This window comes from Corapipo altera, unplaced genomic scaffold (genome assembly GCF_003945725.1).
Source record: "Corapipo altera isolate COAL_440 unplaced genomic scaffold, ASM394572v1 64, whole genome shotgun sequence".
NCBI lineage: Eukaryota > Metazoa > Chordata > Aves > Passeriformes > Pipridae > Corapipo > Corapipo altera.
Window position 1 is genome coordinate 4,516,578 of NW_020884893.1, and position 72,089 is coordinate 4,588,666.

A 72,089-nucleotide genomic window follows, 5' to 3' on the forward strand; every position below is an offset into this window, starting at 1 on the left:
ATTCAGACATGCAGAAACAAGCCTAGATTTTTCCTTGCTTTATTTTCATCTTAAAGTCAACCTTCCCTGGATTTTCAAGTAAGCTTTTTCTGTATGTTTGCCTCTTTTAATGTACCTCTCCTCAATCCATCCCATCTTCAAGTATTTTTTAAAAATTCTGCAGCAGCAGAAGAGAGAAAACAATGAAAAACAATTGTCTACTTATATTTCTTGGGCTGCTTTAGTTTCCCTGACACTCTGCTATGATAAATTTGTGTTTTGATGGCCTTCTGAGGAAACGGAATGTTAAAATTCCCTGTGAATTTTAGAGGTGATTAAGAAAATGAGTCAGCAGGATGCCTGCATGTGTAAAGGTAAAACCGTTCAGAAATGCTGACAGCATTGGCATTTGAGGTCTTTATTCAGCATTTCTTATGCAGCCAGACCTTTTATTTGACCAACACTGCAAAGCTGAGCACACTTAAGGCCCAAGTGCAAGTCAGGGTCTGAAACACTCCTGGGCAGATGCTGTGAGTCCTCCCAGCAGCTTGTCCTGCAGTTATTCCTTGATGGATGTCTGGAAATATTCCACAGTTACATTGTTACACTGAGTCAAATCGACTCAGTCTGGATTTACATCACAGTGAAAATGAGAGAAAATGCAACCCTCTAGGTTCTTTTTGCTCCTTCAAAGATCTTCAATATGATTCAGTTGTTTGCAAAACATCTACAGGCCAGTAAATGTCTTTAATTTTCACTAAGTTATCCACACACAGCGTAGTATGTCTTGTGTTTATGTTTATTCAAAATATTTCCAGGAAATATTTCTACTTTACATGTTTGACCCTCCTGTAAAGAGAGGGCTTTGGTGGGCTAAGACCATAAAATCAACTCACGTGCCTTTAAAGCAGGTACTTGCAGCTTTATAGCTTGTTATAAAGTAAAATTTAATTCTTGTTGTGCTACTGTATTTCAGTTTATATCTAGGAAAGAAATTCTCTTTTCTTCCATATTTTTCTTCTAGTTTATCCAATACATTTGTGCAATTCTATGAAATAAATAATTTTTCAAAGCACTTCGCTGGTCCGTGTGACAGCCTTAGATTTTTCAATTGCATTTTAATGAGGCAAAAAGTGTGATTTTTGCCCAAATGGAATGAAATCCAATGATATGGTCAGAAAACCAGAAAAATAGCCTAGCAGGGAAAGCTTTCCCTTGGGGCAGGAGGGAAGGATCGTGGTTTGTTACCTGCTCTGGGCTCCAGAGCCCATTTCACCAGGTGGTAACTGTGAGCTCAGGACGGAGTTTGCAAAGGCTCCCACAATCTGTTGGTTGTCAATTTAGCTTGAACTGTAGAATATATTTTGTGGGTACACTGTGCTAATGTGGTGTCAAGGAAACAATTAGATTGTGAAGTAGTGTCAACTGCACCAATGTGCCTTTTTCTCAACTTAATGTTCTGGTAATAGGTCATTTGGATGGCAAATATTATAATCTCAATACACATTTTTAAACCGTGGAACTAACTTAGGGAAGGCATGTAATTTATGCAGCTTAAACCTGTAGAACGTTTAACATAAAGTGTCAATTATTGAGTTTCAATATTTGCAGTTCACTGCTGGATGTGGGTTAGAAAGTGAGCAAATGAGTCTTTCAGTCAGAGAAATTAAATAATTCAGTGTCATTTACCAACTATACAGGCAGCTGGAATAGCAAGTCTTTTACTGTCTCTGTGTTTCCTCCTGTTTGAGGATTCAGGACTGAATTTCTCTTTCTCTTGTATTTGTACCATTACCTAAAGTGTTTGGAATTAAAGTTTAATAGACTATTTTAAAAGAAAACATTCTTGGCGCTTTTTTTTAATTTATCTCCTACTTCATTAGTTGGTATAATAACTTTCAGCTATAATTTAGCAACATATTTAGAGAGAAACAAAAAGTATGAGCAACATAACCTTTGTAGCAGATGGGAATTGATGAATCTGGGTAAATATTGTGATGATTTTTAATCAAAGCAAAGTAATGCAAGACTTTCTTCCAAGGTTTACTTGCCTCCAGCAAGCCCAAGTAGTGCTTCTCCTGCATCTCTCTAAAATGGAATCCTAACAGAAACCCATTTTTCTCCTCGGTTGGGTGTTTAACACATAGTTTAAATAATTTCACATTTCAGCTTTCTGTTTGTGTGTCTCTATAAATGTTTAAAACTGCTCTTGTCACAGAAATTATGTGTCAGGGAAAGCAGTTGGGATGACAATGCTAATTTTTCTTTCTTTTATTGTTTGGGTTTTTTGTAAGACACAGCCATATATAAACAGTGATTCCCCAGATGTTAATAGCAGACTCCTCCAAATATTCCTGTTGAAATATCATATATGGATAAGGACAGAGACAATTCCACTGAAGATGATCATGTGCAAGAGCTGGGTTAGAAGTCCTCCAAAACCCCCTCAAAATCCCCAAGGGAAGCAAATTCACCCTAAAGGGCCCCAACATTATGTAATTAAATATATGTAACCTAGAACTCCTTATAGATAAACTGCAGCCACCTCTGGGATTGAAAAAGATCAAGTCTTTTAAAAGTAATTTTCCATTAAGTTTGAGTAATTTCCTGGACATGTCACTGAGGAATCCTTAACCAGACCTTTCTGATTCTGCCCAAGCAAAGATGTCAAGGACAAGAAATATCTGTTATATATCTTTGTCATAGTGAGCACTTTAAAAAGATGCAGGGAAGAAAACAATACATATATTTCACAGCTAAGGAACCAAGTCCATCAGACCCCCCTGTTTCTCTCCTTTGGCTGCTTTGTGTCTTTCCCAAGTGACAATCTCGTCATTTTTTTTAACCCATTTTTTAAGGAAATGAGGCTCCTGAGGCCAAATTCAGCCTTTGTTTTGGTAATAACTTCCAGAAATGTTAAATTCACCAAGAAATTGTGAAATATCCATCTTCTCCATCAGCAAAAAGATTCAAACCCACTCTGGACATGGTCTTGGACACCCTCCTCTGGAGTAAATGACCTCCAGAGGTGCCTTCCAGCCTCCTGCTTCCTGTGATTCTGCCAAAACTCCTTTAAGCTCCAAAAAATATATCAAAATATGTAGAAGAAATACTAAGCAAAAGAGAAAGAAAAATTTAAAAGCCATCCAAACAGTCAAAACTTCTGAAGAGCTGCTTGTGTTCAATAATCATTGCGAGCTCAAAGCTCTTGCAAGGGTGTCCTTCCCGAAGACTTCCATTCCACGTGTCATTTCCTAACATGCTTCCCAGCATTAAACCAATCCCAGTCCATGGAATTTTCAGCTGGAAACACTGGTTGGCTTTCAGCAGATAACAAAATTTCACTGACTGCTTTGCACGGAGCTTCCTCTATGGCTGCTCCAAGTTCTTCCTCAGGATGGTTCATCAAGATAAAAGCCAATGAGCACTCACCTGAATCTCAAAGGATTCAGATAAAAAAGCTTTAAGACAAAAGTTAATTTTTCCATGTATTCCAGCCCTTTGGGGAGGGTGTCAGAACAGCCTTCCTGCTTCCAAACAGGGAGAGACAAGTGGATAGAGAGGATTTATGCACCTAAAATCAGGCTCTGCATGACTTTTGGGGCTTTTGGTCTGAGAACTGGGGAGCTGCTTCATCAACTGTAGCCAAGGCTTGGAGAGCAGAGTCATCACAGCCACGTTGTCCTTTCACAGGGCAAGTTCAGTAAATCCATAATCTAAGGGATTTGGATGGGGTTTAATTTTCCTAATCAGCTTAATTCCTGACAACAAAGTGAGAGATCAGATTGTTTTAAATGGCAGGATTCCAAGCAACAAACTTCAGTGTAAGTATTAATGACAGCAACTTGGGATATTATCTGGGAATTATTTACTGTCTGAAAAAAGTTCCTGGTTTGAAAACGAGTTGAGCAAATTTCTATTTATAATTATTTCATTTCAGGGCACATCCTGTGGAGCTTTTTCAGGAAAATTTCTAGGAGCTACAAGAAGAATTTCGGTATAAATATGCTCATCAGTACTTGATCTTTATGAACAATAACCTTTGGGGTTTGGGGGGTTTTTAGGTCAATGCTTATGAGCAAGTGACATCACCAGAGCACAGATCACCAGTTATTTACCCTTGTGCAAGTAAAAGAGTGTCAGTTATTGATGCTTCAAAACACACTGCAGTATTTTTATATTGCATCCAGAGACCTCAAATTTACATCTGAAACCTTTTGTTTCAAGTGTCTTATTTGTAAAATGAGCTTAAAGCAATATTTAGCTACTTCATGGGGTTTTGTTGCTAAATTACTGCTGACTGCCCTTGACTAAAGTATTTCAATGGGCAAAATTCATCCCTTAGTAAATAGGCAGCAAACGTAAAGGCTTAAGCCATTTAGCATTCCCTGCAATTATTTCAATGTGCACCCAAACAAACCCACTGTTCTGCTTAGACATCTCGTGTCAGGTGCAATAACATGCTGTGACATGAAATATTCAAGTTAGTGCTAAATAAAATTATTATTTGCACAAAATATTCATACCTGCATAAGTCTGAGTTAGAGTTTTCAAAGGCTCTCCTTTTCTTTGTTACTCTGGGAAGAAAGTAGGCAGTTCACCTTTTGGGATATTCTCCTTGGGCAGTGAGCAGAGAGAGTGAAAAAATGAATATTTACATTTAGTCTGGTGAGAAAACTTACTACCTGAGCATTTAGGCAGCTTGAAGACATCTTTAAAATCAGGGAATCAAATCTTGGCTCTGTGAATATCCAAATCCAAACATCCGTGTGTGAGGCAGGGAAGGATCTCTCCAAGGGCTCTTTAAGCAGCCTCTTGGCTTGAAGCTTTTAATATGTTCTTCTCTAAGATGAGCAGCTTGAAACCTGTTTGTGGTTCTTCTGAGCATCATCATTAGCAGCAACTTCTTAAGCACAGGAGCATTTTCTAAGAACATTTTGAGGCTTTAGTTGTTGTACAGTGAGTGCCCAACAGTCTCCCTTTTAGAGACCTCACGTTTTTATTCACTTTGTCTTAACACCATTTTTTCCCTTCTCCTAAAATTGCTGTTTGGAATTGAAAAGCATGAATTCAAACTAGAAGACCAGCACACATAAGTGACATCAAGGCTTTTATGCATAGAACACCTTCCAAGTGACCACAGCTTTTATTTTGACTGTTCATTTATACAAATTAGCAGGAGCACTCTGCCTGTTGCCTGGTAATTCAAATAGGAAAGGGGAAAAAAAAGAGGAAAACTGGAAGGCAAAGTTGAGCCACTGCCCTAGGATATGATTGTCCCTTTCTGGGAGTTCAATTTTTTCCACTGAGTCTAGTGTTGGATAATCTCTACTCTTTATATTTTTGGTTCAAAGAAACTCTGGGAAGTTTCTGCCTTTGTGGAAAGATATTTGTATTTCAACCTATTTTTTGGAAACCCCTTGTAAGTGGTGGTGCAGGTGTAACACAGGCCCCTCTGGGAGCTCAGATCAATTCAGTGACCTGTCCCTGTAGGAGCTCCATTTCTCACAGCAGTTCCTGGGGCAGATTAGAAAACACTGAGACTCTGGACAGGATAAAGTCAGGGATTTCTTCTGGGAGTTTCTTCCCTGAGTCATGTTTTTGCTGAACAACACCAATGTCTCATGTGAGCTACAGAAATTTTCTTTCCTGTTACTGCTGAAGTACTGCTCATCCTACCAGGAGTATGCATTTTAGGGAAACAAAGCATGAAAACAGATTTCTATTTCCTTTTCAGTTTCTTTCCTTTTCAGGGAGCAGGTCTTACCCAGCTGAGCTGCCAGGAAAGGAAAATCTGTGCAGGATTTGACCCACAGCCTTACTTCCCACAGCTCAATATTGAGAGAATTTCACTGAGCAGAACTTCTTATAACACCACCATTCAGCTTTCATATTAAAAAATATGCCAAAAGTCAGCTCTGTGAGTTTTGTAGGGAAACAAATGATCCAGATTATTATATACAAATATATATTATTTACAAATATATTACTATATACAAATAAACCTGTAGCTCTTGCAGGTTGCTCCTGATAGTGCCAGTTTCCACAAAGAGGTTCATCCAGTGCTTAGATTTTTATGACTACAGGTTTGCAGGATAAAATCATCATCTGCTATGAAGGATTCCAAGGATATCATCCATATGGAGATTTTGAGCTTGTCTAAATAATTTGAAATAAATGTTGAGGTATAAAAACTATTATTCTTTATGCCACTAAAACTTAGTGATACAGTGATAAGTGATAAGACTTGAAAAACCCAGCCTTATGCTAAATAACACTTAAGAAACAAAGCACAAGGTAGAGAACAGGGTCTATTTATCTTACATATAAATCAAGAGGTCTCTGAAACGCACAGGCACTGAAGAAACAGCCTATTTGGGAAAATTGAAACATTTCTCCTCAGAAAGATCCCACTCCAGAGGAAAGTTCCCTTTCTGAAGGGGAGAGGACTTCTTGACAAGAAGATATTTGGACATTATTTTTTTTAATTAATGCTCCAGGATATTCACACAAAGACACAGATATCAACTACTATGCAGGATGTATTTTTAATTGGAAGAGGCCATGCCAGCTGAGCTATAAAACAAGCACAGGCTGTTAGATATAATAACAGAGAAAAAAGACTGGGGGAAAAAAGTGAGTTGTGAAAAAGGAAAGAAAAAAATCTATTTGGTTAAAAGAGACTTCCCAGGACTCTGGAGCCAAGGTAGAAAAAACCTGGAACTTATCATGACCATCACGAACACTACTCAGGGATGCAGGGATCTTGATACCATGGAAATGGCTCTTGTATTCAGGATTATTTTACATGATTCACATATAAATGAAGATAGTTCAGATTTTGGAGCAGTAATGACACACATCAAAACCTGCAAGTGTTTACAGTGCATGTCCATGTCCTGCATAGAGCACGGTGGGATAGAGAGGCAAGAAATTAAAAGGGAATTTCATTTTCCCCAGAAATAGGGGCGTAAGCTGCAGCTCCTGATACACAGATACATACCACTGACTTCAGGGTCAACCAAATCTCACTGATCTGATGCTGACCTGAGGCAAATATAGTCGATATTTCTGTAAAATTAAATCCCTTTATTTGCTTCTGTAAGTATTTTTATATAAAATTAGTATCAGAGGTACTAATTTTGCTTTTATTTTACTTCTGAGAAAGATGACTGCATGTGGTTAACTGGGAGAAAAGTCCTGACAAGACTACTGAGAAGCCAAAATTGTGCCCTTTGCAAGTCCAGACATGGAAGAGCTGACAGAGGGGAGCAACACTGGTGGTGCAAAGATGAGGGGTCCCACTGGCTACTTGGCTGCTGCTGCAATCATGGAATGGTTTGGACTGGGAGGACCTTAAAGATCATCCAGTCCCACCCCCTGCCATGGGCAGGGACACCTTCCACTAGCCCAGGTTACTCCAAGCCCTGTCCAACCTGGCCTTGGACACTTCCAGGGATGGGGAAGCCACAGCTTCTCTGGGCAACCTGTGCCAGGGCCTCCCCACCCTCACAGGGAAGGATTTCTTCCTAATTAGCTGCAAGAACACTTTTCTACCTTTTCCCAGCAGGCTGGGCTGGCAGTCACAGCTGTAACCCCCCGGGAGCTGCTGCTTGTGCTGTCCTTTGGAGCACTGAGGCCGAGACAAGAAAGGAAATCCTGGGGTTCTTCCATCTCCCCTTTCCAGTGTCCAAGAGTCTCTGCACTCGTGGTGATTGTCCTTTACCTATGTGACACCAGCACTAAAAATCTACAGCACAGCACCCAACTGGTGGGTGCCCAGCTCCTTCCTGGCCCTTTTCTTAAACTCCAGGACGTTCAGTGGTCCCATCTGGAGCAGCCAAGGACATGCTGGATATGGAGCAGTGTTATCTGCCAGCTGAGAGAGAGCTGTGATAATGTAATTTTTAGATATAAGTGCATCTAACCCTTTCAGAGGGATTAGCCCCAACTCCTTTTAGCACTGAAGTCAGGGAGAGTGTTCAGTATTTCCATCAAAACCCAAACACTGCAAGACCTGGGCAGTCAGACCTGAGATAAATCAGGTAAAACACCTTTTCTAAAACACTCTTTGCAGAACTGGTGAAGAGAATGCCAAATTTTTTCAATGACATTTTAAGCTATTTTCTGCTTTTAGTGTTTAAAACATCCATTTTGTCTTTGCATTTAGAGGCCCCCTTTCCCTCTCATTTATTGGAGCTCTAGATAATTATTCTCATTAAAAACATGTAAAAGCCAACAAATGTAACAGAAGTATTTTCTCTTTTGAAAACCATGGATAATCACCTCTCATATCCATTACTTAGATGCTTTGTGACACCTTTTTATTTTGCTTCTCTGACATTTTTGTCTTCCTGCAAATGCAAATCTCACATATTGATTGATTTCTGTAGCATTTTATCCCAATACATGACATTAGCCTTAAAAAGCACCATTTTATTGTACTACAAAACAAAACACCCAGCCAGATACTTTCTCCATTCCATACTAAGGCTTCAGTGTTTTAATAGCAGAAAAAAAAAAATAGAATTCTAGTTAAATAGTCTCCTCTGTGGGTAACAGTTCCCCATTTCTTTATTAAACTTGGGAAAGTATTATTTAGAAATCAGAAGACCATACAGAAACTTACTCATTGAAAATAATAGTTAAAACTGAGTCAGAAGACTGGGTATCAAAGGAGAAGATTGAAAAGAGAAGTTACAAAATGTCAGAAGTGTTTCCTTTCTAAATATACAGGAATCTCAAGGTGCTGTAACATGTACATCAGAAAAACTGAGAGGCTCTTAAGTCATCGGGATTCTACAAATACCACTTACAAATTACACATTATAAACTGGATATCTCTCAGAATCAGGTGTTCTGCTGTATAGATACTGGTTATGTGCTTTTTATCAATAAGTAACAAACCAAATAAATCTTGTTTCCTGGACTCCTCTTTCCCTCACCTCTCTCTAAGGTCTCCTTATGGTGTGACTTCAGCACAGGCCTTCCTAAAGTCACCAATGAAGGAAGATATCCATCCAAAGAGTTCTTGGGAGTCCAGGTCTTGTGGCTCCCCAAATTTTACCTGTAAATTTCAAAGACAAAAATATTTAATATTAGTGTATCCAAGGAATCTAAACCATGTCCAGGATCTTAATGAAATTTTAAAAAGCAAGATAAAAGTTAAATACCTTCATTACTGTTAATAGTAATATAAAAAGGAAGAAGAGGTGGACGAAGAAGGGGAAGAGGAAGAAGAAGAAAACTTTGAGCTCACTGAAATCTCCAGGGAATTGAAATCCTAAATATGGTTTATATTTCATGGCAGGTCAAAAAGTTTCCCTTTTCTGTCATTTTGCTTTGCAAACAAACAAAAATTATTCATAAGGAAGCAAACATTTTTGGGCAAGAAAGTAATTTATCAAAGAGCCTTTCCCTGTTCCTTCTTTAATCTGAAAAAAGTGAACAGATAGGAAGTTTTTAAAAAAGATGTGAATGATATTGGCAAAAAAATGAACAAATTCCTCCCTGTGAGGGTGGGGAGACCCTGGCACAGGTTGCCCAGAGAAGCTGTGGCTGTCCCATCCCTGGAAGTGTCCAAGGCCAGATTGGACGGGGCTTGGAGCAACCTGGGCTAGTGGAAGGTGTCCCTGCCCATGGCAAGGGGGTTGGGACTGGATGATCTTTAAGGTCCTTCTGACCCCAACCATTCTGTGATTCTATGAAATCCAAAGAACATGCTCCAAAGGCTTCATCAAAAAGAGACTCCAAGTTCTGATCCTGGCTGTAATTGAGAGCTCCCCTGTAATGGTGGGATCAGCTCTACCAAGGCAGAACAGCAATGAAGTTGTATTTCACAACTTTAAATTGCAGCTGAAATACAGGGAGGGGGAGGTTTGGGTAGATCTGGCATTCCCTTAAAGCATCCACCTGGACACCATCTAACGGCTCTTAGGAGCAAACCCTCTGCCTGGAAATCAGAAACACAGTACCAGAAACCACTCAAATACAATCCAGTCACAAAAACTTTAACATTAAGCAGTGACACCTGATTAATAGTTTTGCCTGTATGTTCCTAATTGCACCTCCTGGGTTCTCCAAGCCCTTCATCTCTGGCACATCTGGCCCATGGTGTGCCATCAGTTCAACAGTAATGAGAGAGGCATTTCCTGGAGCTAATGACCATCTGTGAGGAGCTGAGAGCCCACAGTTATGCCACAGGCAGTTGTCCCCAACTTACTGCTCATCCCACAGAAATGTCACATGCCAAGGTCACTATTGATTTCATAAGCAGGATATAAAAGCATCAAGGTAGGCCCGTGGAGTTTTGGGTTATGTGCAACATGATTTCCATGGCTACTCCAACACAATTCCAGATAAGCTATCCCAGGTGAGCTGGACTATACCTTTCTAGTGCTGTTGGGATGATAAGGTGGCCTTTGGTCACCCATCCTATTTTATATTTGCTTTACATTTGTTGATGCTTTTTAAACATGCAAAAGGATCTGCTTTGCTTGTTCAGAAGGAAAAAAAAATCATTCGAAAGGAGAGAAATACATCAAAAAAGTTATTTAGAGAATAACAGGGAAAGGAAGGCAAAAAGGAGCTGGCTTAAAGGTTGAGGAAACTTCCAGCTACATGGAAAATGAAATCCTCTTCAGATGCAAATAAGAGTCTCAGATGTTCTTCTTGGTTTTCAACTTTTTTGAAGGCTTGGGACAGAGTTCTCTATGTGCTGCAGACTAATCTGGCTTGCTGCCCTAAACTGAGGTGTTATTCCAGTTTGCAAGAGCCACAAGGAAACCCCTGTGCATTCTTACAATATTACTTTTAGTAAAACATCACTAATTAAATTTCCTTGGTCAAACATCTCTCTAATCTGCAGTGTCTGTTCAGGTAGGTCCCCAAAGGTCTTCCTGGCTGCATCTTCTGTGTAACATTTGCTTATCATTGAACTTCTCTGCTTTTAATCCCTCCCTCTGACCCAAAAAAAAAAAAAAAAAAGGAGATAAAAAACCACCACACTTAAAATCATGTCCCAGTCCCCAAACCAGGACATTATTCTGGTTTCAGAGGTCAGCACTGCATTTCAGCAACCCCCTTTCTTAAAGCCTCTGTCTGCTGTTAGATGAAGGGTTTTGTTTCTGTAACCTGTATGACTATCAAGCACATGGGAATTTCTTGTGCTTCTTTCCACTTCTTTCTTCCCCCTCTTTTTTTTTCTTAAAGAAATGTAGATTTATTTTCACTGCATTTTAATATGATAGGTACCAGTACGTTGCTATAAAGCTTCTTCATTTCATCACATCTTTTTGACAGCTGGGATAGATCCCCTTCATATTTCTGAATTAAATCCTGTAATAAAATAAAACTTCTTAATTTGCTGTAGGAGCATAATATTAAAGCAGGAATTAAACAGCAGTGAAAACAAGATAGTTCAAGTCAAAATTTTCATGTCACAAAAATTTCACATTTCACAAAAGAGAAGCCTACATCAAGCACACATATTTCCTTGCAAGTATTAAGACATCAAAGATGGAAAAAAAAAGAAACATCAAGGTTAGAGAATTTTAACTCCATTATTTGATGACATTACCTAAATCTGTTAAAACTGGCAGAACTAGATGAGCATCAGAAGGTCCTAATTTCCACCACATTTGGCCTTTTTGCATGTGAAGCAAACACTCCAAATTGCTGGTTCTTAAGGAAGCAGAAATAGGACCTTAGAAACTTAAGTTTTGGAGTTAAATTCCTTAATTATGGTTCCTTTGTAATCTATGTATTTTTGACAGCTGAATATGTATGGAAGAAGCACCTGGCAAGGTGTTCCAAAGGAGAAGGAAACTCATGGATTGAGCAGATGCTGACCCTGTCCAGTGCAGTTCAGCACAGAGATAGCTGGGACAGCAGAGATGGACGTGTCCACACCAGAGTGGAGAACCCCTGCACTGGCATTAGCCCAGTTCACAACCAGCACAACAGTGCTCTTGAGTTATTAATTCTCTGTGCCTGAGTTATCGACCCCTCTGCTGACTCCTGGCCAAAGCTGGGCTTCCTACAGCCTGTTCAGCTTCCTCCCCCTTATGTCCTCCAACCCATCTAGTTCTGTAGCTAGCAAGGGCGGAATAAACTCAGATCAACCTGTAATCACAAATTAGGCATGGCCTTGGATGATGCATGAGCAGAGCCATTTTAGATCAGCCTATAATCACAATTTAGGCATGGCCTTGGATGGTGTTTCTTGGATGGTCTTTTTAGCCAAGTAACATTGATAGGACAAGAGGAAACAGCCTCAAGTTGTACCAGGGAAAGCTGAGATTGGATATTAGGAAAAATGTCTTCTTTGAAGGGATTATCAAGCATTGGAACAGGATACCCAGGAAGTGGTAGAGTCACCATCCCCAGAGGGATTCAAAAGATGTGTAGGTGGGGACATGGTTTAGTGATAGGTTGGCAGTGATAGGTTTATGGGTGGGCTCAATGCTCTCAAAGGTCTTTTTCAATCTAAATGATTCTATGATTGTCTGTGCTATCTCCCCTTCTATCTGAAGGCAGAAGAAATCGTTACAAATTTATATGTGCTGAAAAATTCCTATTATTGCAAAGTGCTTGTCATGGGCCGCTATGGGGCTGCCTGTTCCTCCTCCACTCCATCCCATTTATCTGGTGAAGCAAAAGCAGGAGATGCAGAAACCCTGAAAACCCTTCCCACGCTGCAACTTACACTGTGAAATACTCTCAGAGGGGAATAAAAAACCACTTTTCCTCAAATGCTCCTGATTCCCTTGTCAGGACAGGTCTCAAACTAGCAGGTTACTCATCATTTACCTCCAGCCCACAAGAAAGTTGCAGCAACTTTACCTTTAGTTCCTTGCAGAACTGTAGTTCCTGGGGTGTTGCCTTGATTGACTTGGGTTTAATAAGCCTCCTGCACTGAATAATGTTTTCCAATTCTTTTCTTAAAACTAACAAAAGAGAAAGAAAAGGAGGAATTTCACCAGTATGCAGATGTGACCAAAGGACTGCAAATGTCTAATTTAGGACACAAGGAATATTTAGGAGAATATAGGCCTATAATATGTTCATCCAGGAATATTAACTTTCTATTTTGAAGCAGAAACCCTGAAAGGGGAATTTTATTATGGAAAAAGTAGTATGTGATCACATCACATCGCTGCAGAGTAATGAAGAGGTCGATAGCATGGTAATGCAGTGGTCATAAATCTGGTCTTTCCTGGCTCTGGGCATTGGGATTAACCATGAAAATAACACACTTCAAACCTATGTTTTTGTGCAGAAAGTTCAGGGTTCCTTTAAAGATAAAAGAACAAAAATTCTCTTCTATACAGCAGTGAGAAACGTTGTCAGTTGGCACTGAGCACAACACTGGTCTGCTATCCTGGGAGCTCCCACACTGGGAAACGGGGGGAAAGAGCTCACTGCCATCTCATGGCACTGTTCAATGGTGAGTTGTAAATATCTCCCCAAACCAATCTGACATTTGAACTACCTTATTCTCTTCCCTCCTCTCGACTTCACTGGTGTTGAACTCCTTTCTAAAGAAGGAAACCAGTCTGGTTCAAAGAAGTTCTTGAAGTCCAGGACTGAGCTGCAGGAAGTTTTCTCCTGGTGCATTCCCAGCTCCCAGAGAATCTGCTACAGCTGTGACTTCGATGGAGCATTTGCAGCACTTAACATTTGTACTCTATGATAAACTCTATTTACCATGGGCAGTATATATATTTTTTTTTGTATTTCTAAACCACCTGGACACACTTTAATATTTCTTTTTTTTTTTTAAATTCCTTCTAGGTAACATGGCAGCTTAAGCATCACCATAGCAACACTTCACCTCAACATTTTGAACCTTTACCTCTCTTTATGAACTACAGAAGTGCAATGAAAGCCTGTTCCAAATGACTGCACAATGTATGAAAACCTTTCTCTGGATGTAGAGACCACATTTACATACCATCAACTTCAGCACTGAGGCCCTTCATGGAAGCTGGAAAGGAAGAGAGGGGGAAAGACATGTTAATAAATATCATTCATATCGTGAGGATGGGGAGTTTCCACAGAAGTTGAAGGACTACATTTTTTTATTTGTTGATTATTTTTCCCCCCTCCCTCCTCTTACCATCAGGAACAGCTTCAAATTCTGTCAACTCCTGAGAAAATGTGGCCAGATCAGGCTCATGTAAAAGGATCTGTTCCACAAGGGCGTGAAGCAAAGTGAACGTCCTCTCTTTACCCCTCAGCAGAGGTAACTGCAAATAAGGCAGAGCAATGATTGACAGACTGAGCTGTTACACCTTAAAAAATAAATAAATAAATAAATGAAAGAACAGCAGGGCTGTTGATAGTTCCCAAGTAAGTCTGACAAGAGTAGAACACAACAAAATTAAACTTCTCCTTTTCAATCTGCCATTTCACACACATTCTTGATTAAGATCAGCTTTCCACTTCCATATCCCTTGACCTTCCTTGTTCTTCTGTGTCTTATTCACACAGATCTTTTTAAACTGAAGCTATCCTAATTGATTGCAACTGATTTTGGACCTCCAAGCAACCACAGTCATTATTCCTTTCCACTTAGAAGTAGTGTGCTGTGCTCATGAAGAGAGCAAAGTTCCTTAATTGAATCTGGGAAGATGCTCTGTGGCAGAAAAAGATTTTGTAGGCATTTTTCATTATGATAGATGTGGTATTACAGGCATTATATATATAAAGATAATAAAAAAAAGAATGCAAGTTTTGTTTCAGAATTGTCACTAGACTTATAAATCATTCACTCATATATTAAAGTCTCCAGATGGGAAAGATATCTTATAAAAACAAAGTAAAAATCCTTCTCTCTTCTGTTTACAGATGAGGCATAATTTTACAATACTATTAAAGGCACAAGCAGCTTAGGAAATTTGTATCTGTTTCTTACTTTTTAGGATAAGAAAATTATGTTCCGCAACTGCTGGATGGAGGAAGGGGGAAAAAAACCCTATTTTCAGCAGCAGCATTTTCTGATGGCAAATTCTGATGAAGAGGGGAAAGCAGGTTGCTTAAAACTAATGGAAAACTCAGGCTAATGTCACACAAGTGGTAGGTCAGTGAAGAGGCAATTAGAGAATTAAGAACTAGAGGATGCTTTTTGTACAGCAAATCTCTGCCAGGAAAGAGTGAAGATCACAACTCCCACCTTCATCCCTTTTTAAATCATCCAGTAGAGCAGTGATGGGGGCTTAAAAACATTACAGGAAATTTCACTTTCTTTCAATTTGTTAATTTGTTTAAATTATGCTTTGAAATTTTACCTAAAAATGGCCATGTACCACTTGTTGCAAAAGACACTTTGACTCATGGAATCATAGAATGGTTTGGGTTGGAAGGCACCAACCTCCCCCCCCCAGGGCCTCACCACCCTCACAGGGAAGAATTTCTTCCTAATATCCCATCTAACCCTCCTCTCTGTCAGTGTGAAGCCATTTTCCCTTGTTCTGCTACTCCAGGCCCTTGGAAAAAGTCTCTCTCCATCTTTCTTGTAGCTCCCTTTCAGGTACTTGAAGGCCACCAAGCCCCCACCCAGTCAGTGCTGCTGTCTGAAATGGGGAAATGCATCTTTTTATCACAGACATTCAAGACTATAATGTTAAACAAGCTTTTTAAAGGCAAGAAAATATTTACTCACTTTGGCCAAAGATGACAATCGAAATCCTTTCGCCACCTCTTTTCCAGCCTTCTCGTTTAGATGGTTCCCAATGGCTAAAATGTACTCCAAAACAGCAACAAACTTCTGGCTGGATTGGAGCTGCTTGCTGGCTTGGATCTTCTGGTTTATCAGCTGAAAAACACACACAGATCTTCCTTCAGTTCAGATTGGAAATGTGGGTAAATCCGTGGGGCCCCTGTGCCAAAGCCTCGCTGTCCCCACCCGAAGCAAGTCACACCTCACCAAGGACATCTTCCTACTCAACTCCCCCAAGGAAACAGGCCTGGGGTTTTCAGGAAGAGCCAGTTAAAATACTCCCACCCAGATAAAGCTGTGTTGGCACAGTGACTCTGCCCAAAAGGAGGTCACATCCTCTCTGGCTGCCAAAACCACTTCAACTCATCTCTTAAAATGCCTCTGCAGAAGAAGTGTTTTGCTGTTTGAATGCACCAGATTGCACCAAATGTCAGGTACCAGGGGAAGCAGAGCCTGGAGCTCAGTGTAGGGCTCTCCAGCTTCCACCTCCCTCCCTTCTGTTTATACCAGCTGAAAACTGTTATCAGAATTCCTAGCACAGTTTCCCCACAAGGAAGAATAATGATTTCCTGTAATCAAACTCAATATAATTCTGTTTTCCCAGGGAAGCCACCTCCCTCCTAAGGCTATGGACACAAAGAGGCGGTTTTGTTTTCCACTAGGAAATTTGTATTTTTTTAGCACCACACCTCTTTTTGTCAGTCACCAACACACAAACTTAAAACCAGGGAAAGGTGGAAACACACAGGAGAGCTGAAAGCTGTTGTTAAAACATTTATAGCACATCTCAGGGCCAGAGAGGGCTGAAAGCCAGTATTCAGGTTGTCCCATAGAATTTTAAGTGTATATTCTATGATTTAAAAACAGGTGTTAGTGAGCATAAGTAAGAAAATAATTAGACAACTGATCAGTGAACATTCAATGAACATCAAATATCAGCCAAATCAAACAGTGCATCTAATAACTTCTAAATATTAAATTATTGGGCTTCATTGGAGGACAGCAAAGGTGTGGCAGTGCACTAGGCAGGGTCAGAAATCTGGGCATTTCCCCTGTGTTTTCCATCTGCTCCTCTTCTGAGCTTTGGCCACCATCACCATGGTTTTAGTCACAGCCAGACAAAGGATAATAACTTGGTCTTGCAGAACTTTCACATTTTGTTTTCATTCCCATGCAGAAGGAGAGCAAAACCTCTGAAACATTTTCATAGAAGCAGAATCGTGTCAAAATACTTGTTTTGAACCAAAGCATAGACAAAACCTGGCAGGGAAGGCAGTGGCTTGGAACAGGAAGGTCCAGTCATGAGAGTGTTTATTTGCATCCCCCCACCCTTAGGTCATCCTGAAAAAAGGTAGAGAGGGACTTGAGCTCTGGTTCCTGATATTTCAGTTCACTCCTGTAATCCTTAGGAGGAACATTCTCCTTCAGTCTTCTGCAAAGAGGAAATTTTCTGTGAGATGCTGGTCAAATAAACTTGCTCTATGTCTTTCAGCTTGTGCAAGAACCTCCCCAGAAAGGAAGTTGAATTTTAGTGGTGAAATTCACTTCTCACTGGTCAAAGAAAGAGGAAAGTTTAACAACATCAAATAAAAAATTTGAAAATCCTTTCCTGTTCTTTTCTCCCTCTTTTGTGGATTGCCAGGCCCATCAGCTACTGCTTCTTGCATCTTGGTGAAATAAGGATGATGTTAAATGCACATATTAGAAAAAAAAAGGATCTGCATTGAGATTATTTGGCCTTCTAGTATCAAAGGGGTAGATTCTGATGACAAACACACCGTGAAGGACTCATGTTACTCACAGGCTCCAAATCTCTCATGCTCTCAGGGAGCTCACGAACAGTGAGCAGGAGATCCAACCTCTGGCCTAAGTGAGGGATTTTACACATCTGCACAGAATTGAACAGAAAAGGAATCAAAACTCATGTTTATACCAAAACATGCACATATACATTGTAATTTATTGAGCAATCCAGCTACACTACAGTTTTCCTAATTTCTGTGCTTATTTATTAATGTTATTTGAGGTCTGTGGATTTACTGTGGCACACACCTGAATGTGCACATTTGCATATGCAAATTCAAATATGCTGGTATGGCCAGACATTATTAAAATCAATGACACTCCTTTCTTGTGAACAAGAATGTTTAATTACATATAATTTTCTACTTGTATATTTTGGAAACCTAGCTCAGAATAAATCAGCTCCTACTTTGGAGCAAGGGGAGGAGGCATGACTTGGAGAAGCAAAGGAATCCATAGAGCTCTCTTCTGATTATTAGAATATATTATCAGAATAATCTGAATATATATCAGAATAATATTATCAGAATAATCCTCTTATGCTGACTCTGGGTGAGATTGTAAATTTAAGTTCCAAACAACAGTGGTTTTACCTCAGAGAATGCCCTAGAAATGGCATGTGGTGACTTTTAATGCCTCTTACCTCTAACATAAACTGGTCAACCACGTGCAGCTCTGAACACGACCCCCTGAATGACTGGTACCTTTCTACATCTTTTGCTGTTGGCATGTATCTGTAAAATAGGAATTAAAATTGAATGTCCTCTTCCTCTTTATTCTGTATTGTTGTAACATAAAACAATCATTCCATTCCATGCATTGGAATTTCTTACATTTAGTGTGGTTTATGCTTTGCATGTTAATTCTTTAATCAGTGGAACTCCTGGCCCTGCACAGACACCTCAGCAATCCTTCCCTGTGCCTGGGAACAGTCATCTTCTTTAACATTGCTTTTGCAGGTTTTTTCACTTGCTCAAATAATGACAGCACATAACACAGACCCACAACTTCCTTCCTTCTGCACAAGACCACGGAATATATTCTCCAGGGTCAGAACTCCAGGGCCACAGATTTTTAGAAAATTGATGTCTTCAAATATTGACTCCACTTGGAAAAACAAACACATCACCACAGTTCTCCTTTGGAGATCTTCCTGCCTGTCTGAGTGCTCACTATGGGAATTCACAGCATATCTTCAGCAAAATGAAATCGATGTTATAGCAAACATATGAGAACGAGTGTAAAGAATCTTAAATAAGTATTCAGGTCTATCTTCTCTTTCTGTTCAAAAAACCTACTAAATTTGTAGCAAGTGTGATTAAACATTCATAGGGGTAGCTCTACGTTTTCATTAAAAGTAATATATTCAGAAATAGAAAAAATAAAGCAAATATTTTAGCATGTTAAATACAGGACAAGAAGTAAGATTTATTTTTTTTTACTGTTGTCAGTAATTTGACATTTCAATTCAATAATGTCTAGGGTTTGAATTATTAAATCTATATTAAAGCAGATTACAAAATAGTACTTTTTTCATCCTTTATCACAAAGAAGTAATTGAATTCTCATTTAAAAATAAGTTAACTGTTGTGAAATGGAAGGGTGTTTATCACTGAAAAAAGTTTGACTTTTTAAGCAAATTCAAACAACGTATTTTTAAAAACTGACAGCAAATATCTTCATTTAATCAAATGTCTGATATTCCATAAAATTGTTTAGATGTCTTATGTATATAAAAAAACCCAGCAGATTATCTAGGAGGTTTAAAGCTTAAAGCTCTGAACAATGGAAGCCATGAAAAATGAAGCACAAGAATATGTGAACGCATTCCATAAACATCTTTGTACATGAATGCAACTCTAATGGAATTTGCACAATGAAAAAAATCCCGTTGCTCTGAAAAAAAATAAGTTTAGAGAGACAAGGAGTGCTTTCCTATTGATTTTAAGACATCAGGATAAAGAATCATTCAGAGAATTACGGAAAGGTTTCCATGTCACATTAAGTCCTGAAGTTTCTAATAATATCCCACCACTGGACACATGAGCAGAACACTCTGCTCACAGGTCACAGTCTTGAAAATGTAATCCTGGGTTTGACTTTAAATATTTTTTCATTCTACAATAGTAGAATTTTGACTTCCTGCTCAGGCTCAGACAGTCTGACAGGAACAATTTGCACAGAGAGGGATTTTCCAGCCCTGGATTATCCTGTTTGAACTCCTGTCCTGACCACAGGTTCTCCACCGACTGGAGGCCACAGTTTTCAAAGGTAAAGTTTTCCACCATGACACCTAAATCAGCACAGGGAGTGCCGATGTTCCATGAGAATGTCTGTCTGCTCCTTTGATGTTCCACTCGGAAATCCGAGCCTTAATTCTGAGATGTATCTCATTTATTTCACTCACATTTAAAACCGCTGGGGTTGGAAAAAAATTATCTCCCTTTTACTGCAAGATTTGTACATGCATTCCTAGATTTTGGCAATAAATCAGAATGCCAGGGACAGAATCCTTGAACCCATAGCTTGAATCCTTGAAGCTGTAGCACATACAGCAAATACAGCATCCAATGCCTCTCCCACATTCCACTGCTAGAAAAATTTCCTCAGCATTATTGCTCTCAAAGAAAGACTTCAAGGAAAAAAAAACCAGGATCTTTCAAGCTTCAGTGCCATCATTATTACTATTATTATCTGATGGCAAGGAGCCCAGATGCTGTAAATCAGGGATCTCAGTGGTGTCACACTGGTTTCAGCAACGTGGAGATCCTGGACTGAACCTGCAGTGCTGCAGGAAGAGATTTCTTTTTTGAAGGAGCCTTTCAGATCAATTTTTGAATGGCAGCAGAGCTCCATCACCCTCAGTGGGGCCATGCACCTTTCCCCAGCTCATAATTGTGCACCACTGTGGGGTGTAACTGGTAAAGCACTGGGGCAGCAAGGAAACGTCCTCCAGAACACTGGGACATAAAAAATATGCAAATATTCAGCGTCCTGCCCATGTCCCTTCACACTTGAGGCAAGCTCTGCACAAGCCATGTGCATTAATGACATTAATTCTATGTTACCTGTCTCTTCTTGTGCTCACAACACTTCCTAGGTGCACAGATGATCCCACAGATCATTTTAAAATTACCGCCGATGTACTGATTTGGATCAGGATTTTAAGGCCAAAATTAAACTGATTCCATGAGAAGTAGAAACATCAATTATTTACTTCCTCACTTTCTTTGTCAACTTCATCTTTCTCCCAACTCACTTTAGCAAAACACTCTAGTATTTTCTCATTTTGAAGGAAGAAACAGTTTCACATCAAGTTTTCATGTATGAATATGTTTATTAAAGTGGTCCAAGTACCACATCAGGAATGGGATGTATAACAGATACTACTCTAGGATCCCACTTCTTTCCTTTCTCTCTATGTCTTAAACTATTCAAAAAGATACAATGCAGTTCCTATGAATTTCATATAGTTTGATTACACTCCTGAGTTCTGTTCAGTTTTGCTAAAGATACAGAAATTTGCATTCTGCTTTAAACCCACAAATCTCTGCCAGTCTGACATACTGATATCCTCAACACCCCATCACCTCATAAAGTTCCTTTAACACTTGTCTGCCTTCCTGGTCTCCAAACCAGTCTTAAATCTTTCATTTCTCATCCCACAATAGGTTGTAAGGCTGTAGTAAGAGATGCTGTAAAGTCTTCTCAAGTCAACACCTGCTCACTGACACAAGCTATTATTTTCCCAACTCTGCTCTTTGTAACTAGTTCACAAAATCATGGTGGATTTGCTGTCACTTTGCAACTCCCTTTCCTACAAAGATGGGGAAAAGTGATATTTTGGGATTGTATTCAAAAACCTCAGTTGCAAGGACTGATTTCTGTGTGCAACCTGATATCCATAGTCAGGATAAATCTCAGTCCATCCATGAGCTTCACATTATTTGCAGAAGGTTCTACCTTCTCCAAAGGGTATCTTATAACATAAACAAACAATTGAACCCCCCAAATTACCTCCTTAGTGCTGTAATCTGCTCATCTGTGAGTCCACCACTCTCCTCATGTATGATGTACAGTTTTTCTTTCAGCTCACTTGGTTTGATACGGAAACTTTTAAGAAAAATATCTGGAGGAAAAGGATTCTTAGATTACTTGGAAGGAAAATCACCAAAACATCTCATCTGTACTTATCAGATTTAGAAAAAAAAAAAAAAAGGAAGAAAGAAAGAAAAAAACCCATAACAAACAAATAGGAAAAAAAAAACCCAAAAAACCCAAAATATTTAGCAGCTGCTGTCATTAAAGCAATAACTCAATCTTTGTATTTTCCTTAAATTTACAGAACAGTAGTCAAGGAAAAACAAATTTCTTTCATAAGATAGTCAATGCTTAGGACAGAACTATCAAGATCCCATTTTGGGAAGGTACTCAATACTTGCTCCTGTATATTTCTCTTGTACTCACCTCAACAGTTAAAATAATTTTTTTCCACATAACAGTACAATAAGTTGGCACAATATTTTGAAGGTTAAAGGAATTACATTTTCCATTTGTTTTGATTTTGTTTACTCGCTTTGTTTAATTTCCAGCAGGAAAACTTACTCCCAAAATGAAGGCAAACTAGGAAAGAGAAGTGCTCACTTCTCCCTAAGATCCTAAAATCTGATAAAGAGTTTTTGTAATGTTTAAGATTTCTGTGCTGATAGAGGGCTGGCTCCTAACATTCATTATGACAGGAAAATGCAAATAAGATGCCTCCTCCCCAAAGAGGTGAAGGTCATTATTTAGGCAAGTAAAATTTTGTAAGGATGTTGCTCCCAAAAAGACCACTTTTTCTTGCCAGTTATTCTTTAATTACTGTCTGTCTCCCTCACTGGTACTGAAGGATGGAGGTACAAAAAAAAAGGAATCACAAGGAAGTGAACAAAGGGCAGCAGCAGAGAAAGGGAAAATGTTTAAATGCTTCCCCTTGTTGGCACGAGACTTGCCCTGGAGTCTCTGTTACACCAGAACTCCTCTGAGCAGCATAAAGGGATTGTGAAGGAGAATTTGGGAAGGATTTGTATGATTTACCTTCTTTTTAATTCAATTCTACAAAGGAACAGAGTTTTTCAGGTTAGAGGAACTTGCTGTGGCCCGAGGCAGCTGTTAATGGTTCTGGAGACTGTTGGCCAGTGGAGTATAGACCATTTATTCTTCCCCTGACACACTCTACACCCTTTGAATTTTGTTACAAGATCTGTGCTTTAGTGCTAAGCCTGGCAGAACTTTCCTTTTTTCCTTCTTGTGCTTTTTATGCCTCATATCTATTGCTTCCCTATGCCTTTTAAACCGTGCCTTTTAAACAGTTGTGGGGAATCACCATAACAGTGAATAACTCACAGAAAAATGTTGATTTTAAAATCTTCACAACCTGGCTACAAAGCGTTTAAAATCATCTTGAACGTTTTCAGTAACTGATATCAAGACACTGAAGAAATTCTAGTCATCAGACTGCCAAAGTATTTTCCCTGGCAAAATAAGGATACAATGTGGGAAAGTGGGTCTCATACAGAGAAACAGGCACCAGTCAAGACACAGAAGCTGGTATTTTGACTCCTAAATCAGTTTTTCACCCATTAGATCTCAGATTCTTGGATTAACATATACATTATAGTGTCTCCCAAAACTTTGCACTGGAAATCTGAGGATGTTTTTCTTGTTTCTTCCTGATACCTGTTCTCTGTACGGCAGAAATTTATTTTGTCTACAAGAACCCACTAGATAACTTAGCTTTTATTTGTATTTTCTCACACACTAGACTCAAATTTAGTGTATAGATCTACTCTCAGAACTCTCATTTCTCTCTTGTGTTCAGAAACCCACTCAAATTCTCCAGAAATATTAACTGACTGGCAATTTTGGAGCTTCATCCTTTTATTCGTTAATTTAAGAACTGCAGTTTGCAGCACTTGCAGGAAGATTAATCAGAATTCTAAGGATCAAATTAACTTTTGATCTAAGTAACATCCATTATAATAAATGTAAGCCAAAAATCTCACTGATGGAACTTTAAGGATAAGATTAAGAAACTGATGTAGAATGTCCCATTGAAAAAATAGTTGTAAGAGGAACAGGATCAAAAGGAGGAATGGTGCTATTTGCAAACCAAAAGAAAGAAATTTCCTCAGAGAAACTGCAATCATTTAGTAGATAAAAGTGCTATTACAAGATCCTTTTATCTACAGCAGCACTTCTGTATCACTCTCTTCCTTTTAACCCTTCAAATTGTTAGTCAAGGGATGCAATAATTCCAAGTTATCCCCATTTAAAGTTCCCAATTAAAACTTTACATGATCTCCAAAATACATTCTTTCCTATTAATATTCATAGAGAAGAAATCATTAAAACTTCAAAATTAACTGCCCCAAATTCTTTACACATGTAACACTTCTTGAAACATCTCTAGGTTATAGAGCTTTTTTGGAAAGCCATCTCTGTAACAGAAATCAGAGTGGTCTTTGAAGAACAATTACTCTTGCTCCTTTAATATCTACCACTTCTCATTAAAAGGATTGAAAGACCTTTACATCATTTTATTAGGAAGAGCAGAACTACGTGTTGAACTCCTTCATTAGCTGTGAAAGACTGTTCTAGGTCAGGTCTTTGGTAGAATCCTGTGATATGAGAGGAAAGGATCCTGTTCAAGACAGTCATTCACAGCCTGAGCCCTCAGCCAGAGGAAGGTCAAGAATTCCTGAAACCTGGTTTGTAGCTGCCTCAAAGATCTCTTATGCCAACCCAACTACACCTACACGAATTTCTTTTAATGCAGGAGGGAGAGTGAGCACAGCACTCAAACTTCTGGCTCTCAACCTGCTCCTGTTGACTTTTCTTCACCTGAACAACCCACGAAATTTGAAAAGCCTCTGAAGTCAGTCTTACATTGATTTCACAGGTGACACACATGATTTCACATGTCTGCTCTAAGACAACACCACCACAGTTCAATGGCACATCCACATGTGTTGTACAAGAAGAGAAGAAGCTTTAGGCTTCACCTCTACATCATTAAGGACCACATTTGGAGCAACTCAGCCATGAGGTCTTTTTTTATAAATTAGTAGAGGGGCATTGAATTAAAACATGATCCAGAAGTCTCATTGCCTGTTGAATGGCAGGAAGTACAAAAAGAAAACGTATGCAGTGTTCAGCCCAGCTCAGAGAGGAGGACACAGTTCTTATCAACACACTTACTGAAGTTGTGTGCAACTTTTCGGTCTAACATGATGTGCTGAATCACTGAAGGCTCATTGCCTGAAAACACTGCTGTGTCCTGGATCTGGAACTGTTCACTGAGTCTGGATACATCAATTTTCTTCTTACACGGGTCACGTGATCCCCAGAGAGATTTGTGAATCTAAAAATATAGGAGTGACACAGGGTAAACAGAAAGCCAGAACAGAGGCACTTTGATCCATCCAAACACAGAGAAGGTCATTTTGTGGCACAGTTGTACTTTTATAACTATAGATGTAACACAATGCATAAATATTTTTTTTTCTTTAACAGCCACCATCAGTTTCATCCTCACCTTATCAGAAGGAACAACATCCCAGTGAAAGGCTTTGGTTCTCTTTGCTGCTGGAGAGAGGCTGCAGGGCTGTGGAAGGGCAGGAGGGGCTGGTGGTACCTCGGCCCTACTTATGGGAAGTGGAAGAGATGGTGATGCTGGGGCTGCTTCCCCCTCTGCAGGCTTTGTCTGTGGACTTGGAGACTTGTTCAGACTGGTCCTTGCAGAACTCACACCAAAGTGCAGAGTCTCCTCTTTCTGTTCATTCAGAGGTACAATGAATTCCTCATAATCAGATTCAGGGGAGGTGCATCCTTGAGATTCCTCCTGAGGTGGGGAGGCCCCCTGGCCCAGCTGACAGTACCTTTCTAGGAGAGACACCCATTCATTCTGGAGCTTGCCAACATCCTCTGGCCTGCTGTTTTGGACAGTAAAGGGTATTCGAAACCTGAAATTTAAGAATGTCATATATAAACATGAGGCAGTGTAAATACCATGCTGACTAACACAGCCACAGAAAGTTCTGATTTAAGCAGAATGATGTTCAGCAGCTTTACTTGTCAAAGCAGTCCAATGCTGCTGACTCTGACCTTTTCAGGCAAAGTTAATTGCTTATGTGTCTAAGGTTAGAGAGCTGAAGTTTTGCCATATATTGACTTTATGGTGCAGTTACCTCATAATTCCTCCTCTCCACCTTGGGGGAAGGTGAACAGCTTGTTACACTTTGCTGTGCTTGTTGCACAAGGAGAACCTGCTCACACATCTGTCCTACCAAGCTGAATGTGCATCTCCTCTTCCCTGGCTCCTGACATGACAACTAGACAAGTTGCTGTGGGCAGTGTTTCGGTTTCATGATATGGTACATTTGATTCCTCCTGAAAATCCTCATCAAATCACTGCAGAGCAATGGGAGCGGGAATCTATATCATTCTGATGGCCTCGTTTCTCCAGTATTGTTATTTTATTCTGAAACATTGAGGTCCTCTGCTGCTTGACCTTGTTTTCAGTACTTCTGCGTTAATAAATTATTAATTACCAACTATACTTACAAGTAATTGTGATCTTTGGTCTGAACTGAAAAGGTGCTGCATCCATTCTCCTTGCTGACACTCACATCCCCACCTGACAAATTAATTGTGTTTGCTCCAGGGTCTGCAGTCCTGTTCTTTCCTCCCAGACCTATGCAATATAAACTCAATTCTCCTTCACGTAGTTGCACCAAGTACCTGAAGGACAAGGAATGGACATACAGCTCATTCTTCATTGACTACTTAGTTACACAAGCCTTACTTTTGTTATGGCACTTCCTAAAATCAATAAATCTCCACATTTTTACAGCATCTTCCATGGGACAGGCAAAAAGTATCAATGCTAAAGCATAAAGGCTTTGAGACATTCTTATTTGAGGGCTTCTTATTCTTATCTGACACATAAGTAAACTGACACCAACTCTGAACAGCCTACCATGCCCAATGAGAGCTGAAACAGAGATCTGACCATCAACTAAAAATCACCCAAGCCCTGTTAATTTTTTAGCCACTCTCTGTCCCTCCCACTCCACTTCTTCCTCTTGTTTGTTTGGGAGGGTGGATCACTTGGACTATGAGCTTTTAAAGGAATCCCCTGTGTGACTGAGCAGTGCATAATAAGACAAGGCTTCAGAGCTTCTGTGTCTTCCTGGTTTCACTGCCCCCAAGCTATAAACAAGTCACCAAATTTAGTTCCCAGTCATATAGGCCAATATCCCTCCCTCCCAAAAATCCTGTTACTCCATGGGAACCCAAGCTGGTCCCACAAGTCACTTGGCAGGAAAGGGACAAGGCTCAAGGGTTTCCATCAGAAATGACCGTGCCAAAATTTGGGTAAAACCTATTTAAAGGATAAATTAATCCTGGAAAAACACTGCCTTGACCATACACAGCTTGTGATTCAGCAGAACCTTCTGCTTTAGTCTCCCCTCTGGGATTCTGTTCTGCTGCTCAAAACAAAAGTCCCCCATTCAACAACAGATGAGGTTTTACTGTATGTGGGTTTTATTCTTATTTAAGCATTTGTGGTTTCATTTTTCTTGAGGATTTCTGCCTTTCTTTATCATTCTGACAGTTCTATCAAACCTTCCTTTTCCTCCACTCTCTCTTTAAGGTGTGGCTGGTTGATTAAGGTGTTCTATGAGGAATTTAAATAAGTTTAGCTGCTCCAGAAGAATTAAACATAAAATATAAATTGCATCTATTCCCACATAAACAGTCAAAGTGATAAGAATTGTTTAATGGAGCTGGCAGTTATATTGATCTCTCCTTTCTTTAAGGCAGAGACTTATAGTTTAATCGGATCTCCAGATGCTTCCACCATTATTTACTTTGCCAAAAAAAAAAGCAAAAAAAAAGGAAAAAAGAGAAAGGATTAATATAAAGAAGAAAGCAACAAGGGTTTTGCTTCACAAGATAAATAAAAATCAATTTTTGTTTGTTAACAAACTTGTTAACTGTTGCAAGGTAACAAATCCTGGACACACTTGAGGATAGTGTTTACAAGACATGCAGGCGTAGCCTTTTAAAAACAATTAAAATCATTTTCTGTGAAGGGTGTTGAGATAATTGCTCCATGCAGATAATTACAATGTTAAATTTTTTTCCTTAGTTTTGCTAGACAGATTCCCCCCCCCCCCCCCCCCTTTCTTTCTCTCCTTTGGAAGCATAAGCAACTTCCAGGTATTTTAGGAGCTGGCTCAGGGAAGGGTGGTTTGTCTGCGGAATGGGGAGCAAAGTACGTAAAACCACTGGGGCTGCTTCACTAATCCAGCAACAGAACAAGCAGAAGCAAAAGCTGTGCTGATCTGGGATGGTTTAGGGGCTGAAATGGTGATAACAGCCCATTTCCTACTGGATAATGATTCCTGTCTCCAATCCCACCACCCCATCAGGCCTCCATAGCTGGTGACCCCCTAGGAGGGGAGTTCAGAACATTATGAGAAGGAATTATGAATTTTGGGGCAGCCATTTGGCCAGTGTGAGTCAATGTTCTCTAGAAGGACTCCTATACTTCTCCAGTGTCTCCTTGTCCTTATTACTGAGAATGGAGGGGAAAACAAAGATATAAACATAAAATCCCACCATTAAATCCCTCTGAGCACCATCACCATTACAGATCTGTGTTGCTAATGGACCCAGCAGGCTGCAGCACACACCAGAACTTTGGTTTATTGGGACCACTATTGCACTGAAAGTTTACTTTAATGTTTCCATCTCATGCAGATTTGCCATCCACCTTTTAACTTTCAAAAGCAATTAAATAATTAACTCATTATCAGCAAATTAAACTCTTAATGCATTTATCAGAAATTTTAACAAAATCCACAGCCCAGAGTTCATACTTCACCCATTCAGTGGATGCAAAAGTGTTTTGCTGCAAATCCAGCAGCCCTTCATGTATCACATCCCATTCTGCAGGTCTCCCAGAGCAGGACTCCACTGGTCTCTTGTATGAATTGCTCTGTAAAACTCTACTCAGGAGGTATATTATCTAGATAAAAAGTGGCAGCAGAGAGAGAATATTTCCATGTTAATTCCCTTGAATAAGACATCAATAGTTGGATTTTTCAAGTCCAAAGATGACAGACAACACTCTAAGCTACAGCCAAATACGTAAAACAAATGAACATAAAATAAATAATTTATGCTAAACTGCTTAACTGCAATTTGGCTTTATGCCCAAGATTCTAAACCCATCAGTGTAAGGAGAATACAATTTTGTTTTGGAGGGATTACTGTAAAACTTAACTTTACTTTTTTAACTCATACACAAAGTAATCTAGGACAAAGTGTCTGTTCAGATCAGTTCAAGCCCAAGTAGCACCTGATTGATTAAGCCAGAAACCTCAGGTTTGGCTACAGTGGAAAATATTATGGATTAAGGTGGGTGTGAATTTAAAGAGCTCTTTGTGCTGTACAGGGCCATATCTGATGTTCTTATTACTAAATACATGTTCCTTTTTGAGCTCTTCTGCTTAATAATCTGTTTTGAACAAAATTAGGCTAATCAATCACGAGGTTCTGCTCATCTAGAAGAAAGGTTTCTGCATGTGGGGTGAATCGCTGGGTTTTGCAGGGAATTAATCCTTCTGAGGAAAAAAAGCCCCCTAAGAATGAGTCACAGCAGAAGTTTGGATGCAAATTCTTCCATGAGGTTTAAAGTTTGTACCTCAGTCTAAATTGTGCAGGGTGTATTCAACGACACAAACTCCAAGAGCTGCCCACCCCTGGACACCTGCATTCAGGTGAAAAGCTCGTGACTTGACTTCTCATGTTTCAGTAGAACTCAAAAGGAGCTGAAATCTCAAAGTGAAGCAGCTCATACAAAATCTTGCAGCACTGTATCATTTAATTAAACAATTAGTTGTACCTAGACTTCATTCCTCTGCTAATTGTGTCATTTCAGCTTCTTTTGATGGTGAAAGATTAATTACTAGGTCTTCTTTTCACAGCATCAGGATGACCTTGTTCATTCTTAAAAGCAGGCATTTTAAGAAATACCTTATACAGAGAATAAAAAGTGCTTAGAAAGTTTCAATTAGTATTCAACTGTGCACATCATCAGGGTTTTTTTGCTTGTTTTCATCCACTCTCAGAGGGGTTACATTCCAGGTGTAGTTGCAGAACTGCATCCACTTTCATATCATGTCTTGAGCTGGCTTTATATCTCCAGTCCCAGTGAACTGTGCCCAAATCCTAAGGCCAAACTTTATCTTGAACTCCCGTTCCCTTTGTTCTGAGCACAAACACACACGGAATAAAGACATTTCTCCTTTTTTGCTCGCACAAAGCACAGCATAACAATGATTGGGACCTGCTGGGTACCACCAGCACATCAACTGTTATTTATAGCAATCTGTCCATGGCATTGTAAAAACTTACCTTCCTTTTATCATCAAGAGACACAGCTTCCAGCTCATAATCTTGTCTCCCATGAAACACAATGGTGAAACGCCTCCTTTCAGTGTCTTCACAGGCTTTGACTTGAGAGAAAGGGAACTGTTTCTTAATAATTCCTTTTTCAATGTTAAAAATGGTCCTTGAGTTGAAATCAATCTGGAAGAGAAGATTCTTCATTACTCGACTCCATCGCTTCTTGTCATAGAAAGGCAAAGACAATATCCCAATACCACCATGCAAAGGCATTTAGGGAAAGGAACAGCTCAGAATACATAGGATAAAAAAATGACATTCCATCATCAAGATACCATACAATATTTGTTTTAGTTACAAAACAGATATTCCATGCAGCTGTGTCTCCCTGTCTCTTTTGATGAATATGTATCAATTTATCACTCTGAAACATTACTTCTTTTTAAATTCCCCTTGTCTCATACAACCCAGTGCAGAATCTTCCCATTCAGCAGCAGTGGTAGCAAGAACTAATGGCAGGACCATCTCAGCAGAGGTTCAGTTACTCCTTCAGCCTGTGCCCCAGCACTGAAATGCAGTGAGGGTGGTTATAGCAGCAGCTTCCATGTCAGGAAAAGAGGGGACTGTTGAGGGATTACTTTCTGATATAAATATTACTGTGTTTTGATTTAGATTTTACCTAACACAGAGTTTTTTGTCACAGAATCACAGAATGGTTTGGGTTGGAAGGAGCTTAAAGAACATTCCATTCCACTCCCTGCCATGGGCAGGGACACCTTCCACTTGAACAGGTTGCTCCAAGCCCTGTCCAACCTGGCCTTGGACACTTGAAGGGATGGGGCAGCCACAGCTTCTCTGGGCAACCTGTGCCAGTGCCTCCCCACCTTCTGAGTAAAAAATTTCCTCATTGAGTTTAAAACCATTTCCCCTGTGTTCTCTTACTACCTACCCAGTTAAAAAAATCCCTTCCTCCCTATTTTTACACATATATATGTGTACAAATAGATGGAGTAATAATAGCCGATAAAATTACTTTAGTGCAGTTTCATGGTTATAACAATTAAAAATTGTTTGCTTCAAGATGAGATTCTTCTTCTTCCACTGCCCAATCTACATTTGCAGGGTTAAAAATTTGCATGTGCAGACCATGCCAACCAAATGCCCACACTGTGGCCTTTCCCTGCCTTCTGTTTATAGCTGGAAACCTTCAAAGCAGAACCATTCTCATTATTATCTCTGACTTTTGAAGGCTGCTGTTAACTAGAGAACTGAAATTAAATTACTCCAGATTCCCAGACTGATAACTTCCACATCTACTACAGCTCTCTCAATTTTTTCCATCAGTTTTATGTCTAAAGAAATAATCTTTTAATTCCAAAACATGGTGGATGTTGAGGGAAATAAGGAGATTATACTTTCTACAGTTTAGATGTAGTAAATAAAAAATACCCTCTAGCATATGTGATTTGGACTTGCTAATTTTTAAATTTTGTCAAAATTACAGGAAAACTCAGTGAAATCCAGGTCCCTGGAAACAACATGAATCCTTTGTCCCTGACTTCATGGAATCAAATCATCATCAGGTGTTGCCAACACAAGCTTGCTTTAATATCATGCAAGTCAATAAAGTCTTAAGGGTTCCTGATATCCAAAAAACGATTCACAGGGTAGAGTAACCAGAGACAAACTGCACAGTCTACCAAATGCACATTGAGTATCCCAGGAATGTTTTTTCCCAAGGTTTTAGTGAGTGCAGTGGAAGTGATGTCCTGTCAAAAGGCACAGATATTTAGGTGTGTTTACATCACTTGTATGCATTTACTCTTGGTAGTTAACAAGAACAACTCCCAGGCAGAGCCCATTATCATCCATCACCATGGGACAACTCATGTTTTGCAGTGGTGAAATAACCTCTTAGATCATCACGTCCCCTTCACAGCACTCCCAGGGGCCTCAGTACAGGGAATGTCAGATATTACCCCCAGAATACTTCTGGTGTAAAAAGTAGAGATTTTTTTCACTATCTTACACCTCTCTGATGGGCTGCTGAACCACAAGATTTTTTCAAGCTGTCTCCTAATATTTACCCGGCAACTTAAGCATAATGTATTTTTATATATTGCTCCAAAAGGGACAATCTTTCAAGTTACCTGCAAAATTCGCTTCTGCCACCGATAGTGTTTGTATTTGTAGATAATGAAGTTAAATTGTGATCCAGTTAACAAATCCTGGGAATCCTGAAAAACAGAACAGAAATCAGCAATACATCCAGCACTGGGCTGACGTTTGCCCACCCAAATCCAAACACATTCTCAGGTGAAATTTCCCTCAGTAGACAGTGTTTAAACAGCTCTAGAGGCTCTGGAGAAGAATTCCACATGGAGATGCACAGCAGCATCCTCCTGGCCTTTTTAATCACCTTAACAAAGATAGAGAGAGGCTATTTGCAAGGGCATGGAGTGACAAAGGGGAATGGCTTCATACAGACAGAGAGTGGGGTTAGATGGGATATTGGGAAGAAACTCTTCACTATGAGCATGGTGAGGCCCTGGAACAGAGAAATTGTGGCTGCCCCATCCCTGGAAGTGTTCAAGGCCAGGTTGGAAGGAGTTTGGAGCAACCTGGGATAGTGGAAGGTGTTCTGCCCCTCTTGCAGCATCTACATGGAATATCCATTACATAGGACACAGGTACCATCAGCCATCAGTACATGTCCTATTTTGTTAGAAACTTGAGTGCATGTGTTTGCACAAGCTGGGATTGTACCTTTGAAAACAGCACAGACATGCCCCTAGTGCTCATACACTTGAATATCTTGCAAAAGAGATCAGGGGAGTGACCTTACCTTCTCAGCATACACCTCCTTCTGTGCCAAATGCAAAGCCCCCTCAATGCTCACTTCTTTATTTTTCACCATGTTCATAATTTTGAGGATCTTTTCCTGGCTTAACTGGAAAATAAAAAAGTCAATCAAATGTTTTTAGAGACTGCTTTTTTATGTGAATGTGGAGGACACAGAGGGCTCATGACAGTTACAGCTCCAGTGTCTGCCATAAAATTACAATTTCGTTTATATTTTATGTTCTATCGACAACCTGCCCAGCAAATAGAAACTCCCTTTGAAACCTGGCAAAAGTCCACCAGATAGCAAATACACAGGGGCTTTTACAATTTTAGGGGATGGGGTGGTAATATCTGGAGATAAAACTGCCACGGGGAAACCTTTTTTAGTTAGAGAGTCTGGCAAGAAGTGAAAACATCAATTTTGCATGCTCTCCTGCGTCTTACCCTGAGTGTGAAGTCCTGCATACTAGATAACTTGAAAGAAAAATCAGGAGCATTTTGAAATTTACAGGGTGAAGAGGGGGCAAACTGTTGTTGGTAGCAGGAGGTGCAGCTGTCACATGAACTTAGTGAACCACGTTAACAAGCCGGTGTTACACTTCCCCTTTCTTTTACCAAAACAGCTTCATGTGCTGCCAACCAGCTTGCACACAAATTTCTGTCACTCTTGAGAGAACCAGGTGGGGATTGCAATGGCAAACAGGAATCAAGCAAAGACAAAAGGCAAGTGGAGTCACCGGAGACCCAGAGCTACAGCTGTTACACCACTGGCAAAGCTCTTTCACAGACTTTGTAGCAGGAATAAACCTTCCTTTGAGAGAGACCAAAGAGCTCCCATGTGTGATATCCGTTCTTCAATAGCAGTAGAATAGGGAATTGGAAAGGAATGTGTAGGTTTTACCACCAGAGCCCAGAAACTTGTAGTATTTTATCCAGTAGCTCCACTACTCAATTAGCTACAACATCCAATGTTCCCCTCCCCCGGGAGAACGACTTCACCACCAGGAGAGGAGTTACTGCCGTAAAGTCTTTCTTTCAAATCATCCTTTTCAAACTCTTCCAGGTGGACATCCAGGCAAACAGCCCACCCCAGGCTGTGCAGGAGCAAGAGGAAGGGGCAGGAGGCTTGGGAAGGAGCTGGAGCTCACAAGGCACCTGCCCCTGCTCTGCCTGTGCCTGCATCTCTCCACAGATAGAGCACCCTCTGCTAAACAGCCCTGCAGCACAAGGTCCTCTCAGAATCACAGAATCATCGAGGTTGGGAAACACCTCCAAGGTCATCACCCAACCTGTGACCCAGCCCCATCTTGTCACCCAGACCACAGCACTGAGTTCCACGTCCAGTTGTTCCTTGGACACCTCCAGGGATGTGTTTCTTGAACGCCTCCACCCATCCAAGCACCACAGCCACCTGACACAGGTCTGATGGGGCACATAAAAACAACCAGTCCCACCACAGAGGTGGTAAATCCACATGTTCTCTCCCTTTATTTAAACCACACCACACCAACCACACTTCAACCTACCAGATTTCTAAACCAGTGTCTGACCGACAGACACACTGTTTTTACAGCCCACAAATAAAACTGTGGGTAAAAGTAATGTTTTGGTTTTAAAGCCTCGGAATTTTCAATGCTAATATAAAGGTAACTTATGGCATAGCTCCTAGCTGCCAACAGTAATGTGAACAGTGAGGGAAGCAGGAAAACAGCCTGATAATTCATTCACACTTGCAGAGGCGCAGGAGTTTCCTACAATGACCTCCACACTCAGTATTTGAATTTTAAACGGCCATATATTTACAACGTCACATGCACTGTGTAGGATTAGATCTTAACAAGATAATTCCCCACTGAACAGGCTCTGGGTGAGTAAACAAGAGTATGGATATATTTGGATTGAAAAATATAGTTTCCTTAAGGCTAAGCTCTGCCAGCTTTAAAATGCAAGATCCTATTTATTCAGGATAGCAGCTCTTGAGAGGAAGTTGTAGAGTATTTTTGCCTGTTAGGCCTTTTTACATGGAGAAGGGTTCAAAGATTTTTGCAGCAGGATGACCATTTTTTTCAAATTTAATTTTTAATACATTTTTTCTTTTAAAGTAATTGCAGAAAAGAAGGCACCTTTGGCTCTGTGTAGTACTCAACTATTCATTCTTCTTACCTTCACTGAGGTCTCCTTTAGACTAGAATAAAATTCTGCCCAAGACATGAAAGCAACAGGGAACACCTCTTAATTTGCTTGATAATGTGTGAAGAAAACAATGTTTACAGGAGAGAAACAAATAATTCTATGTATTTCAAATTCAGAGAGTTTAGTTAGGAACTTAGACCACTGACAGAGTCCCTTCCCCAGAGAGCACACAAGGCAGTGCTTGGGGGAGGTTATTTTTAACAGCACTCTGTTGTTTTACTACCTCAGTTAACTCTCTCTCTCTCTCTGCACATCTGTAAGCAGGAGGGAAACATTTCAAAAGACAAGAGAGGCAAAAAAGGCACTTTTCAACTTGTGAGAACTGTCAAAATTATTTGTCAGAAGTCTGTTTGGCTCACTTAGGTTTTTGACAGCCACACGTTAACATGGTATTTTCACTTGCAAACAAGACTTGAGTAACAGATCCTGACCTTTATCACTGTGTATTTGTAGGGCTTTTCTCTCAGCATGACACGATTTTTGTAGTGTTTATTCTCGTGTTTGTTTTGCTTATATTTTTTCTTAAAAGGAAAAAAATTTTGTCATAATATCCACCAAAATGCCACTAAGTCAGTCTATGCTATGTTACCTGATAGAAGGTGACTGGGGCACCCAAGCAGAATGTTTTTATACAAGGCTGGATCATAAAACTTAGAAAAAAATTAAATGCTTCTATTATAAAGCAGGCACATTAAGGAAATACATGAGATTGTGTTAATAATGCATTCATTTACCTGCCAGGTTAAAGCAGCTTGTTTAACACAGATTAAATTTTCATCACCCACCCAAAATTCAGCACAGCCACGTAATTGATTTGAAAGAAAAATCAACATTCACAATTGAAGGAAGAGTGTGAGGCTCCAGACATTCTCTGGAACAAGAGGTGAGGTTTTTATATTTTTGGCCTAGGCATGGTATAAAATGTGTTTAACGGTGAGACAGAAGATTTCTGGCTTATTCTTGGGCAGCTGCCAACACAGCACTGCACATGAGCCCTTCCAGGGTTTCCTACCTCTCTCCATTTACCCAGCACAGTCTCACTGCAGCCCTCAGAGGACCTCCTGGAAGGTTCTGCCTGTAGTCTCCACATCATGGAAACATCACTGTAATGACTCCACAAAGGTCCCCTGACCTTCCTGGGACTAAATCAAGAAAGAAGGGTTAAAGCCACATCATCTGAGCCATCCACAGTTGATTGAGCAAGGCAGTGGAAGGCACACAGGATATGGGTAACTGCTCAAGGATAGCACAGCAAACATGTTCCTCTGCCTTTTGTTTCTGACTCTCAGCCTGTAATACACACTGGTTCACACCCCCCAGGCAGCCACAGGATGGCTGTGAACTCCTGTGCACTCACCTGAGACACCTGGGCTCCTCCAGGGGAGGCAATTCAACCTGCCTTGATATCTGGCAACTCTTTCCCTTCGCTACCTGCAGAGGAATTTGAGCTACATGGCTTTTACTCTGCTTATCCTTATTCTGTGGACCATCCTGCCTGAATCATCATAACACGACAGCAGTCTAATGCAAAAATACTCCTGGAATGTGTGCACGTGCACACCCAGAACCATGGCTGTCAGTGAGCCCTGCACAGGATCACAATCATTGCAAACACTGGCACAACTCACTGAGACATTATTTCAGCTTCACTTAGGAGAAGATCATAGCTAATGTGCACCCAGCTCTATCATTTCCTGTGACAACAAAACCAAGCCATGCAGAAATCCTGCTCCCTGTGCAAATGAGGAGTGATTTTTATTCAAGTCTAGTGAAGCTTTTCGCTGTTAAGGATTCCTTACACTTGTCCTTGTTAAACATTAACAGTGTTGAACATCCTCATCTGATCGCTGCAAGGAGCAAGAGACACAGCAGCTCCCAGCTGTGCAGGGCCCAGAAGGGAGGGCTGGGCTGAGGGAGCCTGTTCCTCACACTCTGTGCTCCACAGCATCTCCCTTTTAGCCCCTCTAGGGTCAGTGCTCCACAGGGGCTCAATACAAGAGAAAAAGGTCAAGTAGTGGCTACATGTTGCTTTACAGAGATCTCATCAACTTCTGGGCATCAATCTGAATGCTAGTGTTGTCCACACAGCAAGAAATATCCTGGATTAACATACACACATCTTTTAGCCAGCACCAGGTCATGTTTTCACTCATTTTGGAGTCTGTTTTTTTAGTACAGCTTTCAATAATAGAAGATTTTGGTTTCTATCCAGAACAGCAGGATAAAATGTCTTTGAGGTAAAGCCTTCTGAGGATTTTCTGTTGACTCAGTGCCTCCCAGCTACAGTGCACAACACTTTCTGCAAAGCAAGTAGAGTAGAGAAGCTTAAAGGTAAGAGTTGGGATGTAATGCAGTGATTGACCTGTGATGAAATTTAGAGCAGTTACTTCCTTTTCCAAGCTGTGTTTTCAAATAAAACACTTTTTATTTTTCGTTAAATCAAAGGCTTACTTTACAATGGATTATGCTGAACTCACTCTACCTGCATGTTGAACATGTCATTTAAGAGATTTTAACGGCAGTGGACACAACTTGGATTGTCTTAAAGTTCCAGTTTGGTGTTATCAACTTTCATCTCCTAATATATTCACTTTCATCAGGTTTGAACTTGGCTCAGAGTGCACTAACTGCTCCCATTTGTTTACAGGGGAGTGGCTGTTTCCTATGACTGGGTATCTGAAAGGCCTTCACTTGCCATTTACATGAAATATCAATACAGGTGACTGATGTGATATTTTGATGTGGCAATACCATCTTTTGTAGCCAGTCCTAGAGACAGACTAATATTATTTGTCAAACAGAGCTGCTATTCGTCACATAAATTATCCATCTGTAATAATATTTTGCATTATTTGTTCAGGTCTATATCTGGCTGAATAATATCTGTCAACATTTATCCAAAGAAGAAGGTATTCATCAAACAGTAGCTTGATTTCCTTGAAAACATTGGAAATTCTATCCCTTTCAGTAGGAGCTGGAGGAGTCTGAAGATATTTTGTTGTAATTCATTTCTTATTGGTATAAATGTATAGAGTGATCAATTATAACAACAAAGAAATCTCAAAGAGTTACTCCCAAAAATATTTAGGAACTTAAAATGTAAACTGGTGCCCAGTGACACGTGCATAGCACAGTGTGCAATATCAACTACTTCATCTATTTTTAGTATTGAGAATATCACCATATTGAAGAATCTCAAAGCCTTAACATTTCCCCCTGAAAAACTGGCATTTTATAGGTCTCACATGAAGCAAACACTTCAGATTCTCCCTCGATCACCACTTAACAGACCAGCATGGACCCTCCTGCTCCAGCAGCGCTGAGAACTCGTCAGGAAATGACACTCAGAAAGTAATTACTGGAGTTTCACTGTGGAAACTCAATAGATAAATTGAGTGGTGTTGCACGGGAGACTGACTCTGCTTTGTACTACTCAGTTTTTCATTAGTGATCCAGTGGTTGGCTAGAGATTTTGGCTGTTAAATTCACCGGCTTTGACACAAAGGTGGACAAGAACTGCAGATGGGTTGAGAGGGGGATTCAAATACAAAACAGCCTTGACAAATGAGAGAAGCAATAATATATAATTCAGCAAGCAGGGGGGAAAAAAAATCCTGATGTTCAGCAGGAATTACCAGCTTCACAAGCCCTGGCTGAAGCACATGTTTTCTGCAGAAAAAGACACAGAAGTTAGAGCAGCTTGCAGAGTGACACCAGTTACAAACGTCCTGCTGTTGGAATAAAAGGGAATATTCCTCAGCGAGGTTCCAGGCAGTGGCACAGCCAAAACAGCAATCATCCTGCAGCACTCAGCACTGAGAAAGGGTTCGGCTGGAATAGGATGTGAAGTTTTCCATGCCCCTGGAAAAGAGCTGGAGGAGTCCAGCTCGGGACAATGAGAATAATCAGAGCTTTGGAAAAACGTGATTTGCAACTGAAAAGAGGAAGGATTGGATTTCAGAGCCCAGAGAATTCTGGGGCAGGCACAGCCTGCAGGTACACAAACAGCTGCTGCAAAAAGGAAAGGAGCAGGTTGCTGCCTGTGTGGTGGGATGAGAGGAAATACGATTTAAATTACAGCAAAAAAGGTTTGGAAAACTGTAAGGATAACACTGAGTTGTCCAGGGGAAACTGTGCAATCTCCCACTGCTAAGCATCTTTAAGAAGAAATAAACAAAAAGATTTATGGACACTGTGGGGTGCAAAAGCCTTGGATGGTGCTTTGATAGATGCCTTACCGGCTTTGTGCCAAACCCAACCTCCTCCTCCTTTGAACCACCGTTTCCACAGTTGTTTTGCACTTTATTCAGTCCAAGCCTGAGTGAGAAGAACAGGTGGTTTCACTCCTTTTCAAAGTGTCCCTTTTAGGGGAAAGTGGCAGTCAGAGATTTGAAAGCTTTTAGAAAACTTCACCCAGGCTATGAGTGTTTATTTCCAATGCAAAGATGGTCCCTGGAAAACCCTCCTTCATGTTAGGCAAGTGCAATTTTAAAGAAAGATTTTCAAAAGCCTTCAGGGACAGTTTTACACTGAGTACATTCAGTGCAAGAGTAAAACTCCCATTGATTTCAGTATCCTTCCCCCATAGAAACACACAGTATGTCCTGAATATTTTAAATTATACTTGATTTCAAAACAATACTTAAGTGTGAACTTACCTAGCAATTTCTTCGTGTATTGAGGTATAATTTAAATGCTGTAATACAAAATACACTGAAATAGAATAAAGAAGGTGGCTCGCATAGAAATACTTCAGTTAGTTACTAAAATAATAATGTTCTATGCCTTTAGCTACAGTAATTAAAATAATCCACAGTGATAAGAACTATTGAGGATTATCATATTTGCTTATTAGCATGGTAATCAAATTAATCTTGGACTATTTAACAGCAACATCTAGTCATTTTGGAGGAAAACATGCATCTTTCTGCTCACGGGCTTTCAATCTCATTTTGTGCCCTAATGTCTCGTAAAAGAAAGATTCATATCAAGCAAGAACAGGGTTGCTAAAATTATTAAATGCTGAACAAGACTCATTTCATTATACTCGAGGTTTATTAGATCATTTTAGTTAACACCTGCTAAGCAAAGAGTATGAAGTGCAACACAGAGAATGTAACACTGATTTCATGCACGTTTAACTGAGGATCCAGGGTCTCCATGAATTTTACATTAATTAGGCGGAACATTTAATGAACAAACCTTTCATTATGCTCTGATCAAAACACAGTCTGAGAGCTCATGGAAAATCCCCAAAGAGCATCCACCTGCTCGTGTATAATTTCTGACCCAACTTTTTCTTTTCCCTGGATTCTGATTTTTTAATAAATCATCCAAGTAAAATAGGATGATTTAGGTAAAAGTGGGCTATTTCTCTTTCTCAATCTCCAACAGATTTAGCAGAGTATGATCCTTGTCTGTATAAATGTTATGTTCTGAATACTTGCCTACAAAAGGACACTACATTTTCCAAATAGGGTCAGATTCCTCAGGAACAGTTCTCTGGACATCTATTTAAGATGAGTTTTAAAGTCCTTTCTTAAACTCAGGGAATAATTTCTATTAAAAAAAAAAAGTTGGCAATATCCATTGTGCTCCGAGTTTCAGGAACTTGGACAATGCTGAGGATGAAACAGGACAGATGGAGTTCCAAATGGCTCAGTGGCAGGAAATTTAACTGAGGGGCTTCACCTTTGCCTGAGGAGGACATGCCTCAGGATGTGCTTTATCCCTGTCCCACAGGCATTTCTTACCCTCTGTTTACTGGGCTACTTCCTGCTAAGCGGCAAACATGAAAATTCAGAGCAGCCTTCCTGGGCCTTGCAATGTAAAAGAGACACATTCCCAAGTTTTGAGGTGTTTTTAGATGGATCAAGGAAAAGTGAGCTCTGATTCCCACACAGAATGCTCATACTGATGTTTTAGCCTGACTCCAAGTGATCCTGGCTTTAAGGACAGGTGCAGCCTCAAAGGGACATGCACTGACAGAGCACTTCTCACCCTTTTCTCACTGCAGAACCCACAGAGAGCCAGGAGGACCAAGGGAGCTGAACTGTCTCAAGTCCTAGACACTGGTTTACGTTTGACATTAACTGCAAGGAGCAGATTCTGGACAGTCAAAACATCAGAAGCCCCAAGAGATCAGCAAAGCATCACATTTCTGGTTTGGAGTCCTTCAAAAATAGCCCATCTCAAAGGCTGCAAAAGCTGCTCCCAAGGCTGGGCACATGTTCATGAATATCCATATCTGAAGATATGAGATCATTTGGCCTTATTTAAATGGAATTGATCCCTTGGTAAGGATACAGTGAAAATCTGCTTTAAGGTACCTTGGAAGAGATCAGGGAAATAAAAATTGGGGAGAAAAAAAAAAATCAATCACTTAAGAGAGGTGGCCTTTAACAAAAAGTCTAACGAAAATTGTAGGGGAAAGTCATAGGGATAAAGTACTTTAAAGTAGCTGATTAAAGTAAGGCAAGGTGGAAAGCAAAAGATCTGACAGCCATTCCACCTTGCACCTTGATCTTCCCAGCTCTCAGAAGACTTACATGAAAAACCTCAGAAAGACATACAGTCGAGTTCTGAAAGGAGTCCACAAAAAGTTTAAAACACACATTTTTCTCAGACACAGTTTAGTTTTGCAAATGTTTTAGTGATTGTACAACCTGAGCTTTGTACATGTGCTTTATTGCAGGCTTTGGGGAGTAAAAGAGAGTGAGAAGTGGCACCATCTGGTTGTGGTTTCCTGTTTCCAGATTCTCATTCATGTAAAGCCCTTTCTGGTAGCAAACATTTGGTTATTTCCACATCTGTGCTGTCCCCAACCTCCCCTGCAGTACCTGAGGTAAGAAATAAGAGCAATGATTCATCGCTGCCACTCGTGCCTGTGTGTTGGTGCCAAGCAATGAACACACACGTTTCAGATAACAAAGAAAGGGAAAACACTCCCAGGCTGGATTTTTGCCTTTCCAACCCCATTGTCATCAACAGCTTCTCCAAATAGATCCCAGCACCTCAGGACACTGAACAGAACCAGATGGGACCTGCAATTTTATAACACTTTAGGTATTGTTACTTGAGGTGCAGCAATTCACTTCTGTCAGGCTCAAGGACTCAGTGTTTGGATCACCTGTTACACTGCCCTGCACAAACCTTCCAAGGCCAAGGAGGCTGATGTTGTGTGGAGGTAACCAAAGGCAGACACCTGTCCCTTCCTCCTCCTTGACAAACCAAAGAGCAATAAACAGGAGAAACTTATTTTCTCCCTTCAACTTCTTTGGATTTGTCCAAAGTCTTGCCTAGAAAATCTGTTCAATGGACATCCCATACTCAGGGAGAAGGGGAATCATGCAAACAGGGCTGGATCCTCCCCAGTCCCCCTTGGTGGCTGCCCAGGATAACTCAGACCCTTCTATCACCTTCTCAGCCCATGTACATCACAATCATCCTTTCTCCTAACTGCTCTTTGCTCCAGGACACACACCAGGGAGCCTCTGCAAATACATCCCATCAGCTGTCCTGGTTAGACTTAGAGAGGAGTTTTCCACTGCTCAATTCTCCAGATAACAGACTTCCAAACACCCAAGTATTGAAACAGGTAGAATGCTACAAGACTGTATCTGGCAGGCACTCAGACAAATCCAATAGTGCTGCAAGCTGATGTATATTCAATTCTGGCATATCAATCACTTCAGATTCCACTGTGATTGTCAAAAGACTGTTTTTGCCTATAATATAAACCACTTTTTTCTCCCCTCCAATTACTTTATGGAAATTTTTAGCACAGATAATACATAATATTAATAAATCCTCTCTAGCATGGCAATAGGAAGACTGATTTTATCTCTTTGTCCCTCTTCTTGTATCAGGAAAACCTCACAAGTTTCAACTTTCTTAAGAATAAAGCACAGAAAAATATTGTCTCATACACATCTTCTGCAAACACTTTCTGAAATATTCCACCAGTCTGAGCTCACATCACATAATAATCAATTACATCAAACAATCTACTGCAAATTCCTTGCCAGTAAAGTACAAAGTCATTTTCAGGTTCTGAAATGCCTTCTCCAGTTATACACAACAAATAGCACTCTCACACAAGCCATAACAATTTCTGCCTTTACCTGTGAAAAAGTGTCTTGTGTTCTTGTATTATCCATGTCTGTGAAAATTCTATTTGTTTCATCAGTATCTTACAGGGTTGCAAAGTACAGTTTATTCATGAATCACACCTGCTTTTCCACACCGCGCTGTTCGTTCTCTCTCCCTGCTTCTCTCTCTTATGAAATCTTGCAGCCAATGGCTTTTATTAAGTGTTACTTCCTTTTATGCTGAGAACTGAAAGAAACAATAATGATGCTTTGCTTCCTCATGGCAGCTCTGTGAAAAGACAAAAAAAATGTACAAGTTGTTTGTTTGCTTTTCCTGAACCGATATTTATGTACTAGGGACTTCCTGAAATCACCAAGCCATGAATATTGAAAATTTGATTTATTACTGTACATTGCATCTATCAGAACACCCAACACGTTAATTGCCCAAACAAATTTTGTGCTAAATGTAATGAAGTTTGCCTGAGGAACTGCAAATACAGTGCTCAGTTTTCCCTGCAGTGTTTTTATGCACAGCAACAATCTTTAACATATCTTCAAACTCCAGCATGAACATGTTCATGTTGGATGAAAGCACAAAGGCACCTGCAGCTTAATGTACAAGATTCCTGTAAAGACAAAGAGCATTTCAAACTTTACCTTTGCTATCTGTACTGGAGGAGAGAGTCTAGTGATTAGAAGAGGGAATTACCAGTAGGACATTCCTGAAATCTAACCCTGGCTATGACAAAAATTATTCAGTAGCTACAGGGAAAATATACCTCAGTTTTCCCACTGATATAAGGTAGCTTCTACTACATTACAAAACCATATTGAAATCAATTTGGAGCTTAAAGGTTCTTAACAGACATGGCTGGAAGGTGGACTCTTCATATTTTGACATTTCTTCTCCTCCAAATGGAGGCAAAAGGGAAGATCAAAAGCTATGAAGTATCTCCTGCAAAGCACAGTTTTTAAGAAGTGACAGGAATTGAAACGTTTTGACGATGGGTCTCCTTCCTCTGTTGGTCTAGAGGCAACTTTTTAATAGAAACACAGGAAGTTGAGAAGTTCAGTGCAGAAGAGGTGCCAATGGACCACTTTGGGGTGAGGGTGCTCCCTGGCTCAGCCCAGCACACCCACAGCTGTAAATCTCACCTGCTCTTTCAGCTGATGTAGTTATGGACTCCCACTGAGGAGCTGGACTGATTTACCTGCCAAAAGAGGTAAATTCAGGCTGGAAGGCAGAGACAAGCTGAGGAAAACATCACAGTGCAGAGCTGGCCAACACATTCACCTTGTAGCAGGTTGTCAACATCCCAGACACAGACCTCAAAGCTGTGCCTCAGGGCAGGTTCTGGCAGCCCACAGTCAAGAGCCTTTAAACCCACACTCAGTGAACCAAATGGACCCAAGAGAGACCTCAATATCAAACAAATGGGAGAGAAAGGATTAGGAATTAACTCTCTCAGATTACTTAAGGCAGTAGAAATTAAATGGAAGGTCAATATATGCTAATATAAACAGGTTTTAATCCTTTTAACTGGTTAGAAGTCAGTCCTATTCTTTGAAAGAATGTTAACTTAACACAGGCCAATAATCTAACAGGGCCTGACTGAGCCCAGATCTTCTGTAGGAATATTTAATAAAAGATGGTCTTTCAATGCTCCCAATTCTGACTATTCTATGTCCAGCATGAGAAGATGGAAAATTTTTACTAAACTGGAAAAAGAAATCACAGGAAATGTGTTTCTTTGATAGCTATCTCAAGTCATTTGGTTAAAATAAAATAGCAACTAATTCACTCAGAATCCAATTTCTAGTACCAGCCTATTCCCCCTTAGAGTCCTCAGCCCTTGAGGAACTATGATTTTTTTTTAAATTAAACAATCCCAAGGAACTCCTTTTCATAATGTGATTATAGCAGCACAGAACATTTCAGAATGGGAAAATGACAGGTTTCTTTTATAAAGTTTCTACAGAGATATCAGATGGCCTTTTCCACTCCACTGCCTGCTGAACAGCACGTTCTGCAAGGTTACAAAGCCTGAGAGAAAGCAGTTAATCAGGATAGAGCTCAATTGCTACTCTTAGAGAAAACATTTTCAATTAATCTGAAGTCATTAATTACACCTCCCTTTAATAAAGGCTCGGGTGTAATTTTCTTTTTTTCCTCTCAGTTTATCGATCCAAACATATGCCAGACTCATGTGCTGCAACAAACACATGGGAAAATTCACTGCTGGAATAAACTGAAATAAAATACTCTCCTCGATAAACCACATCATGAAGATGCAAATTATGGGGGAAAGGGTTTTGGAATAATTGTGGAAGAACAGTGCAACTTTGTGCATTGTCTGACCAATGTATGAGGTAAATGTGTTGTACCAGCAGTGCACGTTTCACTTCAGAAAAACATGAACTCTGACCATAGGGAATGAAGCTGGTGTCAGACATGACTTTGTAGGACTTCTTTAGTACTTGCACAAGGTGTGTTTGCTGCCAAGGCCCTTTTGCCCGTGCCTTAGAATCATAGAATCAGCTGGGTTGGAAGGGACCTTCAAGATCATCAAGTCCAACCCTTGATCCACTACCGCTGCAGTTACTAGACCATGGCACTGATGCCACATCCAGTCTCTTTTTAAAAATCTCCAAGGACAGAGAATGCACTACTTCCCTGGGCAGCGCATTCTAATGTCTGACCACCCTCTCTGTAAAGAAATTCTTTCTTGCCTTGTCACGACCCACCTGAAACTGCTGCTGCCCATCACTGACCGACCACGACCCCCCAGGCTGGCCCCACTCCCACCTGGGTCCTCCCGACCTGCTTTCATGGAATCACAGAATGGTCTGGGTCAGAAGGGATCTTTCATTCCAACTGTCTCATTTCAACCCCTGTCACATGCAGGGACACCTTCCACTAGCCCAGGTTGCTCCAAGCCCTGTCCAACCTGGCCTTGGACACATCCAGGGATGGAGCAGCCACAGTTTCTCTGGGCAGCCTGTGCCAGGGCCTCCCCACCCTCACAGGGAACAATTTCCTCCCAATATCCCATCTAATCCTACTCTCTGTCAGTCTGAAGCCATTCCCCCTTGTCCTGTCCCTCCAGGCCCTTGTAAATAATCTCTCTCCATCTTTCTTGTAGCTCCTTCAGGCACTGGAAAGCCACAATTAGGTCATCCCAAAGCTTCTCTTCTCCAGGCTGAACAATCCCTGTTATCTCAGACTCCTGGGTTTTAGGCTAAAAAGACTGACTTGTCTCAGATTTACTAATAGAAATTCTGAAATGCCTTTTTCCAAACTTCCTTCCAGCCAAGAGGTGTGAACCTCTGTGCCAGCTTTCTGCTTCCTTTTATCTCAGCCCTGGGAGTGACTTCGCATGCCAGAAATTAGGGACTTTCCTACCTGTTTTCTGAAATGCTAAATCCCCAGCAGTTTTCCAATAGCATATTGTGGCCAACCCTGTGCAAACTCATTGTCTGGTGCTTTTTGTGGAAGTTAAACTAAAAAAAAAACTTCCTATGGCCAGTATGTTTTTAATCAACCTAAATATGCTTTTAATAGGCAAAAGTAAAAAAAAATGTTTATGTCTCTTTCAATGTATTAAAAGAATTTTCCTAAATATTTTCATACCTAAGAAAAGGACATCAAGAGATAAGTTAAAAAATGAGAGTTGAATGAAATTATTGTTTAAATAAATAAATAAAGTATTAACTTCATAGAAACATTTTTGCCTCTCATTCAAGCATGAATGTTCCAGCAGGGCTGGAATGCTCTCAGAAAGTATCCTAGAGCTGAAAAAACAAAGCCTTTCACTGAAAACTTGTTTCACCTGAAAATTACTGCTTAAAACCTGCTTTATAAAAGGGTTCTTTCTTTTTTCTGTGGAATGGTGCTGAAAAACAGAGGAAGGCAGAGCTCCTCGTGACTCCATCACATGAAGGGGGGGTTTGACTTTGTACCACCAGCATACCAAGGGTGCTGATCAGCAGAAAGGAATGAGGGGAGACATGCTGGGGGCAAATCAGGAAAAAAAAAAAACTGGGGGAGAATAGATGAGCAATAAACAGAAAACAGTTTGTTTTTCTAACAAAGAGGAAGAAAAGGCTGAAAGGACCAGAAGGGGTAGAGCATCCACTCCAAAGGAAGCACATTGCAGTTGTATCACTCCTTAGACCAGGTTAATCAAGGAACTGACTGAGATACTGGATAATAAACATCCTCACGTTAAGGGTTGGCGTGAGAAAGGACTTACATGTGCTGCTCAGTGACCAAATGAGAGGCTGTGCCTTGAACTGCAACAATCTCTTCAGCTCAGCCTGGATCTCACAGGGACAAAGACATCAGGCTGAGAAACTTCTGGTGCACAGGAGACCAGCAGAGAGGTAACTCATCTGTAGGATGTTGGGTTTGCTCTTTACATTAAATCTTTATGGTTATTAGCTGGCTAAGCACTGGCCTTCTTCCATCTGTCTGTCTGGTACTCCATCCATCCTTCCTTCCTCCCGTGAGCTCATTCCTCCTGCCACAGAAGTTTCACGGTTTAGGAGCTCTCAATAATTTTATTTTAGTTGCTATTTTAAAGCAACCAGTTTGGCAATCCTGAGGGCCTGACACCCTCCATTTACCAAATGAGCTGCCCTGCCAGGGAGCTCCAGATCACAGCTGAGACACCTTCAGCTCCTCTGTGCCCCCTCTGAAGTCAGTGACGCCAAAAATCAGAACTGAGAATCACTGATAGGACAAGGGATGAGGAAGGAGTGGTGAGCCTGGTCCTTCTCACACCTCTAAATGATAATTGTCTTTATTTTTAAAGAGACAGAGATATTTGGGGCTATATGACAGGGATTATTTAGATTTTCAGGATGAATAGAGCCCTTGCAGTGTTTTTTGAATTCACTGAAGTTTGGCTCAGTGCAGAAGCCAAGAATTAAAAAAAATAGAAACCCCTGGCAACTCAAAAAAGATTATTAAAGATAATTAAATCAGATAAATTACCTAAAAATCACCTCTGCTTGGTAACATAAGCAAAAGTCCAGTATTTTGAAGCAAAGAAGATCTTTTGGGCTGAAATGGACATCCTCCTCTTTATTTCTCATGATGGGTAACTGTGGCAACCAGGTCTGAATGGAACTGGAAAACCAACCAAACATGTTGGAAGGAAACCCTGCCAGGGTGTTTTGGTTTTGCTGTTTCCTCAGGGATTATCTAGCACAGAAACTGATGGTACTGCAAATTCTAGTATTTCTATCTGACCTAATTTTAATTCTGGTTTTAAGCAAGAAAAATATCGATGCACAACAGTTTACGCTCCACTGAACTGGAAGATCCCCTGTGCATTAAGTGCAAGGGGAAAAAAAGGGTGGGAGTAGTGAACAGAAGATGAGTAATTTAAAATTAAAATTTCTGACAAGCAAGCGAGTCTGTGAAACTAAATTCAGGTCGAGGGTGACATCTAGTGATGCTCAGTACACAATACTCTCACAAATTCTGCCCGTTTTTGCAGTATTCTCACCCATTAATCTTTCCCAAGGTACCCAGCTCCACCAAATTTGGCTTGTTCTATGTCTCTACAAATTTTTTCTTAAACTGGAAGCAGAAATAATACATTTCAATACAAAAAATGAACAGTTTATGTTCAATTATTCCTATTGAAATCAGACTCCTGCCCAAAACCTGGTCCAGTCTTTCCTGGCAGGGTTAAGAGGGAGAATTTCACCTCAATTCTCAAGTTCACTTTGTTTTTATTATTTGGTTTATAGCTATGATTATGAAATAAAGCCCAAGGGAGAGAGGAGGGAACTGTGAGGGATGAGGTGGCTTGGACAGGACAGTGGCAGCATGTCCAACCCAGCAGGACACTCAGATACCAGGGAAAGGAGGCACTGGAGCTGTGCAGTGGAAGCCCATGTGAGCCAGGCTGGTTGGACATGTGGCAAACTTAAATTTTCTGTATGTTTCACCAGAAATATCATAAAACAAATATTTTCCCATAAAATATGGGTTTCAAAATTTTTCAGGCAATATGAGTTAATTTTTGAATCCATTCAATGTGCCCATTTTGGTAAATAGTGGGAGAATTCAGAAAAGGAAAAAATAGAGTAGGAACTAGGAGATAGAAATAATATATCTACTCATTAAAATGAAGAAGTTGGTACACGATGCCTGGTTGATGGAGGTGTAATTTTTTTTTGGCTTCTTTTATAAAAGCAAATATTCTTTTCTCACTCTTCACTTTTTAAAACAGCTGCAAAGCACAGTGGCAGCTTGATACATAAATAAAGGAAATCTGTAATTAGCAGTGAGCTATTAGTTGTTCCTCTGTGAATTGGTGATGCACAAACTACTTAGCTGCTGAATTTTAAACAACAAAATGTTTCCAGCAGTTTTCTGCCTTTGACAGTGGTTCATTGTCACCATCAAGGAGACAAAAACAACGACCCACATGTTTCTAAAAGTAACAATTCTTCATCTATCTGAGCAATTTCCTTTAACTTCCCACTGTGTGCAATAAACAGTAATAAAGGAAATCATGGAATCATAGAAAGGCCTGGGTTGGGAGAGATCTTAAAGACCACCTCTTTCCAACCCCCTGCTGTGGGCAGGGACACCTTCCACCAGATCAGGTTGCTCCAACCCCCATCCAGCCTGGCAGCACAGAGGTAAAATCACTTACCTGAAAGGGGTGAGCCAACCCTGAGAAGGAAAACTTTGTAAAATTATGATGAAGTAACAAACCCAAGCAGTGAAAAGTTCCTCTCAAGTTTAATTGAAGCTCAGTGGCCTTTAGGCAGCGCAAATCACTCCTGCTTCCCCTACAGCCTGTGCCTTAGAGTCAAGAAAGCTTTGCTCAAGCTGGTGACACTACCCCAATTCATATTTTAACTCATTTTTTCAACTGCTTAAAACATATTTCATGCAAAAGTCTCGTCCTCTGAATATATCTGGTGGTGTCCCCCTGTCAATACTGGTGTTGCATTCAGTGACACACATGAAAGTTAAGATAAGTTAAAAACACACTATTCCAAGGTAAAAAGTGACAGCTCTATATCTACTCCTCTGTGACACAAGATGGCACCAGACACTACCTGAACTTCAGGCTATTAAAAAGTGCACCATCAAAGCAGTATAAAATCGAAGAGCTATATATGAGGGTTTAAATGAGATGAGAGAAAATATGACAAATGCTTCAGTGACTGTGCCCAGGGTGTCCACCAGCTCCTGGGAATGGCTGGGGCTCAGCAGGGGCAAGCAGCGAGCGCTGAAAGCTTCTAAATAGCAAGAAATTGGCTGTGGAATCAAAGAGAGAGCCAAAGCAACCCTGAGGGCTCTGAGGGTAAGTCAAATGACTCTTCTAAAGCTGTGAAACATAGTTGCAGCATCCTTTAATGAGGCACAGGGGAGTCCGAGGAATCAGGTTCCTCTGCACTCCAGGATGGCCTTTGCATCCTGGAAAGAGCTCTGTGACCAAAGGATGCCTCTTATCCCACAACCTCCTTTTGAAACTTTGAACCTTTCATCAATCAAAACAGATATTTTGGTTTTGACAAAAGCTAATATTAAAAAGGATGATAGATTAGAGCTGCCTCCTCACCTTCCCCCATTTTATTCTGGTCATGGCATCCCAGACTGGGACAGCTCTAGTACAGTCCCCTCCTCTGTTTTCCTTCTTGGGTAGCAAGTGCCAGGGTCAGAATAATGCAAAAGGCATTATGTCTGTGCCTCAGGTCAGGGATGTTGCTGGCTGAAGCTACACTTGCAGATGTCCATCTGTGCCCAGGCTTTAGTCAGGAATGTTGAGAACGGTGACCAAGCAGTCACCAAAATCCTCACCCTTTATGCACTCAGTGGTGTAATTTAAAGCTCAACCAAGGCAGTGAGTCGCCAAAACTTGAACAAACACTTTTGCAAGGCCATCCTTTCTGAAGTGGGGGTTATGACACATCACAACACTGAGAACACAGCCCAGCTCCCTAGATGCTGGCTTTAAAAATGATTGATAAAATTGGTGTTCAAACGAGGAAATTTGTGGAAATAAAACTTGCCTTTGAGCAGCTCCTTTTGGCACAGTCTCTGGAAGAGCATCCCCAAGAGAAGAGGCCTGAGGGCACAGCCCTGGGCAGCAGCAGCAACAAAACACTGAAATGGGCTAAATCAAGCCCTGGTGATTTTCCCTTCAGGAGTTATTCATCATTATCCCCTGTTTTACAATGTAGGAAGCACTCAGCTGCACTCTCTTCTGTATTATCAGCCATAGCTGCTATTAGGAAACCTAAGCCCCCAATGTTAGCCAGTGGCAGGTTGTTACTAAAAGCTTTTTTAAAATTCCAGGCTCCGTGTCAGTGAGTTAGTCATCATCAGGCTATTTGCTAAGCAATGGAGAGAGCAGAGGGACATCTGCAGGGCTTGGTTGTGTTCAGTTATCACCTCCCACTTCATGGGGATATTGAAGGAAGAGATTACAAGAAAAATACCTGCCCAGCTACAGAGGAGAATACAGGATGCTCAGACTCCCAGACAACGAGCTTCCTGCTCTGCTTTCCATGGAGTGAGAGGGAAAGCAGAACTATATTTGGGGGGAAAAAAGTATCTTGTAATTGACATATAGGAATAAGGCATCAAATCTCAGATCTCCACTGTGAAATGGTAAAAGCAGTATTTTATGCCCTGACATTTAATTAGCCAGTGAAGGAACAATAACCCACTAGGCAGGGAGTAAATTTATAGCAGTGACAGATCTCCAGATACCCTGTCAGCAGAGAGTCTCTCCAGATCTTCCATACCAGCTGGCATGGCTTGGAAGAGGAAAGGCAGCATTGGCTCACATAAAGAAAACCCTTTGTAATATTATTACTATATATTGCATTTAGACACACTTATTATGTATACATATATATCTAAATTAATTTGTAACAACCAGTCCAGAAAACAAAGGGAATAATAAAGCTCAGATTCAGAAAAACCAGATTAAGGGGAAACCAGAAGGGGTTTGAAGGTTCGCTCTGCAAAAGTTAGAGAAGCAGTGACACAAAATGCTTCTATGAATGAGAGAGGTCCTGAGGTCAGGCTTGGCTGGTTTAAGGTTCTGGCATCTGGCCTAGAAGAGCAAGGAGACAAAACATTTTAGGAAGTTTCTTAGCAGTCACAAAAGTGGCCTTGGTGAATTCAGCTGCAATTTTCTTATTTCTGCCTTCAGAAGTTGTTCAAGATGAGTGACAGGGGAACCTTTTCATCACAGCACCTTTTCTTGTCAAGACAGTATTCAGTACAAACAAAACCTTAAATATCCCCTTGGTCTTGTGTTAAATAGGAAAATATGCTATTCAGATTACTGTTAAATACAAAGATATGAGAATAGCCTTGTGTACTTGAACTGAAAAAAGAAAAAATAAGGAAGAAGAAATTGTATGAATAACTGGTCGTCTCTTCTGTTTTCCATAATAAATGGACACAACATTACATGAATCATATTTGCTTTTCAAATCTGTTTTGCTTTCTAAATCAAAAAGATTCTGTTTCTGACAGAAAATATTCCCTATTAACACTCCATAGTTTGACATTACTCAAGACAACGGGCTCATATTTCAAATTTCAGAGTCCAGAAAACCTCTGAAACCTCTCTAACCCTGAAGAGCATTAAAGTCCCATTTTACTGTTGAAGGCCAGCAGTGTGTTTGTTTAAGAGAGTTGTTTGCTATTCCCAGTTATCTCCAAACCATAACAAGTAAAGACTGCCTTGCTCTGTTCTGGAAGTTATTTGCAAAAGAAATGCAGATAAAAGCAGTGGAGTTGAATTTTTTTTTAAGTGTAGAACAGTATCTTCCAAATACAAAAGGAGTAAAACAGAAAATCCTTGAACAAAAAAAGAAAGGCAGAAGTTAGACCTAACTGGTAATTAAAATTAAAGGATAAGTTCTGACAGCTTCTGTCACTGTTTTGGAAAAAGCAGCTGGGAGAGCTCTTCTGTAGCCAGAAAATCACCCATCCCACAGCCTTTCCCATCTATTTCAGGAAAATCCCATACACTGAAATGCGGCTGACAACCAAGTACTTCACAATCTCACAGAATCATTAAGGTTGGAAAATGACCCCAAGGTCATTGAGTCCAAATTTTGACTGATCCCCACCTTGTCACCCAGCCCAGAGCACTGAGTGCCACATCCAGTCATTCCTTGCACACCTCCAGGAATGGGAATTCCACCACCTCCCTGGGCAGCCCCTTCCAAGGCCTGACCACCCTTTCCATGAAGAAATTCCTCCTGATGTCCAACCTGAACCTCCTCTGGCACAGCTTGAGGCTGTTTCCTCTTGTCCTGTACCTTGTTCCCTGGGAGCAGAGCCCGACCCCCTCAGGCTCCCCACTCCTGTCAGGGAGTTGGGGAGAGAGAGAAGGTCCCCCCTGAGCCTTCTTTTCTCCAGGTTGAGCCCCCCCAGCTCCCTCAGCCTCTCCTCATATGATTTACTCTCTGGACCCATTGCCCTTCTCAGGTCTGGGAGTCACTGGTGACTGACACTGCAAACAATCCATCTCTGTCATGTGAGAAGTGGTAGCATCAGGGAGAAAAAACCTTCACCAATTTTCTGTTTGTGGGATTTTTTTTGTCCCTCTTGTACGACTATTTTGTCTGGGAGAAAGCAACACTGGACTGCAAGTACAGGAACAAATTGAGACACTCTAAGCATCAGCAGAACAATTTGTCCCAATATCCATCCACCCACAGCATCTGACAGCTCAGGAAAATCATCTTGAAAGCTTGCCAGTCTCCAAAGTCTTACAGTTCTCTGTAGTGCCAGGAGTGAGGTCAGTCAGCAGCATCAGGCTTTAAAAGGTCAAATGCACCCGCTGCTCAGCCCTAGCCCACAGGGCAATGAGATTTATAAAGATAAGAGCTTCCAGGGAGATGAGGAAGATATTCCAGGGATTTTTTTGGCATTGATGAAGCTGAATAGCAGAAGGCAGCTGGCTCAATCACGTCTGCTTGTCTTTCACTCTGTAAAGGAAAGAACAAAACTGATACTGACTGTTATTAGTTTAAAGCACTTAAAATCCCTTGAATATGACAAAGCACCTGCAGGTGCTGGTGAGTGTTTTGCAATCAGGTCTGCTTTGTCTCCTTTTACCCAGGGATGAGAAGGAAAATCATAGATGATGTCCAGAAGTTGAGTCTGTTTAAAATAACCTGTTAACTGGCTGAAATTATAGAAATACTCATCTGAAAGCTCCCTCATTTCAATCATCATCACGTGTCCCTTCTCCTCACTCATCACCAGGTTTGCCAGGCTGCCTCCTCACTGCTGCTTTTTCCTACAGCCAGGGTTGAAGGAAAATTTGGTGGGTAACATCTTACATGATGCAAACTCCTAATGCTTGGCTTCAGCAGGGATTCAGCTGGTTGTATCTGGTGAGGATCTACTCTTCCAGTTTGAAAATCTCTTCCAGAAACCTGGTACACACATATGTAACTTCCACTGGCCTCAGCTGATGTCACATCTCATCTCAGATCATAAAATAATGTCATTAGCTTTGTGAGAAGTATGAACCACAATTTCTTGGAGGAACAACATTGAAATCTTTTCACTATTGCACCTGATACCTGATATTGCAAGTAATTCTGCAGTCTGTGACTGTTACCGTAAGACATTGAAAGAAAAGGCAGCATTTTAGTAGACAGCACTTAATCACCTGAGTGTTTACATCAGTTTCATCACAAGCCAGGTTCTTGTGAGGCTCCTACTTCCACGTTTCTTGGAGTTTTAGAATCTCTAATACATCCCAAACTGCATTTCTGCTATTTAGTATAACTTGTGATACCTCCATGTTTTCAGTGAAAAATAGTAAACAGGTTTTTCTCTTGAACTAAGTCAATACTCAAGCAATTCATGAGTTAAAAGGTGAAGAAGATCTGAAATATCATTTGCTGCATTTGTCAAGTGTTCTATTATCAAAAACTTAAACTCTACCAAGGCAGCTCTTCAGCACTGAATAACTCTGCAGGTCAGCAGAGAGTTAAGCAACCATCCTGAAGTGCCCAGATGCTGAATTCAAGCACATGTTTACAGATATTCCAAACCAAAACACTCCTGAAATGTGCACAGAATTCAAACCCAGCACACTTTACTTTGCTAAGATTAAATATTCAATCTGTTAAGTCCTTTTTTATAAAGAATAAAACAGCAGAGGTCTTCAAGAGTTTTTCACTCACTATTTTGTCTACTTGGAACTACAGGAGAGTATTAAATACCTGCTGCATGGGAGCAAACACATGGAAGCAACCATGCTCTAATTTCCTTCAAAATTTCCAGTTTTATCTGCCACAAACTATTGTGGGAAAAGAGTGAAAATAAAGGAAAGTGACATGCATTTATCTACCATTATCAGCTTAATCTCACGTCAAGCATTACACAGGATTTTTCATTCAACAACCTCACAAGGGAATTTTCTGAGAAAGCTCCATTATCCACATTTAGCAGTAAATGTTACTTTCACTTTACCTTTCCCTGAAGATTAAATAGTTTCACTAGTGATGAAACAACTAAGTAATAACAACACTAAAAAAAAAAGAAGCTTTACAATATTAACTGCTTTGTAAAACACAACAGAGGGTTTCACCAAGGAAAATTGGTCATTTCTGCTGGTAGCTTAAACAGCTAGATCTTTGCCTTCATCACAGCCAGTATTACATAAACTGTGCTGATATCCTGTTATTTACAGCTTTTTTTTTCCTTAGGGAAGAATGTGAACAAAAGCATCCTCAGTAAGAGACATCCCAATAATTTCTGCATTTAGCCCATTTCATCTATATGGGCTTGGGATGGGTTGTCCTGACATTTTTTTGAGGACTCTCATAAATTTTCTAAAGATCCATCTGCTCAATATGAAGCACACATAACTTTCAGTACCAGATTCTCAGACTAGATAATAATTTTAAGTTTGGAAGCCTCAGATAGGGAAGAAGAGCCCTGACCTCGGCAGATAAGCAAATATGATGGCAAGGGTGTATCAGAGGATGCTGTAATGAAATGGTTTGCTGGTTCACAGAGCAGTGAAAGTACAGGGCAAACCCCTGACAAATCCAGGCTTGTGCTGATGATATATGAAAAGATAAGCTGTCTCATCTTTTCAGGTAAAAAAAAGGAATGGAAATTAGATCTTGCACTTTCCTGGCAAGAGCTCCAATCAGTAGCCCAGAACACAGAACAGCAAAGATCCATTTTGCTCTAAACTCACTCTAAAAGGAAAAGGCCACTAAATATTGTCAAATCTGGGCACAGGTACAGTGTAGTGAGGAGAGACACCTGTGGGTGTCTGTCCAGTTGCCTTGCAGACCCCAGGCAGGGTCTGGCACAGCCAAAGCTGAGACATGAACAGGCTGAGATGCAAAAATCCTGCTGGAGTGAGTCCAGAGGAGGCACCAAAATGATCAGAGGGTTGGAGCAGCTCTGCTGTGAGGAAAGGTTGAGAGAATTGGAATTGATCAACCTGGAACAGAGAAGCTTTGAGGTGACCTAACTGCGGTCTTTCAGGACACAAAAGAGCTACAAGAAGGATGGAGAGAGACTATTTACAGGGTCCCGGAGTGACAGGACAAGGGGGAATGGCTTCACACGGACAGAGAGTAAAGTTAGACAGGATATTGGGAAGAAATTGTTCCCTGTGAGGGTGGGGAGGCCCTGGCACAGGCTGCCCAGAGAAGCTGCCCCATCCCTGGAAGTGTCCAGGGTCAGGTTGGATGGGGCTTGGAGCAACCTGGGCAAATGGAAGGTGTCCCTGCATGTGGCAGGGGGTGGAATGAGATGGGCATTAAGGTTCCTTCCTACCCAAACCACTATACGGTTCTAAGAAAATGCTGGTGCTGATTGAGTCGAAATGGCTCCACAATTAGTGAGATATTTTCATAATAAATTCATTGTTCATTTTCTCAATCTGGCCTTCAAGCTGCTAAAAATTTTTATTTGGGGGGGGGTTAAATTATTGTTTATAAAAGCACAGAAGAGTGTTTTCCTCAGTTGAACCATCCAAGCTAAAGAATTGGTAACAACTACAGGGACAGCAACCAAGGAGTTCTCTCACTCAGCACACCATGGGATTAAAAGGCTATATTGGTGTTTTCAACAGCGGGTTTATATTGTGAGTGCAGGGAATAAACAAGAGCACAGCTGAAATAGGACCCTGCTCTTGGTGTCAAATAAATGTACTCTCACAATACTTGGAGAGAAGGCTGAGCACAGGAACATCAGTGATGGACTGCTGAGCCCAAGACAAGAGGTGAGAAGGGTATTTTAGTCACTGATTTAAAATAGAAGATGGGACTTCCCGTACATTAACAGAGTTGTAAGGAAACATTCTGAAGTATCACAAGCTTACTGACTCACCACGATCCAGCAAACCCAGAGATCCAAAACTTTGACTGGTCCCACCCAACCTGCAAGAGTTCCATCCTGCATCTGCACTGACAACAGCCCTGAGCACATCCCAGGCTGCAGGTTTTCCCCTTGAGGCCTTAGGAAAAGAGGTGGAAGGGGCTACACACAAGGCAAAACTGGGGGAGTACACACAGACATCTCACACCCCTAACTCTCCAATCTTCTCTTCACCAGGTCATGGTGAAGGGAGGACCTAAACCAAGTTACTATTTCATTTAATATGCCCTGGATTGCAGCAATTGCTACAGCTCTGCTCCCCTACTCAAGACAAGTGGTTTTCTCTGTCTGGGAGCTTGAGGACATGAATGTGTAACATCATTTTAGTGATTTGCCACCCCTCAGGTGCAGTGTAGCAATGTCCAGGACACAAATCCACTGCCACCCTGTTTGGCACTGCAATAGTCACAGTCACTACCCCTATCTCTGGCAATGAGGCAGGAACTGACAGCTGAGGGGCAGCAAATTGTTATATAGGTTGCAAAATATATTGTGACATCTCAGATCATGTAGGTTTTCCAATGCTGAGCAGAGAAATCCCCTTACACCTTTTGAAAATAAGGGCTCACACGTTGCTGTCTTTTGTGCAAAAGCAACTTTTTCCCATTTTTGCAAAGATCTCAGAGTCAGTTTGAGCTTACTATCAGATACATGAGGCTCTAGCCCACTATTTTTAGCATTTAATGGCAAAGCTGATAGTGCCATTAATCCACTTTGGTATATAACATTCAATTTCCACTTCAAATTGCATCTCAGAGTAAATGGTAGCTTGATTCCTCCTGTCAGATATATTCAGAAATTTATGATGCAACGCATTTAATGACTTCTTACTCTCAGCTGAAGCTGGGAAAATCTGTAGTAGTCTTTTGAGACAGTGTGGCATCAAGGGATGGAGCATTCTGGAGGGGAGATTTACAGGACTATCACAGTATGTTGCTGAGACTGTCCAGATGGGCAGCACAGGACTGGAATGTAAATGGCAAAGCACTCCTGTAAATTGGTGTGTATGTGGGTGCCTCAAACCTAAGTGCCCCTCCACCAGCAGGTAGTCCAGAGCCAAGCCCAGAAGGATGTTATCCCTGCAGGGAGAGCTCTCCTGCATGGATGGGAACCTTTGGATCCTGTGCTTGCCCTGGGAGGACACAGCCTCCACCTGCCACTTCAAAAGAGAGTAAACGAGGACAGAGCTGGCAGGGAGGGACATCTGCCCAGCCTTGCTCCTGCTGGGCTCCTGCTCAGCTGCAAAACAACATTTCCAAGGGCAGTGATAGTTATTATGTCTAAAAATCACTATCTTTATCAGCTCAAAAAAGCTGGAAACCAGGAACTGAAGCTCAAAACAGAGAGAGCTGCTCAAGACTTAAATCCAGACACTTGGACAGATGGAATATCTTTTCCCTACTATGAGATTAGGGGCATGGGGGAGATAGCTTGCTGCTATACGTTTTTTAAGATATTTTTAAGATATCTGCTTTAAAATACACCACTGTGAATTTAGGGAGAGACCAATTAAGATCTTTAAAACATTAACTGTATAACTTGGTGAGCAAGTCCCCAGCCATTTATTCAACTTAAAATTACTGCACTGAATATTGTCCTTGTAAAATGATCACGTGGAGGTTGAATTTGAGACTTGTTACATCTTGCTGTTGAATTATGTGTGCATGATAGTAATTCTGTGGGCTCAGAAGGAAACTGGAAAAGACGTGTGACTTTTTGAGCTCTAAGACAAGCCTCAAACATTCTTATAAGTGATATTGTCTGGCTTTGACTTTAAAATACTTCTCAAAAGCACGAGTTGTGAAGTATTCAGACATCAGCAGATGCCATCAAAAAAACAAACTAAGAAAATTCACCAGAGAGACATAGAATGAATAAAGTGCAAGGAAAATCTACTTTATACTTAATGACAAATGAAAATCTCCCTGGTCCTTCATAGGTTTAAATCAGTACAACCCCAGTTAAGATAAGTCAGAGTGGGATCCTGTGAGTAAAAGCAGTGGTTGGGGAGAAAATGTCTTTTTGAAAGAGTAAAGAAAGGAAAAGCACATGTTTCACTTCTCCATCAGAGATGTGTCTTCGAGTGCAGGTGCCCAGAGGTGCAGGGACGATCCATCCCTCCCCTGGGCAGGACCCGGATGCCCAGAACAGGCATAAAGTTTTGCTGAATGAAAATCCCGCTTTTCAGAGGAATTTTCAAGCCAATCCCTCCCGTTCGGTGTCTGCAGAGGGCGCCAGACGGTTTCAGATGTGCTGGGGATGCTGCACCAGGTGCTTGTGGCTGTCAGTCACAAAGGTGCTCGCTCTGGAATGGCCAATGCTCTGCACGGAGGGTGAAGTAGGAGTTGTTTTTTCTTTCGTGCACGTATAAATCCCTTAGTTCTCTTTTCCATTCTTGCCACCGAAATAGCAACAGATACTTCGCTGAGCTGCAACATGCTGGCAACAAACCTGCCCCAGCAGACTGGAAAACTCCCTACTTTTAATCACCGGGAGAGCTAAAACCAGCAATGTGCTGCTGCCGATTTTTCCCTGCGGAGAAAACTGTTTGATGCCTGCGAGGTTTGAAGCTCACTGTCTCACACAGGAAAAAGCAGTGTATGACTGACATAAAACTCACTGTAAATGCATAATTTTTTTTATGTTTCCACTTGTAAAAGTGACCAAAGAAAAGTCCAGCTTGATTCCACCCCACATGCACAGCAGCAGCTTGGAAGGACTTGTTTTCCTTTTTCTTTTTTTTTCCTCCCTTTTTTTCTCTTTTTAACCTGTGCTCTAGCAGGTCCATAATCAGTTGTGAATTCAACTCCTTTGCTGACAATGAATACCACACACTCTGCATTTTCATTTCAGCCTGTGCAGCTTAATGTCACCGAAGACTTCAATGACTCCACTCTGAACAGCAGAAGTGGCGATGGATTTTGCGAGCAGGTCTTCATAAAAGCAGAGGTCTTCTTGACTTTAGGGATCATCAGCCTCCTGGAAAACATCCTTGTCATTCTTGCAGTGCTGAAGAATGGAAACCTACATTCTCCCATGTATTTCTTCCTTTGTAGCTTGGCTGTGGCAGATATGTTGGTGAGCATGTCAAACGCCCTGGAGACTGTCATGATTGCAATCCTGAGCAACGGCTACTTGATCATTGATGACCACTTCATCCAGCACATGGACAATGTTTTTGACTCAATGATTTGTATTTCTTTGGTAGCCTCAATTTGCAACCTCTTGGTTATAGCCATTGACAGGTACATAACTATTTTCTATGCTCTCCGTTACCACAGCATCATGACTGTGAAGAAAGCTTTAACCTTGATTGTGGTCATTTGGATTGCTTGTATCATCTGTGGCATCATATTCATTGCCTACTCAGAGAGCAAAACTGTCATTGTGTGTCTCATCACCATGTTCTTTACCATGCTCTTCCTCATGGCCTCCCTCTATGTCCACATGTTCCTGTTCGCCCGCCTGCACGTGAAGCGAATCGCAGCCCTGCCCGTGGAAGGGGTGCCCTACCAGAGGACCTGCATGAAGGGAGCTGTCACCATCACCATATTGCTGGGTGTCTTCATTGTCTGCTGGGCACCTTTCTTCCTCCACCTCATCCTCATCATTTCTTGCCCGATGAATCCATACTGCATCTGCTACACCTCACACTTCAACACCTACCTGGTGTTGATAATGTGCAACTCGGTGATTGACCCACTCATTTATGCTTTCCGGAGTCTGGAGATGAGAAAGACTTTCAAAGAAATAGTGTGTTGCTGTTATGGCATGAGTGTGGGACAGTGCATGCTATAAACCTCTGGTTTTGGGTGGAAAATGCCCACAATAGTTGTATGTATATATATGTATGTATTATTAAGATATACAGCAGCTCACTTTTAATGCAGTGCCTGAAGGAAGGGTGCAGGAAAGAAAAATGCCTTCTACATGATGCCTTGTTTCATACTTTTCAGAATGAGAAACAGTTTCAACTGAATTATATGAAGTTTTTTAAATAGTTATAACAGAAGGAAATCCAGAGTGGCTTAAAAATAGCTTAAGAAACTTACTGGGAAAAACAAATCCTGAAAGGGAATACTACCTTCTAGAGACTGAAATAACGTTCTCCCTACCACTCATTTGTGCCTGTTGCTTTATCTTTGTGTCACCATCACCAAGTCAGTGTTTTCTAAAAGATTCGATTAGTCATCTCTGTGGAAAGGTATTCAAAAGCCCAACAGGTAACAACATTGTTCCACACCTACTCCCATGCCTCCACCTTTTAATGAAAGAACAGACTGATATTTATGCTGTTTGCCATAAAGCAACTCGAGTACAATTTTGGAAGGGTGAAAGTAAACATTTCTCTTGCACTGAGATCAGTCAAATGAAAAGGAATCACAGTATCAGTGACAGTGTGATTTAAACAGCTGCCTGATAAGATTGACTCATATGAAGGCTTTTACATTATTTATTGTAATATAGGAGTATTATATCCTTGAATATTTAATTATTTTTTTAAGCTGGAATACACTGATCAATGTAGTGTTTGGTCTGTTCATAAAAAGCCACAGAAATCTCTTTTTGATAAACCATCACTAATGAGACCCACAGATCTGACCATCAGGAATAACTAAAACGCAAAATAATTTGAATCTAGCTTTGTGTAAAAGCTGCATGGAGTCATCAGAAATATCCATCTGGCTAAGTTCAGTACCTGAAGAAATAAGATGTTTATAACAGATAGGACTTCTATACATTGAGAAATTAATGTCATGGGTCAGTCTCTTCTTACTTAAGCTTTCCCCTGAACTCAGGGGATGGACACTGGGAACAAGGAAGCAACATGCTCTTTGCAATCATTTCCAAACTCTGTGTGCAAGTCAGTGGTATGTAAAGCACTCAACTTCAGCTGCAGTAATTTAGTCTGTGCCTCTGCTTTTTGTAGGAATAAACCATGTCAGTGGCCTTCAAACAGCACTTTGTAACTGAGCAGAGGCTGATTCAGTTTGTGTGCAACAGGTACAGGCAATAGTGCAGGCAGTGCCAGGCTAAGAAAACCCTGAGCCATCCTAAAGTCTATTCAGCACCTTTCTAGTACCTTCTGCTTTTAGGAGAGGCAGTATCCCAAATCCCTCAGGGTTGTCTATTGCTTTCAAACATCAAAAAGATCTCATTTGACTTAAGACTATCTTTTTTATTTCCCCCTCCTATTTCATTTGAATGGAGTTGCTCAGTTATTATTATTAGAGTTATTTCTGGGGCTCTCTCTGTCAGGTCAGGAACAGTTAATCCAGCCCAGAGCTTCCCCACCTATTCTGCCTCCAGTTCTGCACTCACACCCTGGTCCTGGTACCCCCCAGGCTGATGGTGTTTCCCTGCCACTGGCTCCAGATCCAGCTCTGGCTGCTGTGGGGAGTCACATTTCACATTTTGCAAATACTGGCCTGTGTTTGATTCTCAGCATCCTACAACCTATATAGGGAGCAACCCAACATCCCAATCCTATGGCCAAGGGGCCAAGAGCCATCTCTCCCTCTACTCTTGCCACACTCTGCCCATCAGCACTAACCCACCTCATGTTCCCTATTTCCCTTCCCTCTGATCACACCCTAAATTCCCTGAGTTCTCATTTCCTCCCACAATCACATCCTCCAGGCATTCCTCTGTTCCAACAATTACCTAATCTCATCACCTTAAATTTTAAAAAAGCTAAACTAAAAAAAAAAACAACAAAACACACAAACAAACAAAAACCACTAAAAACAAACAAACAAACAAACAAAACAACAAAACCACCAAATCCAAACAAAATAAACACCAACATCACTGTGGAGCAGAACAGGCACAAATGAAAATTCTCCCCAATTTCAGGTAAAAATTAGAGAACATCGCAACAACTGGCAAAGAATGCTTTCAGCCTTACCTGTGTCTCACAGAGTTCAGCAGTACCAAGATCTGTTCTGATAGCTCAGCCTGTACACTTTGCAACACCTGATGTGGCACATTAAGATGAAATCAGCACAGGAAACCACACAACTGGCCTTCTGTAGTGTGGAAAGACTGTACTTGTAAAAAATCTCTACCTGTTGTCATTGTTCTGTATCTTTATACTCTGGAGCATGGTTTGCCATGATATTCTGCTCAGGTTATTGTGTATTTAGCTTTTATTGCACCTGATGTCCTACTTATTTCTCTTTTAAAAGTGATTTAAACAAGACCGATTCATACTGTGCTTTGCCTTTAAGCAAAACATCCATGTGCTGAATAAAACAATCTGAAGAGACCACTTAGAACCATGTTTGCTTCTATCAGAGCACCACATCATGTCAAACCAGTCTGTGGGCTGGCTCACAAAACTAGAATTAGAGTTTAACACTGGGCAAAAGCCTCTTAATTCACAGAATCATGGAATAGTTTGGGTTGGAAGGGACTTAAAAGCTCATGAAGTTCCACCCCCCTACCAAGGAGAGGGACACCTTCCACTAGACCAGGTTCCTCAAAGCCCCATCCAATATGGCCTTGAATTCTAAACTCTGTCCACAGAGCAACACAAAAGGGAGCAAACAATCCAGATTTCTCAGTCTCACATGCAAACAAGTTGGGAAGAGAATCCATAAAATCCCCCAAAGATCTCTCACCCTCCCCACAGATTGTCCACAGAGATGGGTGATGGGTTTGTCCAGCCCCAGTTCCAGATTCTCAGCTCTAACTCATACTTTGGAAATCCACGGTGCAGAGTTCTGCACAAAGCCAGGATGATATCCAACACAAGCCTGGGAAGGGAAAGAGGCAGTTCCATGGGACTGAACCCCCAACAGGAGTTACTGAATGAACACTCACAGCTACAGCTCCAGGTGTAACATGGAAGTGGAGGGAAGAACAAGACTGCACCCTAAGGAAATATCCCTGCAGTCAGAGGGACAGACCTTAACACTTGGATGAGAAAGGAATCCTGAAACTGGAAATCCCCTCAGTCCTCGGGGACAGCAGTCAGGACTCATCCAAGAGATACAGAAGCACTGGCAGAGCCCAAACCAGTATCATTTCCCAGCAGTGACCCTATAGATGTGTCCATACAGCAGAACTAAGACATCACAACACATGCAGGGACAGGAGAGCAGCCCCTGACTCAGGCTGGTAACCAGAGCAACATTTCTATCTGAGAATCTGCCCCTGATCAGAACTGCAGTGAAATGCGACCACTACCAGAGTTGTTACTATTAAACCAACATGTAATCTGTTCCTAATAAGAAATGTTTCTTCCTTGATAACAGCATTGGGCTGAACAAGTTGTATGCAGTTTCCCCCTAGATGATCTAAGAAATGGCAGACAGAAAATATCTTTTTCATCTAAAGGTGTCATTAATATGGATTTATTGATTCAGTTTTTCTGCAAGAAAATTAGGCAGTTCACAAGCACTGTAGGACTAGCATTTGCTCAAAGACTTGTTAGAAAATCCTCATATATTTAAGACAAATATTTGAGTTCACAGGAGCATGAGTAATCCTCCTAAGTCAACTCAACACAGCACATTCTGTTTCTTTCATATTAAATTCAGCACTACACAGGCAATTTTCCCATCAATAAGTGTCTAAATATTTTATAATTGACAACATTTGTCTTAATGGGCAAATAACAAAGTCCAGGCACAGAGTGCTGCCTTCAAACAAGGTCATTATTAGGACCATTAGTGCAAATAGCTTCATTACCTCTTCACTGAAATAAGGTGGTTCTATTTGTTGAAGCTTAGTTTGGGATCAGGGTTTGTTGGCTGTACTTAAACCATCAAGGAGATTTTGAAGGAATCCACTAAGGAATACAGCTTCACAACATACACTGAGAGCCCCTTTGCTGGGCAATGCAGCCCAATCTCAGCTCCAAACCTCTGAGACAGTACAAGAGAAACCAGGTGACCTGGGCACTGAGACACCCAGCACGGGCACAGCAAATACAACTGTTCCACAACAGCTTCTTCCTTCCTGCCCCACCATCCAAGAGCACAGGCACTCAGACCTGCTGGTGTGAGATGATTCACGTCTTCAAACTGACAGAGAGCAGAGTTAGATTGTATACTAGGAAGAAACTGTTCCCTGTGAGGGTGGGGAGGCCCTGGTACAGGTTGCCCAGAGAAGCTGTGGCTGCCCCATCCCTGGAAATATCCAAGGCCAGGTTGGAAGGGGCTTGGAGCAACCAGGTTTAGTGGAAGGTGTCCCTGCACATAGCAGGGGGGTGAAATGGGATGAGCTTTAAAGTTCCTTTCAATCCAAACCATTCTATTCTATTTTATCCCTTCTAAATAAGGCACAGAAATCTGGACAGCATTCAGTGGCTTAGAGGGTGCAGAGCAGAGACTCACACAGCCTCTACATCTCACTATAAATGGTGCTACCAAGCCACAATAGGGCTCTCTGCTGTTCCCTCTTCAGAACAGCTCTGGGTACAGGCACAGATCTATTTTTTTTAATGACAACTGTAACACAATGCCCTTGATCAATCCACTTTCAGGTGGAAGGCAGAGGAAAGAAACACCTTTCAAAGAACGCTGCAAAGACTCATCAAAATTCCTGTCTATGTATATCTCTGTGAAGAATATTCAAATGGTGCTGTTCTGCTCAGTTTGAAGGTTAAAGCTTAAAAGATTAAAATGCAGCCTTGTTCCTAAGTGGTTCAGTTAAAAATGTACATTAAGTGGGTAGAGGCATTGAGAGGAAATTTAAAGTAGATTCTTAAGGCCAGAGCCACAGGTGAACCCACTGTGCTGGCAGTGGTGCAGCATCTCAGCTGCACATTTCATTGTGTTCTTTCCTGGGCTGGTAGGTAATGGGGTCACTGCTAAAGTCAGATGTTACACTGATGAATGGAAATAAGCTCTATCAGATTCATGCCAAAGAGAAAAACATCGCTTTTGATGTTTCAAATCAGTTTGGAAAATAAACATCTTTTTGTTCTTCATCCCAGTCATTATATATTTCAAAAGCATTTGGAATGGTAGCACAGGGCTCTGCTCATTCATCACTCTCACAATTTACACCTGTTAGAGTCAACCTAAAATCACTGGGTGAGGTCCCAGCACAGCACTAGGGCTGATTTCAATAAAAGCACATTTCCATCCCACCCACTAATTCAGTGCTATACAAAGTAGCCCTAAATCTGCCTGATGTGGAGAGGATTGGATGTCACAGTCAAGTCAGAAATGCTTCTGAAACAGAAACCATAAAAACTGTGACATGTAAATCTAGTGTTTGGACAATGTGTTGCTTAGTGGGGCAGGAGTCCAGGGGTGGATACTTTATCAGGAAGACCAGGACCTCAAAGAGTTAAGATAAATTTGTGTAATATTCACATCATTCTGAAAACAGTAGTGAAAAGTAGATCTACTTGCTATTTTTACTCACTCAGCTGACTGTGCACAAGAAAAGGACATACCTGCTTGTTCTGGGATGGTGATGGAAATATATTTATTATCTGGTAAAATAAATAATCTGAAACTTTCATCGTTCCACAGTTAAGTACCTGCCCTAAGCTGTTATGAATTTCCAAGGTTCCTTTTTCCTGTTTTATATTTTTCATTTGTTTGTTTATGAAAACACACAGTTTTGATTTGAGGCTATTTATCTCTTGTGATTATAAACAAAGGCACTGCTCAAGTGAGATTTACTTAGGAAATCCATAAATCCATGATGTTATTGCTCAAACTGTCTCCATGAGTAACAAACGCAGTCAGAATTCATCTTCAAGCCCAACTGATGCAGTTTGGGTTTGTTCTGTACCTATTACTGATTCAAGGCCAAAAATGAACATTCTAGAGAAAAAATAAAATACAGAGAGCAGTCCTGATTCACTGCAAAGGGGAGAACAGGCAGCATAATACTTTCAAGACATGATTGATATAATCACTACTATTTCAAGGGTATTTTCAAAGTTCACTACTATTTTTGGCATATGCTGCAACTGAATTACAAAGCCAAAGGCCAAACATTATGGACTTGAGACTACTCTGTATTAACATATAAATATTATAACCAAGTATTTATCAATGTAACAGTGAACACACTTTAAATTAACAGGATGAAAACTTCGGGTTTTTTTGAAATAAACACCCACACACTGAATCAGAAACACTTCCAGCTACTTAAACTCACTAATTTAGCTTGAATTAACATTTAAGCACAGACAGACCAACAGACATTCTGAGAAATGAATGTTTCTTTAGACCTACACATTCACAGTGGTACAAGAATCTGGAGGTGAGGTTAGAACAGCTACAGACCTGCTACACATGTTCCTCTTCCAGTTTGCTCACTTGATGCAGTCCCATATTATCCAAGTAGTTGAGTAGCAATTGCAGCCCCTCTCCAAAGAAGCTGAGCCATAGAAACAACTTCCCCCAGAGGGGCCATTACACCGAGCTGATAATCTGAGCAGTGAAAAGGTGCAGCTGGGAGAATCACTCTAACCAGTTATTTCCTGTGATGAGAAAAGGCAGCCAGAGCCTATTAGCACTCATTTCATTAGGGGTTCCTATTGCATCTTAACAGAGCTTGGCAGCAGTGTTTGCAAGGCTCGAGTGAAAGCTGAGAAAAGCCTCCAAGTGTGATTCAGAATAAGTGCATTAAGGAGTATTTCCTCTGCCACTCTCATACAGCTGAGGGTCATCTCAGGACTTCTTCAGCTCTAAGTGTATTTAACTCATTTTCTGGTTTTATAATACCTTGTTGCACAGTGAGGAATGTTCCCAAAGGGTAATGCTGCAGGCAAGGAAGTTCCTTTCAGCAGTCACTGGAGAAGATGAGGCTCTTCTACTCACTGTCCAGCAAAGTCAAATTAGGCCACTGCTGCACCAGATCCATGCCAGAAACCACTTTCTTCCTCAGGTAAAGGGAGCTGACATGTATTGATAAAACTTAGCATGTTAAATGTTTTGTGCCTAATTGTTTTGTCAAGGTCACAACATTTCATATTGAGGAAAAAGTAGAGAAGGAGCACAACTTTTTCAAAACAACTTGTTTGGGGAATAAGGAGTCTTTTTATCTTTACCTCAGTGAAATACTGAATTTCTGTCCAACCTTGTAGACCTTGACCTTCCCAAACCTCAAATGAAATGGTGAAAAATTTACAAAGTTTAATTTTTATGAAATTCTGGAAAGGATCAGGCGGAGGCATCTCAATCCCTTAAAGTTATGCCACCACCTCTGAGATACTAGAGAAAATCTGTTTTCAAGATTGTCCAAACACTGGGAGATCTGGAGTGACAGGACAAGGGGGAATGGCTTCCCACTGACAGAGGGCAGGGTTAGATGGGATATTGGGGAGAAATTGTTCCCTGTGAGGGTGGTGAGGCCCTGGTACAGGTTGCCCAGAGAAGCTGTGGCTGCCCCATCCCTGGAAGTGTCCAAGGCCAGGTTGGACAGGGCTTGGAGCAACCTGGGCTAGTGGAAGGTGTCCCTGCCCATGGCAGGGGGTGGGATGAGATGAGCTTTAAGGTCCCTCCCAACCCAAACTATTCTCTACTTCTACAGCACTGCCCACAGGCAGGAGTCCCAACATGCCATGAGCTAATTCCATGAATCCGTGCAATTCAGATCCCCACAGGACCAACACCTCAAAGAAATCATAAGGCAAAAAAAAAGAGGCAAGAGAAAGCTGGATGGGAAACAAAGTCTGAACAGCTGTGCAAAACAACTACTGGATGCATGTGGTGATATTTGGGACACAGGAGAGGGAAAGATCCAAGGATGAGTATCTTTGATGCTGTTTAGTAGACTATTAACTATGAAGCCAAGAGCCCACAGCTAATTAGGACAGATATCATGATTAATCCTATCTGATTTCACAAAGCCTACATGTTACTCCTTCAGCCTTTAAGAGCAAAGAACCTCTTCACAAACCACTTGTCTCTCAAAGTGAGCCTGAGCTTACTCTTCATTCTGGCAAAACACCAGACCTTGTACTTGTAGCTTTAGCTTTTTGTTGCCTTGCTCTTGGTAGCAGTCAATTATGAGATACTTGTGAACAGCTTTGCCTTTAGTAATCTTAAAATTGTACAGCATGTACTTGGAAATGTGCTCTAAATCAAGGACTTGTAATTGCAAGTTCTGAAATGGTACATGGACAATAAATAAAGATAATCTTTCATTTTCAAATTTCTCTGCATGCAAGCAATTGAGGTAGACTTGGTAATTCAAAACTTCTGTTAAAACAAATCAGGAGTCAGGACCAAACACGAGGTAGGCAGTAAACTTGTCTCTAAGAAAGCAACTAATGGTTTGCATATACAACTTGATGTACAAAAATTAAACCAAACACTGTACTGGTGTCATAATCAAGTGTTCTGCATTATCTTTTATGTTTACATAACAGAACATCTATTTCTTCTGAAGGACACAAGTGTCTGTCTCAGCATCAAAAACATGACAGCAGGGGCTACTTAAAAACATTAAACAAGGGAGAATGTCAACTCCTGCATTATGGAGTGAGCTGAACATTCAGTTCCAGGGGAAGGGAACAGCAAAGAAGGACAGTGTCCATCAGTGGGCACCAAAGCAGAATCACAGAATATTCTGAACTGGAAGGGACCCACAAGGATCATCAAGTCCAACTCTTAAGTGAATGGCCCACACAGGGATCAAACCCACAGCCTTGGTGTTATCAGCACCATGCTCTAACCAACTGAGCTGAGCTCAGGTTCAGCCTTAAAATAGATTTTGCTTTTTAACAGAGTCAAGAAAATTCTCTAAAATCAATGTTTCTCTCTCAGGTTTGTTTAATCTTACAGGGACACCATGCTGCTCCCTGTGACATCTGTCACAGCAGGCAGTCACAAACAAAATCTGACTAGAAGATGCTGGTTTAGTCATTTCATTGCTATTTTGTGTCCCCTTGCCAGCCATGCCATGGTGCTTCCAACCCTATGCAGTGTCTCAGCTCTTATCCCTCTCCTCTACACCGATGGCTGCAGTTACTCAAATGACACTCAGCAGACAAATAATTCCCCTCATTCCCTAAGTACTACTTGACACTGCTTCCCTGTTTAATGCCAGGTGCAACAACTGGGAACTTCACAGGATGAAGCCTAAACAAACAAACAAACAAACTCAATAATCCATGTATACAAGTGGACAAACCTGGATTTCTATAAGTAATCCTACAACTGTGTAGCTGCAGTTCATATGCTGGTGGATCATTACTATTCATACCAAAAAAAAGCAGGTGTGTGCACAGGGGTAACTCTGAACAACTTCCTGTAGGCAAATATACTTTGGAGAGTACAGAAGTGAACATTTAAAACCAACTCAGGCAAATGCAATCAGTCATTGAGACCCCACAGTGGATCATTCACGAAATCAAAGAAGTTCCCTTTGGTTAAAATGCGAAGAAGCAGAAAAATGCACAGAGAGATTAGGAAGTGTGTGTATTTGTAGACAAAGGGACAGTTGCACATTTCAATGATAAAAAGTTTTTACTAATGAGCAATTGTTCCCTTCTGCCACCTGCATTTAGATCCACAAACGTGGGCTTTTTGCTTTTAACTGAGCAAGAAAATTTGAAACTGAAATCTGTTACCACTGAGAACATGTACAAGTGGACTTGTGGGTGTAATAACAGTGCAAACATTGTTTCCATCACTGATTCTTAGAATTTAGCCCCATTATGGACCATCTGACATGCAATTTTATATGTCTATCATATTGTTGTTGCCCAAAATTCTTTTGTTGTTAAAGTCTCTTAAAATTGTAAACCAGATATGCCACCAATTCTGTAACAAAGTTAATAACTACAACACCCTAAAATTTAAATAAAAACCTAGAAAAATGGGAGTTATATTGGAAACAAAAGCAAATTATCACAGGATAGTGACTTTTATTAAGAGAAAAAGATGGTACTTTTTGGTTTTTAATCAGAAATTCTGCAAGTGGGTACTAAGTTGTTACAAAATCTACTGAAATTAAACCAGGCATACATGGATACAGGGGATCAATGAGCCACACATAAGTGACTAAAAAGTGTTCTTAAAAATTAATCCAACAGGTAGAAAAACATGATGTTCTCAGAGTTCGAATTCATTGTTTTCTTCTCTCATATAATATCAATTTAACCTGGTTTAGGTTTGATTTCTTTCTAAATTCCTTGTGATAACGCAAGTACAGTGAAAATCAATGTTCCCCTCTCAAAATGGAACTAATTACTCCTCAGATATGGTGGATTTTAAATATCATTTTTTGACCTAAGTGCAGCTCCTTACCAGCTGCTAAATTACTGACAGTCCAAATGTATGAGAAATATCCCAACCCAGCTCAATTATTGTCTGAAAAGCAACATGTGAAGAGGTATTGAATATCCTACTGGGCACCTTTGGTTGCTTTACTTAATAAAAACTGGAATCCAAGGCTTTGTTCTCCCTTTGGTGCTGGTTTACAGACCAAAATGGTACTTAAGTGGTACCAAGGGCAGAAGCATCTTTTGTGTCCTTCCCTGCCTTCTCCTAAAGGAACAGGATTTCTTGTTTAGCCAACAAAACTTGCTCCTTCTGAGTTTTATCTTTGAAGGGAAGATATCAGAAAAGATGCAGGGGACCATGTCTTTATTAAAGTC

The 72,089-nt window shown here is 40.8% G+C and overlaps 2 protein-coding genes across 2 annotated transcripts; one reads left to right on the top strand and one right to left on the bottom strand.

Moving 5' to 3' along the window:
- Nucleotides 1-8,220: 8,220 nt before the first annotated feature.
- On the bottom strand, nucleotides 8,221-43,245 carry LOC113948498 (formin-like protein 13). The gene is made up of 17 exons (XM_027646154.1): nucleotides 43,123-43,245; nucleotides 32,808-32,912; nucleotides 32,113-32,199; nucleotides 29,972-30,145; nucleotides 28,432-28,580; nucleotides 26,108-26,284; nucleotides 25,080-25,506; nucleotides 24,743-24,905; nucleotides 21,521-21,632; nucleotides 18,147-18,237; nucleotides 17,502-17,588; nucleotides 15,644-15,796; nucleotides 14,099-14,228; nucleotides 13,934-13,966; nucleotides 12,823-12,926; nucleotides 11,233-11,316; nucleotides 8,221-9,046 (listed from the first exon to the last, which is right to left on the bottom strand). The coding sequence occupies exons 1-17, from the start codon at nucleotides 43,156-43,158 to the stop codon at nucleotides 8,942-8,944; spliced, it is 2,217 nt and encodes a 738-aa protein (XP_027501955.1). The 5' UTR covers nucleotides 43,159-43,245; the 3' UTR covers nucleotides 8,221-8,941.
- A 16,671-nt stretch (nucleotides 43,246-59,916) lies between these two features.
- Nucleotides 59,917-63,152, top strand: MC3R (melanocortin 3 receptor). The gene has a single exon (XM_027646350.1). It carries the CDS (start codon nucleotides 60,332-60,334, stop codon nucleotides 61,307-61,309), a length of 978 nt encoding a protein of 325 aa, XP_027502151.1. The 5' UTR covers nucleotides 59,917-60,331; the 3' UTR covers nucleotides 61,310-63,152.
- Nucleotides 63,153-72,089: the final 8,937 nt, after the last annotated feature.

Excerpts from the sequence above, each read along its gene's own strand:
- LOC113948498 (XM_027646154.1), bottom strand. The coding sequence starts at position 43,158 with ATGGATAATACAAGAACACAAGACACTTTTTCACAG. Across the intron at positions 24,906-25,079 it reads ATGTTGTTCCTTCTGATAAG|ATTCACAAATCTCTCTGGGG; the intron begins GTGAGGATGAAA and ends CTATATTTTTAG. Across the intron at positions 18,238-21,520 it reads CAGATTACAGCACTAAGGAG|ATACATGCCAACAGCAAAAG; the intron begins GTAATTTGGGGG and ends CCTATTTTACAG.
- MC3R (XM_027646350.1), top strand. The coding sequence starts at position 60,332 with ATGAATACCACACACTCTGCATTTTCATTTCAGCCTGTGCAGCTTAAT.